General features: G+C 41.6%; 2 protein-coding genes across 3 annotated transcripts in view; one reads left to right on the forward strand and one right to left on the reverse strand.

The window, feature by feature from the left end:
* Nucleotides 1-18,839: 18,839 nt before the first annotated feature.
* On the reverse strand, nucleotides 18,840-59,790 carry LOC138983666 (uncharacterized). 2 transcript variants are annotated; one of them, XM_070356948.1, is made up of 7 exons: nucleotides 59,627-59,790; nucleotides 40,095-40,332; nucleotides 32,782-32,932; nucleotides 31,849-31,961; nucleotides 26,673-26,814; nucleotides 23,641-23,775; nucleotides 18,840-19,963 (listed from the first exon to the last, which is right to left on the reverse strand). In XM_070356948.1, the coding sequence occupies exons 2-7, from the start codon at nucleotides 40,214-40,216 to the stop codon at nucleotides 19,616-19,618; spliced, it is 1,011 nt and encodes a 336-aa protein (XP_070213049.1). In that variant the 5' UTR covers nucleotides 40,217-40,332; nucleotides 59,627-59,790; the 3' UTR covers nucleotides 18,840-19,615. The 2 variants fall into 2 exon arrangements, with proteins under 2 accessions (XP_070213049.1, XP_070213050.1); XM_070356949.1 differs by lacking the exon at nucleotides 59,627-59,790 and adding an exon at nucleotides 51,251-51,266.
* An 11,940-nt stretch (nucleotides 59,791-71,730) lies between these two features.
* Nucleotides 71,731-72,089, forward strand: part of LOC138946043 (regulator of gene activity-like) — a 4,413-nt gene continuing 4,054 nt past the window's right edge. Inside the window, exon 1 of the mRNA XM_070317567.1 lies at nucleotides 71,731-71,885. Within this exon, the coding sequence (XP_070173668.1) occupies nucleotides 71,834-71,885 (52 nt within the window). The 5' untranslated portion in view covers nucleotides 71,731-71,833. The remainder of the gene's footprint in view (nucleotides 71,886-72,089) is intronic.

Here is a 72,089-nt window from a genome sequence, read left to right on the forward strand (position 1 = left end):
ACCTTGACCTTGAAGCAAGGTAAACCAAACTGGTATCAAAAGATGGGGCTTACTTTGCCCTATATATTATATATAGGTGAAGTATTGAATCTCAAAAACTTCAGAGAAAATGGGAAAAATGTGAAAAATAGCTGTTTTTTAGACAACATTTATGGCCCCTGCGACCTTGACCTTGAAGCAAGGTCAAGATGCTATGTATGTTTTTTGGGGCCTTGTCATCATACACCATCTTGCCAAATTTGGTACTGATAGACTGAATAGTGTCCAAGAAATATCCAACGTTAAAGTTTTCCGGACGGCCGGCCGGCCGGCCGGACGGACGGACGGACGGACGGACGGACGGACGACTCGGGTGAGTACATAGACTCACTTTTGCTTCGCATGTGAGTCAAAAATGGGAATTGCAGACAGTGCAATGAGCATGATGTTTTCCTTTCTGCGAAGACAAGGCATGGGTAATCCTGATGATATTTTGGCAGAAAGACTTGGTTCGGCGCATTGCTCGTCTTTTTCTTTTTGGTCGGTGGCCTTTCGGAGTCATTTTCTTCACAGTTCTCATCTTCACTTTCGTGTGCTCTGCGTTCAGCCATTGTGTCGAAACGCCCGCATGGTTTGGCAGTAACGCTTTCAGTTGTGCCCGGCATTTGCTTGGAGAAGCCTATTCGGCATTAACAAGCTACAACGCAACGCCCGTGGGCGCTTTACGCGCTGCACGCAGCCAACGACTGCTGGCCGAAAACATGGATTGGAAAATGGATCGGTCAAGGGAGATGAAGAAAATTACGGATTGTGATATGCGTAGCCGAAACAATACCGTTTGCGTGCAGGGACGGGGCGGTGTGAGAGCACAACGGGACAAGGAACAGGTGTAAAGACGAAAAAGAAAAAAAATTTTTTTTTTTTTTTTAAATACCGTTTGCGTAGAAAACGACAGACTTGCGTAGTTGCGTAGTATATTATTCAAATTCGTAGTTTACTACGCTCAATGTGTAGTGTAAACAGGTCTGCTTTTCTAAATCTCTAGAGGGTTTGGAAAACAGTACCCATCCAACACCGACCATGTGTGATCTCTCACGGTGTCTTAAATCACTTCCACACACGCCATAACAGCAATGTTTGTGCACCATCGTACAGCTCCACCATTCAAACAACGCGCAACAGTGGCTGACTTTGCCCGAGGCACAGCGGGCCAAGGTCAAGGTCGCCTAGAATAGCCCAGGTGTAAAAGGCCCTATTAAAATAAAATAACCGGGTATCTTAACAAAGTTAGGATGTTTACTTTTTAGTCGCATCTACTCGTCGAAGGTTATATCTAAGCCCTGACTGTTTTATAATGTCAACTTTACGTCTGATTGAAGAGCTAAATTTGATGACCAACCATAACAGCACTGAAGAGTTGTTCGTGAAGTAAATCAGTCACTGTTTTGACTTGCATTTGATACGCTCCCCCGAGATTCTGTCTCTGTGCTTAGTACGCTCCCCCTATAAGCCTTAGTACACTCCCCAAAGATCAATAAATTAGAATTTGGGAAATTTAGCCGTTATTGAGCAAGCCGTGCAACCCTGTCAATCTATGCCGCACGGCGTTCAAGTTATAGTCGAACCCTTGAACAGACATCCGTGGTTGAATAGTTAACTTTGCTTTTCTGTGCCTGAATATCAACATCATGATCTGCACTGCATCATCATTCAAACATCAAACTTTATTTGCACTGTACACTTAACTCTGTGTGTGTCTCTCGCCGTCTCTCTCCGTCTCGCACGGTCTCTCTCGCTAGTCTCTCTCTCAGTCTCTCTCTCTCAGTCTCTCTCTCTCAGTCTCTCTCTCTCAGTCTCTCTCTCCGTCTCTCTCAGTCTCTCTCTCTCTCAGTCTCTCTCTCTCTCTCCGTCTCTCTCTCTCAGTCTCTCTCTCTCTCTCTCTTATGCTTATCTTTTGTAATTGTTTTACGTTTGTATATATAGTCCCTCTCTGGGCGAGGGCTGGTTGAAAAGAAGCTCGTTTATATTGCTTATGTCACAACCCTCGTAAAATAAAATTTGATTTGATTTGATTTGATTTGATCTCTCTCCGTCTCTCTCTCTCTAGGCTCTCTCTCTCTCTCTCTCTCTCAGTCTCTTTCTCTCTCTCAGTCTCTTTTTCTTTCTCTCTCTTTCTCTCTTACTCTTACACACACACACACACACACACACACACACACACACACACATACATAGCACACACACACTCACACTCACAAACTCACACACACACACACACACCGTCCGTCACACGCACACACACACACACAAACACACACACACACACACAAAGGAGTTCTTACCTCCAAAAAGATACGAACCGTGCATTTGCTTCTGTTCGTATCATATGTCAGTGTGCAGAAACACCCTATGAGCGCTTTGATTTTCGGAGCCAGCTTTGACTTTGATACCGAGGACAACTACAGGTTAGCTTCTTCAGCCTTTCTCTCTCCAAAGATTGCATTTAATTGTATTCCATAAGTACTGTTTCGTCCATTTACAGGGAAGTTAAGCTGCTTCCTCCAAGTATAGAAAGCTAGCAGCAACGACAGTCAAGGTGTGTGCGTGTTTTATACATGTGCAATCAGCCACCATGCGCTTTTGGTTGGTGACACGGGGGTGGGACATGAGTACTGTCTCTTAGTCATCACATAAATTTGGCCCGATTTAAAAAAGACCGTAAGACCATCCTCAACAGACCATCCACAACACCCTGGCTGCTTGTTGTGGTAAGTTGGAATTTTTTAATGAAGTAATTTCTTCGAAAGGCACTACGAAATCAATTCATATAAAAGTTCACTATGTGCACAGCTAGCACACAGGCTGTTTACTGTTGATATGTGACCAAGTGGGATGGTCCTATCCCATTTAAAAGCCTGGCCAAATCTGAGACGATGATTCGACCTGTTTTCATAGGAAGGAGTTTGTCTTTGGGGACTTGAGGAAATTGGCTATTCTTTTTCGTTATTGTTCTACCCTGGTAAACGTTTGAGTGTTACGACCAAAACAGGGTTAATTTCAATCCCGCAGAAGCCTCAATGACGCACCACACAGACCTCTTAAACCAGTCTGGGTTCAAAGCGCAAAGGCAGAAAACAAGTCATTTGAACAGGAAATAGTACTCATCATCCTGATCAACTATTTGTCTAAAGCACTGCATAAAAGTTGCTTTGATTTATTGTGTTCTGATTACTCAAAAACGTCCATCTCTTGATTTGTGAAATAGTACGTGCACATGACTCAAAACACAAAGGGTGAAAAGGAATCATTTAACAGTAATTAGTATTCATCACCCTTAACAATGTTTCTTCTAAAGCGCTGTATTACAATTGCTTTAATTTTTTCTCCAAATAATAATTTAAAAAACAAATCGATCACCACTGGCCCCTCAGCCTGACTCTACGCAATGATGTTCTCCCCACAGATCTGCCAAGCCTTTTACACAGATAAGAATGACTATTTTGAATATATTTGTGTGCCTGTGTTTGTGCATGCGTTTGTGGGTAAGCGTGCGTGCGAGCGTTTAGTATCTGACTCCATCCGGAAAATGCGCAGAAAATTGTTAAATAATAATCGAAGGCAAATTATTAATTTTTAAAGAAATAACAAACCTACAAAGTGGATACTCACATGATCAAAAAACCTCTCAAATTCGAGAAGTTTATCCCATTCAATAAAACACTCACCACACCATTCAATATCATGTTGTGCGTTAGTACGTGTTACGGCTGGTACTTGCGTGTAAATGTATGTGTGTTGTTAATACCCTATCAGAAAAAATGCGTGTGCTACTCTGTTTACAAACTCCCGTCTCACACACACACACAACACTCAAACAAGGCACAAAGACTGAACACAATTTCTGCCCTTTGCCCTCGTACCTATATTTAAGCACTCACAAATATTAACCAGCAATCACAACAAAATATAAATATAATATCTCACATCCACTCAAAAGACTCTTTCATTCAATACAACATATTATCTCGAGTAGGATGAAAGGAAAGTCTCTCCCTCGACGATGTCGTCCTTGTTGACTCTCAGTTCAAGGATCACACATACTTAACTAATTCACGTGTCGACTCACAATTCAGTGGCCGCACACACTATTCTGGATTCGTCCAATCCTTTGCTACACCACTTAGCTGGTTACCTCACTTGCTAACTCACAGTTCAGTGGTTACAAGTTATTCTGGATTCGCACAATCCTATTCCACATACACAGTTCTGTGGGTGCGCACACTCTCCTAGGTCGCACAATATTCGGTTTACTCACGACTCAGCGGGTCCGACACTTGCACCATATCACACCCATGACATGGCGACATTCATGGTGATATGGGGTACACACCAGATGCAAGTTCTCCAGCGCTGCGTTACAACCCTGCGCCGACTCTACTGGTCCTGGCCGCAAGGAGGGGACGCTCCTCTTCTCACCTCGTCTACCCTTCGGTCGAGCGCGCCCTGCTCCCACCGGGATGCTGTATAGAAAGTTTATGCTACCATAAGTTTCAATTCTAAGATAAACTTCTCCACATAATAATACTTCCATTCTTTCTCAGTATTATTCAATTATCCGTCAACTAACTTATGCTGTTATATTATTTACACCAGCTCATTTACAAGTAACTTCATCACAACAGAACATACCACACTCTATTCAAAATGGCTGACAACAGCTCACGCTTTCCACCCATTTCACAACATGACTCTCAGTCATTTCACAAGTTAAGGTTACTGAACAAAAATACAATTCAATAAATACCTGTGTAGATGCTTGGGATGCTGAAGCATTTATTAGGGTGTGGGAAATGCAGTGTTGCAGTGGATTCACACCCATTCAGCCCGATGTCACACAAATGAAGGCTTGTCCAACAGGTTTGGTTACGCAAACGAGGTTTATTTGGTTGTTGAACCTGTCGAAAACTGTTTCGACCAAATTTATTATCATGGCAAAAAACATCATTCATACAAAATCATTTACACAAAAAACAATCAACACTGTCAGCAGCAGCAATCAAAGGGTAAATTTCAGAAAACAAAATTGCGTTTCAAAGTTCAGATAAATCAACCAATTTGGGTGAAAAAATATTCAATGTCCAGTTTCAAGTGAAAATCATGTAATTGTTCTACAATAAAGGGTGAAGTAATCCACCAAACCGTCGACATGTTCAGTTGATCACTCCACAAAGCAAACACAACAAAATGCTACCAAACTGTATAATTTTCACTGTGTGTTCAATTTAATTCAAAAATAAATCATGGTCTGAAATTACACTGACATAGCAGTCATCCGTTCCAATATCAATATCAAGAACAATAAATAAATCAAATTATATTTTACCACAATGATCGCATTTGCCGACAGGATGATATTTCAAAAATTCATTTCAAAAAGCGCAATAAAAGCGCAATAAATTCAGGCTGTTCAGTCACATTTCATATCAAATCACAAAAGGATACCAAAAAAAAGGGTTCTCATTGCGGTCAGCAAGATTGTTTTTATCCTTTTTATAAAACTTTAAAACTGGCAATTAAAATTAGTTCATAAAAAGGCAGAAAAACAAGCACAAAAAAGGAATAACAATTTATCACAAAGAAAACAAAAAAAATGTTTCTATAAAGAAACTTGACTCAAAAGGGTTTTAATTTCAAAAGGTCAATTGAGAATTCAGAACTTTTCTTATGCCAATTCCAAGGTTTTATACTTTGAGAGAAGCCAAGCATTCTTGTGCCAAACTTAGTTGAAAAACAAGTCAAATCATAACTTATGCGCTACAAGGCACAAAAACAATAGAAAATTCAACACCTTTGTTTTCATCATTCCTAAAGATGCTGACCACAATTTGACACTGTTCTACCACTAAATTCTAGCCTATTTTCTGTCAATTCGAGACTAGCCTAATAAAACTGGATTTTATTTCTAGGCTGCAAGGCTAAACTAAACATAAAAAGTAAAAGTTTACCTATTCCTGGCCTGTGAGACTTCGGGTTTACAGAGATAACTTCTGAGTCTTCATAACTTCTGGAAATTCTTCTTCTTCATCTTCGGTGTGTTCTTCTAAGTTCTTGCTACTCTCGGCGAATTCCTCAGTGAGTTCTTCTTCAGACAATTCAACTTCAAGGGACGACCCTTCGCCTACCAGCTCGACACACCAACTGAATTCTAAGTTCGTTAGATGCAGAGACTCAGAATTCTTCACGTGACAGAGTTCACTCACAAAACAAGAGGCGAAGCCTTCAAGGCTCCCGTGAGAAATCAACAAACAGTAACATAACACAAACTCACTCACTCCGTAACACACACACACAAACACACATACACACACACACACACACACACACACACACACACACACACACACACACACACACACACAGTTAAAACTAACGCATCATATCAACTCCATGTATAATTTTCAAAAGAAGGCAAACAGATAAAATGACTAGGGTAATAGGTTAGGTACCTGCCATGTGGGCACTTTTTCCACTGCTGTCCTCAGTCCTATACTTTTCATCAAGACTTGTCACCATGCCGAGTAGATCTAAATTCGGAAGTCTTCATGTGGCTGAGGCATATATCTGACATAGCGTCGATCTTGTTGTAGGTTAACCTCCTTTCTGAAACAAATGGCAAAATGCGATTAGTTATGATGACTACAACCTACACAAATATAAACAGTGTTTTGAAACAGAATAGTCAGGTTATACAAGCCACTTTACCTATGCAGCATGGTAACCCTACAATATGCGAAACATGTCGACTGCAGCAGCCTGGTTCTTAAAATAATTCTGACGGTCAACACAGCCAGAAATGCCAACAAAGACAAGAAAGCTGTGGCAAGGTAAGCTTACCAAACGTTACATAGCGAATCATATGATAGTGCGTAAACAGCAAACAGTAGATCTACAATCAAAGAGAGGATCGAGTCTGGAATGAAACGCGATACAGATCTAGCATTCAAAAACTGTCTTTCACGTTCAAGGAAGTTGTTGCAAAGTACTTAAGACTTACTAAATTGTACAGACAAAACCATGACAGTGCATGTTTTGAATCTGAGGAAAAAATCGTGATCATTTTGACTTTGAGAACAGATTCATTCCGTTTCCTTATATCTGCATGTTCAAGTAAATGGTGGACAGTTTTTTTCGGGCAGAGTAAACTTAACTTGAGACTCTACTGCAAGTCTTGAAATTCACATAAATCGAACCACGAGCAAAGACATCCAAACATTACAGGCACTTTAGATCAACTCATTTCACTAGAGGTGACTGCCTAGCACTGTGTTTGACATCCGTGTCTGCTGAAATAAAAAGAAATTAAAACAAAACGGATTAACAGTAGGTGACACGTTATCAGAGTGGGAGACACTAGATCTGTCTCTGAACTTACCGGGATACGGCTGCAAGATCGACACTGACTGCCGCGCTTTCGACAGCTCTTCCTCGCGTGGACATTGGAAACACGCTGTGCAGATCAAATTGTAGGAAATCTCCCTTTGGTATCTTCTTTATTTACTTTTCTGGAGCTTAGAAACCGAACAACATGAAATCGTCTTCCCCGGCGAATCGGCGAGGTGAGAACTGGACCACAATCCTTCGCGCGACCCCTGACCTGATCTTGACACCTGACCTGCCGTCTACATGCCAAACACGACACAAATCAGTCAACTGCTTGTACCCCTTCAAAACCCCCCACCACCCGTTTTCTTTGGATACACGCTTTAACTACACACATGCCGACACAATGTTGATCATTGCTTCAATAATTTGAAGATGGTGCTTGAAAATTAACCACGTGAAATGAGTATTTCGGTGTTTAGCCAAAAATGTTAAAGTTTCTACCACAGACATACACACATACATACATACGCACGCACGCACGCACAGACAGACAAAGTTTACCATCGCATAGGCTACACTTGCGTGAGCCAAAAATAGACCGATTTGGAAAGAGCGTGACACCGAGGGTGGCCTTGAAGGGGAGCGGCTATATTTAGTAAAACGTAAGTTTGCGTAATGTCAAAAAACAAAGTCTAGAGGTCACAACTTCTCTACCAGAGGTTATAAAAAGGGTGCCGTTTCTACTAAAAATAAACAATTAATTAATGGTCAAGATATGCGCTGATCTAGATTTTAGGTTTTTACTATTTCCATACCACTCTCACTAACACCTCCCTCCGAATCTTTCCATTATAAATCTCGGTGCAGCGAACCAACATAAGAATCTCAAGATCCACGCAAAGCACGTGTGGCCACAACATGCAGTTGCGTAGAGCAGCAAGTTCTAGATTTCGATTCTATAGGCCTACTTTTGCAAAGGCCTACGATCCAAGGAGAGAGAGGTTGGGGATGAGAGAGAGAGGGGGGTAAAGCGGGTTGCTATGCCGGCAGGCACAACCTGTATTCTCACAGCATTTGAATCATACCAGATTCATTCACAGTAGCCACTAAACAGTTGACTCACTGCTCCTTGAGAAACATCTTACAACAGCGTAGAGTAAACACACCCTCTCCCGAGAGCGATTTCAGATGTTCTACCGAATATCAAATATGGCCGCTTCAAGGTTATCATATTTTAGTCGTCTCTCATTGGCCAATAGTAGCCAATCTCAACATATGTGACACTCCTATCACGCAGTCGAGCCGTGATAACTAAAAGTATGGCTAGCCAATCTGTACACATGTATTAAATACGTTTACTACTGAATTATGTACAAATCCATTTGTCACAGTACGTACAGGTAGTTATCTCGCCACAGGGGAGCTTATAACGTAAGACAGGTAAACTTGAAACTGCCACTCAACCAAGTAAGTTGAAACTTGAAAAAATAATTAGATCTTTTGTTGCTCCTTATCTTACGCACTTTTTTGTTGCCGCAGAGATACAACTGTCTTCAAGCAAGAGAAATGTGACACAGCTGTTTACGAAATGGCCGATATTCTTGGCTGGAAGGTACGTTACAACTGCTCAGATAGGTTGAGCAAATGTTCAAATAATGTTTACATACAAATGTGATGGAACTACAAGGCAAGACTGATATTTGATGGTATTCAGCTAGTCTTTTTATTCAGTAGGCTTAACTGCTCATCTGACCCTGCATTTCTGTGTTTGTTGTTGTTGTTGTTGTTGTTGTTGTTGTTGTTGTTGTTGTTGTTGTTGTTTTCTGATCATATGGGAAATGTGACAGAATCAGTAGGCCTATTCAAACAACTCAAGTTCTCTTTACTGAGACTACAAGGATATACATTTCCTGATAGAACATCGCCGCATTAAATTGACGCTCTCTTTTCTGACTCCAGGAAGAACTTCGCACACTGGTGGAGAAGGAACACAAACGTTTTGACAAGGAGGCAGCAGCCAAGGGAAAGACAAACCCGCCGCCTATTTCTAAATCAACAGAGGTACCCGTCCCCAAAGCCTTCGAGTCAGACGACAAAACTGGAAAACGTGGCGACACGGACACTTCACCAGTTTGTCCAAAACACAAGCTAAAACAATTACCTGGGTGACAAGCCCTGTCGAACACCCTGGAAAAACTACACCTTGAAGCTTTACGTATTATAATTGGCGGTGTGCGGAGAACTAGTCATGGTAAGATTTTGTAGTCTAAATGAACGCCGAAGACAACATAAATTGATTTTATATCATAAAATGGTTCATGGTAAATGTCCCCTATATTTAGTTGACCTTTTGCCACCACTAGTTTCATCCTTAAATCCTTATCACAGAAGACGACCACTTGAAAGATTTGTACCAGCTCACAGGACAGAAATCTTCCGAACATCCTTCGTTCCTTCGACTACAATTTTATGGAATGATCTGCCTGATGTGGTTAAAACCACAAACTCAATTAGTGAGTTTAAGCATTATTTACAAAGTCCTCATCATTATGTGCCAGTTTATCATTATTTTGGAAAAAGACAGGTAGAAATACAACACAGCAGAATGCGTTTAAACATGAGTAACCTTAATACCGCGACTTCCTCCCTGTGACCTTGAACGCCACCTTCCCCTTTGCCCACACTACCCTAGAACTCCTCCAGTTCACCCTCGCTGCGCCCCACCACATCCACATGTTCTGCCTCTACCGCCCTCCCCCCAGCAAAAAGAACAAATTCCTCGACTCTACCTTCCTCACAGAGCTCCCTGACCTCTTCGACTTCTGCAACCTCCTGCGTGGCAAGTCCATCATCGTGGGGGACTTGAACGTCCACTATGACGTCCCCACTCACCCCCTTACCAGCAAAGTGCTGGACATCCTGAACAGGTTCAGTTTCGTTCAGGGTGTGCAGGAGCCCACCTACTACAGAAGTGGCCACATCATCGACTGGGCTGTGTATCGAGAGGACGACCTGCTGGTGAACTCTTGTGCCGTCAACCACATGATCTCGTCTGATCATGCGGCAGTCGGCTCTGCACCCTCAACGTGGCCAGGCCCCAACGACAACCTGTCTACAGGACTGTGCGTGACGTCAGGGCCATAGACAGAGACGCCTTCAAAGCTGACATCACGGTGATGCTGCAGGAGCTGGGTTCTGACGTCACTGCCCAGCAGCTGGAGGACGGCCTTCGTCGACTGCTAGACAAGCACGCCCCAGCTACGGAGCGGCGTGTGCCATCAGGTCGCACATCTCCGTGGTACTCTGCCATCAGCGGCCAGCTCCGTCAGGCCAAACGCGATCGTCGGCGCGCAGAGAGACGCTGGCAGAAATCCAAACTGACAGTTGACGAGCAGATATTCTGGAAGGAAGCGGTTGCTCAGCTTGTTCAGCGGGCCAAGGAAGACTACTGGAGCTCTAAGATTGAGTCCAGTGCGTCGACCAAGGCTCTGTTCAGCACCAGCAACCGTCTCCTTGGGAAGAGTAAGGACTCCACCCTCCCCACAGACATTCCCACCGAAGATCTTTCTGACGCCTTCTCTGACTTTTTCTCGAGCAAGGTTCAGAAGATCAGAGAGGAGCTGGACAACGCGACTCCTACACCATCCTCGCCGTTCACGGATGACGTGGAACAGACGGCGTCATCCTTTGTTGGATTCAGACCCGTGACCGAGCATGAGGTGAAGGGTGTCATCGCCAAGTCCGCTCCCAAAACATGTGCCCTTGACCCCATCCCCGTCCCACTGCTTGTAGAATGCCTAGATGAACTTCTGCCTGTTATCACTTTTATCATCAACTCTTCTCTTCTCTCTGGCACCTTTCCACCCACATTCAAACAGTCCATTGTCCTCCCCCTTCTCAAGAAACCGTCCCTTGATCCGAACACCCTGAAAAACTACCGTCCTGTCAGCAACCTCTCCTTCCTCTCCAAGATCACTGAAAAACTTGTTCTTTCTCAACCCTCCGACTATCTTCACTCTCACAACCTCTTTCCTACCACACAGTCCGCCTACCGAGCAGGTCACAGCACCGAGACAGCGCTTGTTCGTGTCATGAATGACCTCCTGCGCGCGATGGATGGTGGTAATCTCTCCATTTTCACCCTACTCGACCTCTCAGCAGCTTTCGACACAATAGACCATCAGATCCTTCTTGACCGCCTCCATCTCTCTTTCGGACTTTCCGGCACAGCACTCACCTGGTTTCAATCCTATCTCTCGGACAGAACACAGACAGTCTCAGCAGGCAGCCACACTTCCAAAACTTCCACCCTTTCACTAGGAGTTCCTCAAGGATCTGTCCTCGGGCCAGTCCTTTTCATCCTCTACACCAAACCTCTATCAACTCTCATCAGCCACCACTCGGTTTCCAGTCAAACCTTTGCAGATGACACACAACTCCGGGGCTCTTGCCCCCCGGATCGACTCGATTCCACCATCCGCCGCGTGCAGGACTGTGTCGACGACGTCAAGCGCTGGATGACCTGCAACAAACTAAAATGATGACAAAACTGAAGTCCTCCTCATCCACCCTAAAAACAAGCCTCTCCCTCCTTCTGTTCCTTCTTCTATCTCTGTAGGCAACTCTGACATCAAACTCTCATCCTCTGCTAGAAACCTTGGAGTGACCTTCACAGACACCCTCTCCATGGACAAGCACATCACGAACATCTGTAGATCTGCATACACTGAGATCAGAAAAATCAGCAGCATTAGACATCTTCTTTCCTTTGACGCCACCAAAACTCTTGTCTGCTCTCTCATTCTCTCCAAATTTGACTACTGCAACGCTCTACTCACAGGCATTCCCCAGCACCTCTCAGACAAACTTCAGAAAGTCCAAAACACAATAACAATAACAATAACAGCACTTTATTGTCCATTAAAATATTACATAAAAATGGAAATTTTTCTTCGGCACACCCTGTCTGCTTGTAAACGATTATAACAACAATTGTATAGGACGACACACATAAAACATAAAACATAAAAGGGATACAATCAAATATGATATTGCACTATGTAAATTTACCCTCTCATATCACAGGAGTTGGGTTTCACAGCCGAGTAATCACATTAACAAATATTTCCCACACACCTTCACATGTACACATTGTTTGTTTTTTTCCCAGCCGACCAGCCTCTACGTGATGCGAGAAGAATTTAAAATGGTGACTGCAGAAGGCAGGAATGACTTTTTAAACTGGTTTTTGCGTGCCAAAGGGACCTTATAACGTTTACCTGAAGGGAGAATTTCGAAACAGGGGTTGAGAGGATGGATCGGATCACGGACAATTTTGAGAGCTTTCCGCTTAATGGCAGCTTCGTAGAGACTGGTCAGCTGTCGTTGGGGTTGCCCAACAAGCTTGCTAGCCGTCGCAACAATGCGGTGGAGTTTAGCTTTGTTTTTAACATTTGTGGTACCATACCATGTCACAATGTTAAAAGTCAGTATGCTTTCAATCAAACTGCGATACACAAGTTCCATAACACTTTGATTGACATTAAAATATTTAAGCTTCCTGAGAAGAAAAAGTCGCTGCTGAGCTTTCTTATAAACAGCATGAACATGATCACTAAAAGTCAGCTTATTGTCAATTGAAACCCCAAGATATTTGAAGGTTTCCACAAGTTCAACTTCCTTGTCGCTTATTCTCACTTTTTGGGGACCACAATTATCACTCTTTCCTCCAAAAATCATTTCTTTTGTTTTGCCTACATTCAACTGCAAGAAACTGGACTTGAACCATTCATTCAGAAGATCAACTTGGGTAAAATACTTTGACAAAGTTTCGTCGTCCTTCAGACGCCCAACGAGGGCCATGTCGTCTGCATATTTAATGAGGGCTAGAACTGGATCATTTAAAAGCATGTTGTTTGTGTAAATGGAAAAAAGGACAGGAGAGAGAACACAACCTTGTGGGGCCCCGGTGTTTAAAACAACTTCGTCTGAAAGCACAGAATGACCAAACAAACGGTTGCTGAGGCTGACACGTTGTGGCCGATCGCATAGGAACTCCCTGATCCAGAAAATCAAATTATTGTTCACATCTAACTGGACTAACCTCTGGATAAGTATATGGGGCTGAATCGTATTAAAGGCTGATGAAAAATCCATAAAAAGAACTCTAACCGTGTTCCCTGCTGTATCTAAATGGCTGACAATCATGTTGATAAGCGTGAGTGTAGCATCTTCGACGCCTCTCTTTGCTCTATATGCGAACTGAAGGGGGTCCATGCGATCTGCCACAGACTCAGTGAGCTTGTTACAAACAAGCCTCTCCATACATTTCGCTACAACAGAAGTCAGTGCCACAGGGCGAAAATCATTTAGTTCTTTTGCGTTTGGTTTCTTGGGTACAGGTGTAATAGTGGAAGTTTTCCAGGAACGAGGCATAAAATGTACATCGAGAAAGAGCTGAAACAGCTGAGTAAAAACTGAACCAAGCTGATCAGCACACACTTTCAAAACACGTCCGCCTAAACCATCTGGGCCTGGTGCCTTACTTGCATTAATACGTAAAAAACATTTTATGACATCCTTTTCCTCAAACTGAACTGGACATGGTGCTAGAGAATCACAAAACTTATCAGATTCTTCCTTATAACTGTTGACATCGAATCGGGAATAAAAGCTGTTCAATTAACTCACAGCAGCCAGACTCATCTTCAGGGCAAAGAAACACGACCACATATAACCACTTATGCAACAACTCCACTGGCTTCCTATATCTTCCCGCATCATACACAAAACCGCCAACATCTGCTTCAACTCTTTCACTGATCCTCACTTTCCTGTCTATCTTTCTGAACTCTTGCATCCTTACACTCCATCCAGACAACTTCGCTCATCCACTGACAGCAGAATACTTTCCACCCCACGCACCAAAACCAAAACCACTGGCGACCGTTCTTTCTCCTTTTCCGCTCCCACTCTCTGGAATCAACTTCCCCACCCCATCAAAAAGTCCCTTAAAACCCACCTTTTCAAGTCTGCTTACAATACCTGAAGCACACGCCTGCCTCGTGATATGTTTTTATCTGCCAGCATTCCAATAAACTCACTAGTTAAATATTTTTATTGGGTAGTCTCACATTATTAACACTATAATATGTACTACTGTTGTTTGTAAAATATGTTTTAAACGCTTACTTAATTATTTTTATGTATTTAAATATTTGTTGAATTTATTGTGTGTGTGTGTGTGTGTGTGTGTGTGTGTGTGTGTGTGTGTGTGTGTGTGTGTGTGTGTGAGTAAATGTGTGTGTATGTGTGTGTGTGTGTGCGTGTGTGTGTGTAAGTGTGTATGTGTGCTTGTGTGAGGTTGGGTGTGTGTCAAAATGTGTTGTGCAATATGGCATGAAAATCTTTTTAGATTTGTTGTTAAAAATTACAGCTTTGTATACCATGTTTATTATCTTTTACGAAGTAATTATAGTTAAATAGTCTTTTATGTTTTTTATTTGATCGACCTTCTTAGGATTATGGAGTTTTATGCACTGCCTTTTATAGTTAACTAAATTTTTGTATTTGAAATAGTCCACTGTAGTCGGTGTAGGCCTTAAGCTTTTTTTTTAATCGTTTGTCCAGTATTTAATTTAATTCTCTATTTTTGTATGAACTCAAATGTTTAGTGTTCTTAGTATTGTCTTGTTAGCCTAAGTTCTATTTAATCAGAGTATGTTTGCGTGTGCTTATACCTAGTGATATTGTAAAGCGCATAGTGCTTTTAGTTATGCGCTATAGAAATCTCCTTAATAAATAAATAAATTCCGATTTATGCAAACGCCATTTAAAAGATAACCCACAGTGTGCGTGCGGTAACCAGAACGAAACAGCTGAACATTACTTGTTATACTGCACGTTGTTTGAAAATGCTCGTATGTCCACAATTAACTCACTGCCTGCCAATTTTAGACACGTGGAAACATTATTAAGAGGCAGCTAGCAACATTCATTTCGCATAAATACATTGATTTTCGAGTCGGTCCAATCCTTTATTGCTGAATCTGGTCGACTAACTTGAAGGATTAGCCCACGTATTGTGTATGTTTGTGTGCAGGAGAAAGTAAACCCGCCTCTCAGTGTTGTTGCATCAATTACATATTTAACATTTATAAGTAATAATTATCATTGAGTTTTTGTTTTTGTTTTGCTGTTCTCTTTTGTGTGTGTGTGTGTGTGTGTGTGTGTGTGTGTGTGTGTGTGTGTGTGTGTGTGTGTGTGTGTGTGTGTGTGTGTGTGTGTGTGTGTGTGTGTGTGTGTGTGTGTGGTTGTTTTCTTCCATACATTCGTAACGAACTATGCTGCCCTCTCCATGAAAATGTACATTTATCTGAACTTACTTATTGCATGTCTCAGCATCGATGTTCTCGTCCCACGCGCTTTATACACAGTCTCACCTTATTTTTTTATTTATTTTTTTATTCTATTTTATTTTAATTTTTTTTTCTCTGTAAATCCTCCTGTTTTGATTAAGTTCCCCATACCCCCCTCCTACATTTTGTTCTTCTGGTTAATAATTGTGTTGTCCACCATCATGAGAACTTGTGTAACTTAGCATTGTTATGGTCACGTCAAATAAGCATCTGCTTGAGTTCGTGTCCTAGCTGCATTTTTGTCAATTGTTTCATGTCATGTATTTTGAATAAAATTGTGTTTGAACCAAAAAACAAAAAAACAAAAACAAAACAAAAACCAGTAAAACTGATAACAAAGGCAACAAGAAGGACACTAAAGTGGCAGGAAGCGAGAAATCTGGGACTGTAAACGTTGGTGGCAAATCTGATTCGGGTGGCAAAGATGGCGCCAGAAAATCTGTCACAAGAAACTCTGCTGCAGTTAATGGGAAAGGCAGACTGTCAAGCTCTTCAACAAAAAAATGAACCGAAAAGAAAGACTGATTAATTCCAGATACATACCACTGCACACACCCACAGCCCTAGCCCATGCAAGCATGCCTCGATGTAGACACTGAAGAATGCATGTAAGTAAATAAATAAGTTGATTGATTGACAAAAGGAAACATCCACAGAAACCTCGATCAAGATGTTTCTTGAAGCGAACGGAACACACACACACTCTTTTCCAAATCGTTCCGGCGTGACATTGGTACCGTAAAGTACCTTGTAAGCGCCCACCCCCCCTGTGCACCAATTCCGACCCAAAGTAGGGGGTGGGCGCTTACTAGGTACTACACCCTATGCACGAGCAGTTTTCAGTAAGAAATGTGATCTTTGATCACTTCGTAATTATATCTTCTTTCTTTTTTCATCTTCCATTGTTTTTCTTGTTCGTATTGTCATTAGAAGAGCCGGGCTTGGGGAGACAAATGTCGTCGCATCCTTTTCTTGTCTGCAGAGGTGCCGCTGTCGGCCGCACTGTGTCTCTGTTTCCCTTGAACAAGGGGTACGTCTTCTGGATATGGGCAGCAGTCTATTTTTACTTGGCCAAAGACTGTTTTCGGCACAGAGAGAAGAGAGAGAGAGAGAGAGAGAGAGAGAGATTAACGATTAACGAGTTTATTGCATTTAGGCAACATGCCCCTTGCAATGGGGGGAAAAACGTGGCAAAAACAACGTCAAGGACAAACATAAATGTAATACTGGTGGACTATCTAGTCCATCAGAAAAAGTAATTGTGATATTATATAATATGTACATTACAATGACGGCCATAGCCGGTTAAATAGTGTAGTTAAGTTGTCGCCTTTTCTGCTATTGTTCAGGATTTGCAATCAGCTCTTGTCTAAGTTTTAAACAATCAAAAATAAATGATGCCAGCATTTCCTGATTTTCAATATTCATTAAGTTGACAAAATTTCTAGCTCTCAAACAATTGAGAGAGAGAGAGAGAGAGAGAGAGAGAGAGAGAGAGAGAGAGAGAGAGAGAGAGAGAGAGAGAGAGAGAGAGGAGGGGGAGTATTTTGTGTGTGTGTGTGTGTGTGTGTGTGAGTGTGTGTGGCATTGGCGTTATTATCCAAATAGTCAAGAGCTGACAGCTTACTTGCAACGGTGTACGATTTGATCCGCGGCATCGACTTGTAATCATTGAATTGCAGGCGTTTAGATCCAAGGCGTGCAGACACACGTGATAGGGTTTGCAAGAAAGGGCAATCATTCACAAAACTAGCAGATCAAGTGCGGAATTTTTATTTCCCCTGATTTCAAAGGTGTAAAGTGGGGGGTGGGCGCTTACAAGGTACTATACCCTATGCACGGTTTTGGACTAAAAGTGGGGGGTGGGCGCTTACTCGATACTGGGCGCTTACAAGGTACTTTACGGTATTTGTGCTTGCACTATACATGACTGACGACTACAGTCTGGAAAGAGTACCTACAGTACGCACGATAGCGGAAATTAAGTGCGTCCCGGGATCCGCGGCTCTTTGAAGGTTTAGTGCCTCCTGGGACCCCCTCAATGAACTTCTAGTACGTGATTTCGGCTTCTGGTGCGTATAGGACGCAGGGACGCGCACTTTGGGGAGCCCTGCACACGTCAGACATGTTCATCTAAAAGAAAATCAGCTTATATCGTTTAGTTGTCTTGTTTCCCTTTATTTGATATTTATTTAATATGTTGTAGAGAAACATGTTGCGTATTGCGACGAAAAAACCCAATTTTGTCTGTGATCATGCTCGACGCGTAAGAGAAGACTGATTTCATTTAGGCCCGCACACTGTCAATGTGTCAAACCGGAAAGTGATGCTGTGACCATGGTGCTCCGTTCAATGATTTATTGTCCAATGAGAATCCGCTTAACTTTTACTTACTGTTGTTGTCTATAGTGTGAGTGCTTATACTTCCCTTTGTTTGTGAACCCGTACCAGAGACGACGCTTTTGTCTTTGCAAACAACACAGAGAGTTGTCTTTCTTCTCTTGCCACGATGTCCCCTGTTAAAACCACATCATAGAGACTATGACATGTCTCCCTTTTGTTCTTTCTTTTTTAAATAAACAGCGATGAGTTTTGAACATAATATGTTTCACTTGCTAACTTTGTAAAGGATTAATGCGTTTGAAAGAACAACTGCATTAGACATGTAACATGGCACATAATACGATGTGAAGCAAAGAGTTGCAGATTCCAAATAATTCGACCTGATACAGAAGCGACAAATGTAAGGAAATGTGCTATCTCTGCTGCTGTGTGTGTGTATGTGTGTGTGTGTGTGTGTGTGTGTGTGTGTGTGTGTGTGTGTGTGTGTGTGTGTCTGTCTGTCTGTCTGTCTGTGACTGTCTCTGTCTGTGTTTGCGTGTTCGTCAGACAAAAAAGCAACTTCTCTTGGCATGAAAGAACAGACATCACACAAAAGGGGGACAGAAAGCAAGACAAAGAAAGAAACACAAACACACACACACACACACACACAAACACACACACACAAACACACACACACAGTTCACATACAAAAGTATACTCAAAAGCTTTTTGTCTTATAAGAGTATATCACAGGTTTATTATCATCGTACTGTCTTCACGTTCCAGTCATTGCTTTGCCATTATATAGGTACACGCATATGTTGATACAGTCCCAATTGCATGATACAATGTTATTCCTTCAACATTTTACAGATGAATAAACACAACAACAAAACAACCCAAACACACACACACACACACACACACACACACACACACACACACACACACACACACACACACACATTACCCGCGAATTGTTACATATACAACACGAACAAAATTCTCCATCACCATTACAGAATATAGAAACAGTTAATTTGCCCACACAACTTAGACTGAATTCTGAACATCTAGGTATCAAACAAAAATAAAATAGCATTCAAAATTGCACTTGACGACTGTGTTACGAAGCTGTGTGTGTGTTACGTCCCTTGCATTGAACGCGTCTTTTTTTGTTTTTACATGTATTTTTTTTTCATTTACCATTTTTATGTATCTTTATATCGCATATACGTAATTGTAGGAACCCATGTTCTTGTTTAGTTCAACAGCGCGAGCCCCACCTTACTATACATGACATGGAAATTATGATTTATCTCTTTTTGTCTTTCTTGTTTAATTGTGTACATATCTTTCGTCATGTTCATCATTTATTAGAATTTTGTATTAGATGCAGGGGCAGGTTCTAAGAACAATCGTAGCCTTAAACCTCTATCCTTGTAAAATACAATTTCCTCTTCATCATCGCTGTAGTCTTCTTCGCTTGATTTATTTTCATCAACTTGCCATTACTTCGTCCCGCTGTCCATACCCTCAGTCGGAGAACTGCCTCCCCCATCTCTCGCCCCCGTGTCCTCCTTCTTCTCACCGGTGTTGGTGGCCGGCTGGAGAGAGTGACCGGACAGGTTGATGCGGTGGCTGGACAGCTGCATGCCGTCCACTATGCCCTCGATGTGGAACTCCACGGCGTCGGCCTTCACCTTGCCCCCCTCGTCCTTCACCCGCGTCACATCCGGGAACTCCTCGAAGAGGTCAGGCAGGTTGTTGACGGTGTAGACGAAGACGAGGTCCCCGGACTTTCTGTGCTTGATGTACACCGGTGCTCGTTTGGCCGGAATGGACATGACCATGTTGATCTGAAAGTGTCGAGTTGAGTGGCTTTAAGGCAAGGGAAAGAATGGGGAGTGTGTGGGTGACGTTGGAAGAACCGTATGGTGTAGGCAGACTCTGGGGAGGTGCGGGGTTGTGGACGGTGGCCAAGAAAGGGAGCACACAAAAGGGGGACAGAAACAGAGAAAAAGCTTAGCGTTTTATTGCTTATTATCATTAGTTAAGGTAAACTCATTAAAAACAAAACAAATAATAATCTGCGCTGTGTGTGTGTGTGTGTGTGTGTGTGAGAGAGTGCGTATGTGTGCGTGTGTATGTGTGTATGTGTGTGTATGTGTGTGTGTGTGTGTGTGTGTGTGTGTATGTGTGTGTGTGTGTGTGTGTGTGTGTGTGCGCGCGTGCGAATACGAATACGAATACGAATACGAATACACTTTATTGTCATGAAACGTAGTGTTTATAGGACACGGGAAGATAAATAACCAAACGATTTCATTGTTTCTTTTTTTGGAAGCATTTATATACAAATTCTCCCAATTTAGTTTGTACATTGTCCACTTGCAAAAGTTGACTTGGTACATCATATGAATATATAGGTCGATTAATTTCACTCATGAAAGATTTTCGTAATTGGTTGTTTTCTATGCAGTTATCTAGAGAATGTATTTCATTCTCCACATGTTTTACATAATTTATTTTCCCTAAGTGTATTGCTGTATCTACCAGTTTCAATTTTCAGGTCGTGGGCACTTATTCTTAGTTTACACAACGACTGTTTATATTTTCTTTGTTTTATGAATAACAGATATATGGTTGCGTTTTATAATTTGTTACTATTCTTTGATAAAAATTTAACTTTGGTGAACTTCTTATTTGACCTTTCCAGAATTGGAGTTCCAATTTTTGACATATAACATATTTTAACCTTTTCACATTAAAAGTAGACTGATTTTTCCACACATGATTTAATCCAATGACTTCTAACAATTGTTTTACAAATGATATCCATGGATATGTTTCACTGCCTTTGGTGTACATAAGATTATATACTTCTGTCTTTGCTCAGATGAGATGTTTTTGAAAGATCCAATATGTGTAACCAGTACGCAATGATATTACATATTATGTTAATGCTAACTGGGAATCTTCCTAATTCTCCTAGGACTGGTACTACCATAGTTTTCTTATGTACCCCAAGAATTTGTTTACAGAATTTTGAATGAACTTTTTCATGTTGATATTTATGTTTACATTTGGCATGAAACGTAGTGTTTATAGGACACGGGAAGATAAATAACCGTCACAACAAGCTAGGCAATTAAGTGCATATAATGTATCTGTACGAAGAGACCATTCATTGTAAATCCAGTTATACGACTGGAAAGACCATCTCTTCGCCTACTCCCATCTTCAACTAACAGATTGATTTGACTGTACAATGGAACCTACAACACAGACCCCCTTAATTAAAAGCATACACCTTCAAACATACATTACAAAAGATTCTTCCACTAACTAAGTAATAAAAACATGAATAAAATAGGTGGGGAAAAATCACTGAAACAACAAATAACACTACATGTAGCCTACTGATGGACTGAGAAAACAAAATCAGGGGTTGTATTTCCTGAAGAGGTGCGTTTTAAGTGCTCGTTTGAATGCTTGGGGTGACTGAGAGTGGCGGATGTGAAAGGGGAGAGAATTCCATTGTGTGGGTGCGCAGAAAGTAAAAGTGCGTTGTCCGTATGTTTTGGTTTTGGTGTGTGGAATGGTAAGGATGCGACAGTCAGAAGAGGCACGGAGTTGTCTTGCTGGAGAATAGACGGTGAGGAGTTCAGAGAAGTAAGCAGGAGACGAACCAGAAAAGAAGTTAAAGCAGAGGGTAGACAGTTTGTAGTCAATGCGGGCTTGAATAGGTAACCAGTGCAGTGTGTGAAGAAGTGGTGTTGCGTGATCTCGTTTTCGTGCTTTGAGAATGAGGCGTGCTGCCGAGTTTTGGACTTTTTGTAGTTTATGCAGGAGGTACAGAGGACAGCCAGAGAGAAGAGAGTTGCAGTAGTCAAGTTTAGAAAGAACAAAGGCACAGACAAGAGTGTTAGTTGTTTGAGAGGAGAGTGTGTGGCGAATGGTGCTGACCTTACGAAGCTCAAAATAAGCTGCTCTACAGACTAAAGATATATGTTTGTTAAGGGTCATGTCAGAGGAAAGGGTGAATCCAAGGTTTCTAGCTGATGGTGAGAAAAGAATGTCGGTGTTGCCTATTTGAACAGAAACAGGTTGGGGAGAGGGAAATGTAGTGTTCTTCTTTTTGCACAGTAAGACTTCAGTCTTATCATCATTCAGCTTAAGTTTGTTATCAACCATCCAAGATTTAACATCAGTGATGCATGTCTGAATGGTCTGGATGGCGGAATGTGTCTCTGCTGGGGGACTGGGTTTATACAGCTGGGTGTCATCAGCAAAAGACTGATTTAAAACAGAATGGTTTTGAATCAGTGTGGAGAGGGGCTTAGTGTACATGATGAAAAGGATGGGACCAAGTACTGAACCTTGAGGAACGCCGAAAGAAAGTGGGGCTGGAGCAGACATCTGGCCATCGACAAGCACAGCCTGAGTCCTGCCAATGAGATAGGACTCAAGCCATGCTAGCAGTGGACCGGAGAGTTAGTTTTGTTCACCCATCTTGTCTAACAATGACGTTATGGCTTGCTGAACGGTGTATGCGTCCTTTCTCTCGGTAGCCATTAAAGGCGGTTTTTGAAGCCGTTTTTAGTGGGTAATGTGACTAAAACATGGCACATTTCAGTAACCGCTTAACGCATTGCCTTCAAACATTCGGTGATTTGTGCAAACACATGTCGTACAATACACATGGAATGTGAAGCCATTTGAGACATTAGTTTTGCTGTTAGTTATGCCGACTGACATGACATGTCTAATACCTCATGTGTGAAGATGGACTGAGAATAATCTTCCTGAGCAAACAATGACATATACGACTGGTCGTAACTTGTTTTATTTTCCAGTTTAGGCACGTTGCGAGGACGAGAGCTTGGACGTTGAGTATGACTGCAATACGTAAGTACAACCACCCGAAAATGAGAAAATACCGATGCACTGTCAATTCTTCACCGTTTTGTTTTTAATTTGTTTGGAGACTGTACTGTAAACAAAGTCCCATACAGATATAACTATTTCTGCATTGTTACACGTTCCTTCGTCCCACTAAATGTGGAAAACAAAATGACCGTTCACTGACAATGTGAGCACCTCACCTCTGACGGTTGAGCTATATAGCATCATTTCGACTGGCATAGACGGAGAAGGTTCTGACAGACATGTTTTTTTCTAAAAGGGAAACTTGAGTTTCTTCCTTGACACGTGGACAATGTTATTAAAACAAAGTCGGCATGTATAAAACTGCAAATCACAAAACAGAGTTTGATGGCAAACATTCATTGACAAGGTAATGGCTATTGCCATACAGAACATAACATCCGTTGTGTATATTGTGTAGAATTCCTCCCGTTGTTCCGCAGGTAAAATACAGTAGACCTCATTTGATATTCGAAACTTAGTTACACTAATTCACCGAAATTCTGTGATCATTTTCACGTGTTAACATTTTCGAAAGGAGAGACGCCTAGCCTGCCTTGATGATCATGCTGATTTAATGACATACGATAAAGCCCAAAGCACACACCTCAAAGTCAGCGAGCAGACTCCTCTCCTCCATGACGACACTGGCGGTGTAGTGACTGTAGGCCCCCACTGTGATCTGGCTGTTGGCCGACGTCGTCAGTGTCTCCTCGAACGTCTCCCCCGTCGTCTTCGTCACCTGTGTTAAGGATCAAATCACACAACATTATTGTCACCTGTGTTAAGGATCAAATCACACAACATTATTGTCACCGGTTCCTGTCTATGCGCGTGTGGTTTTTTTTTAAAAGTTGACTAACATGAAGATAGAGAAAAAGTGAATGCGGCGCTGAATGTCCCTTAAGAAGTAAGAGGGTGTAGTTTACACAGTCAAGAGTTAATCAAACAATTCCCGATGTTGGGGGAAGGAAAAGGTAAAGTGGGAGAAAAAGGTAAAGTGTTTGCTGGTCATGCCTGACACGATGACTTTTTTTTTCAGTGGGATTCATATTATCTCGCTCGCAGGTCTTGTGGACAAAATCTGCTATGGGAAACAAACGGGGTGTATTATACACAGTTCGGACGGCTGGTGCTGTAGGCCTGCACCTATGGTCTAAGATAGAAATTACACAATGGTTGTTTCATTTGTGTTTATTTTGGCATGTATTTACTTGAGTTTTGGCACGATAATAATACGTTGTGCGTGTTCAAATATGTGACTAAAATCAAACCTGTGTGTGTGTGTGTGTGTGTGTGTGTGTGTGTGTGTGTGTGTGTGTGTGTGTGTGTGTGTGTGTGCCCACTGTCTGTGTCTGTGTCTGTCTGTGTGTGTGTGCGCATGTGTGTGTGTGTGTGTGTGTGTCTGTGTGTGTGTCTGTGTCTGTGTCTGTGTGTGTGTGTGACATAGGGGAGAGTCTGTGGGGAGGAGGTTTTTGTCCAACGAGTTTTGCTAATTTTGATTCGCAATGTTTTGTGTTTGATGTGGAATAAAGCAGGCTGTTTTAATCATTGTTGTATTAAATGAGGGTTTGTTGAAAATAAATCTTGCCTTGTCTTGCTAACATGTTTGTGTTCATAAGAGCACACGTTTATAAAACATTTTATTTGTTGTTCTCTTTTTTATGATAACACTGGCATTGGAAACATTTTCAATACACTGTTCTTTAAACAAACAAAACCACACTACTGGTTTTTTACGACTCTTTCTCGAATCAAACGTGAAAGCTGAATCTTCAACGTGTTTTCCCAATACCTATTCAACGTTCCTGCGAGATGAACACCGCCCATTCACCCTCGACAACACCCTACCCAGGGCCGGACTAGGCGAAGAGGAGGGGGGGGGGGTTGCCAGTGGTGGCCCAGGGGGATGTCCCCCCTGGCGGCAGGGGCGGATCAGTTCATTTTATGACTGGTTTTTTTTCAAAAGTATATTGTGAAGATATGGGTATGAAGGCGCGAAGCGCCGAGCCGACGACGCGAAGCGCCTAGCTTTGAAAAAAAGAATGCAAAATGGTGCAATCTGGTGCATTCTGAGGATGATCATTACCAGTTTCAGGCAGCAGATTTTGTCACTGATTAATACCCCAAAAATTGAAACTCAATGTAAAATAAAGAAATGCATACCTCATTCAATATTTTTATTTTTTGGCTGGGGGGGGGGGTCCGGAAACCCTAGAACCCACCCCCCCCCCCCCCTCGTTGTGGGGGTCAGGGGGCGAAGCCCCCTGAAGCTGACGGGTAGGTCATATTCTGAGATAGGAAAATGGTCGCTCCTTGCATGAAACGGCATAAAATAAGCAATAATAAAAAAAAAATTAAATAAGTAAGGTACATGTTTAGGCTAGGGGGGGGGGGGGGTTGCGCAACCCCCATAACCCCCCCGGTAGTCCGGCCCTGCTACCCCCCTCCCTCCCAACCACCCCATCTACGCGCCTCCTATTTCACAGCGGCCTTCAGGGATGAGCTCAATCTTTCATCCCACCTCATCAGCCACTGACCACAGCAGCGCCAATGAATAATGAATGTCCAGCTGGGATCTGTCCTGTGTCCACTGAAGCTCGGACACTAGCACAACACTAGATTGTCCTAATTTAATTTGCACACGTCTGAGAGCGGGACGAGCAACCCGGCACAGGAGACCGACACTGGACAATACGTGACATTCAGTGTAATGCTGGTGTGGTGAGCCTGATACACCTGTGACTGTCGATGTCCAGACCGCTTTGATCTCGTCATGTCTGTCAGCCACACGGCTAGCTCTCGTTGCTAAGCTGCAGCCAGTCACTCATTCCACATGATAATTATTTAACGCTGCGGTGTTGTCACCTAATAAACTCACATCCCCGAAATAAACGTAACAATGAAAGTTCTGCGTCTTTTTTGGGTCACTTTCTCATATCGAGAAATCGCCTGGATTCATATACCCTTTGACCAGATGGATTTTAAGCAAGCTGGTCTGCACTGTGTATCAAAAGAGCGCCTAAACTCAGCCATCAGTATAGGCCTTTGTCCCAAATTTGAAATATTGAACATTACACATATGTCACTTGGCTGAGATAAGGTGCCCAGAACATCTTTGCATCAGTTCACAAACGTCATATAGCTTCCTTTTTCTGGGTGTGGGATGCAGGGTGTGGGTTTGGGGATGGGTGGGGGTGGGAGGGGGTAATGCCTTGTAGATCAATACGTCCACAACCTTCGAACTGCCTATTTGGTTCCGTCGTGATGGTGTAAGGTCTTTAATATAAGCAATCCTCTTAATCGCGGGAAAAGTCGATTGCCAGTGTTTGAACTGACCCGCAATATCATTGAAAGAGCAAACAGACGGTCAAACATGAAGTTTGACTGGGTGAGGAAAAAGAAAATGCATTGCTAACAGGGAGATGAAAGGAAAAGAAAGGAAGGAAAAGGTCGCCCATGACTGATGTGAGCTTGCGTGACGAATGTGAAGGGAATCTCTTTCTATGGTCCCTCTCTCTTTATTCCCATAGCCGGGCGAACACACACACTCACGCACGCATGCAACCACGCCTGCACACACACACACACACACACACACACACACACACACACACACACACACACACACACACTGACCTGTACATTCATGTTCATCTCCACGCCTATAGAGCTGTCACTGAGCACCTTGGGCAGGCCAAGACTGAAGTTAGCCTTGGTGCCAATAGAGTAGCCCTTCTGGTAGCTCACGTTGATGCTCGCTTTCCTCATCTTCTCGAACCTGTCAAGACAAATCAATGATAATTTGAGCAGGCTCCACTAGAACCTAAAACAAAACAAAAAATACAAACACATTTATTTACAACAGCATTAAGGCTAGGCCGAGAGAGAGAGATATATATATATGTATCGATTGGAGATTGGATTTCCTTTCTTTGAGTCATGTGACGTCAGAGGCCGACAAAACTTTATAATTTGGCTTTTCAGGTTGACCGAAACTTCAAAGGAACTAAAAAAAAAAACGTCATGTGTTTGATTGCATGTGTGTGTGCTGTTCAAAGTCAAAACAACAACAAAGTGAGTATATGACGTGTGTTTTGTAGTTCCTTTGAAGTTTCGGTCAACCTGAAACGCCCAAATATGAAGCTTCTATACTGTGTTTGATTGCATACATGTGGATTGCATGCATGTGTGTGTGTGCTCGTTCAATCGTCAAAACAACAACAAAGTCATAAGTACCTGAAAGGAATTCGATCGATACATAAATGTTATTTGCGTGTTTGACCAAAATATGACATTTTACACAGATCTCGACAGTCATTGTTCACCTCGACCGCTAGCGCGGTCTCGGAGAACAATGACTGTCTCGATCTGTGTAAAATGTCATATTTTGGTCAAACACGCAAATAACGTATAATATATATATATATATATCCCATGACCTCCCTTCTTTGTCTCTGTTACTTCAGTATGGGTATATATGTTGTATTTTTATAGCTCAATAAATACATCATGGACTCCAAAAAATATATGATAGTGCAGATTCCGATTTGGGCAAAGGACTACTTTCCTCCCGACCTTTGACCTCGCGCCGAACAATGTGACACATTTGTATGAAGTTCTAAAATCGTATTGCACGGCTCAGAAAACCATATATCAGTTGCACGCAAAAATGAATCTCAGAACTGATCTGATGTATGAGATGCAATAAGCAAAAGTTTCTTTCATTATGAAAGCAATGCAGGTCGAAAAAAACGAACATTCAACTTACAAGATAACCAGATGCTAGCGAACCAAAACAAAAACACGAGTACCCTCCCCTTGCATCGTTAGCAGACGACTTTTGAGAATCTGTCGGAAGTGTGTTTTGGTGTGCGCCTTCAGCTATCAAACATCGGCTGTTTCACGTGTTTTGCGAGCAAGTCTACTCTTTTGTCTGGCTCTGCAGTAAGTCCACATATTTTTCCGTAATCCAGTCATATTCCTTCAAAATGCAATCAATCGGCGGTGACAGACGTGTCGGTCGCGTTTTCCTCACTCCCATACCAGTTTAAGTTCATCCATGCAAACACACTCGCAAAAGTTTATCACGTAGATACATTTCAAATAGGGAGCAAATGGTTAAATCTAAACCTACATATTTGTTCCCTAAAATTTGCTTCTCTGTCAATAAGCCTAATTACACACGTTCGAGAAAAACAACGTGGAATCGATTCTGAATCGAGTAAGCCAAATGGGTCCCAAACCCGTTTCGCCCGTTCTGCCGACCTGAAACGCAAAACAAAAGAATTGTGCGCTTCAACTAAATTAATTTCTATTCGACTTCATTACTTTCTTGCAACTTATGAACCTTTACTTAAAGCTTTTAAATGGTCTGAAAGTAGTGTTACCGCGTACTTATCGATGCACTCATTCGTTTTATTTTTTCAGCGACGGTCACTTAGTTTAAGGTTGCAAAAGGGCTAAGTCTCGCTGGCAACAGTTTTACCCTGCACAGATCGCAACAGTGCCGCTAGTAGTCTACACTTTGTGTTTGATGGTAGAATGGGATATACAGATTACAACACTCGTGGTTTTTTATATGGCTTGTATTTCAGTCAAGACCCAGCGGGAATATCAATCGAGAGCCACTCGCCAGAGGCTCGTGTCTCCCGATGATATTCATCCGCTGGGTCTTGACTGAAATACAAGCCATATAAAAAACCACTCGTGTTGTAACCTATACATATATATAAAACATCAGAAATATATATATAAAGAGAGAGAGAGAGAGAGAGAGAGAGAGAGAGAGAGAGAGAGAGAGAGAGATGTTTGAGCAGGAAGACATGATAATCCTTGTTGGCCCTCCCAAGGCCCGCTGACATTCTGCTGTTGGGGTAAGAATCACAGGAATCAGTACAATATCATCTGAAACCGGCTGCAAACTCCTTAAAATCAACAAAGAAAGGGTGTTTTGTGGAGTGTGTTGCTCAAGCAGAACCCGGGATTGGGGGCGATATGCCATCAAATCCTCCACTGATGACTGAGAGATATACATGTATGTCTTTTTCAAAGGTCTTGTTCAGAATCATTTAGATTGTTGCAGAGTTTAGCATAGGACGAACATGGGGTCACATCTGGCTAAATACAAGAACACCACAATATATAGTTTGCTATTTAATACCAATAAACTTAACCATGAAGCTTGGCGCATGACTGAACGTCTATGTCTTACAAAGTAAACAGAAAGAAACCGAATATCGGAAAGAAAACCATCGCTTGGTCACCCATCCCCTCCAAACTCCCTTCCACACACACACACACACACACACACACACACACACACACACACACACACACACACACATACACACACACACACACAAAACAAACAAACACCCCAAAAAACAAGAACAATAAAACAAATAGATAAGTAAATGTAGCGCTATTATATTGTCCTTTTAACTCCAGCTTCATACCACTGTTGATATGCGTGGCTTTTGTTAATAATTGAATAACACGCCGCCAGTGAGTGCCTTGGGAAATACAGAGAGTGCACGGCGCCAGTCATGGCCGTTGCGGGGTTCTAGCATTAGACAGCATCTTATGCTGTTAACAATATTACGAAAAAATGGCTGTGTCCACCTCGAGTGTATACTTATAATATTTAAACTATAAATCGCTGCTAAAAAGTACAATTCCGTACGTGCAATTTAAAAGGGTTGCATTGGGAGAAAAAAAAGAACACCAAGGCCAATTTGCATTTATTATACATACGTGAGAGAGACACTCGTGAGATAATAATCGTTCAAATCACACGTGTGTATATTATCATGTAAATGAGGTCATGTCAAGCAAGTCTGGCAGGGACCTGTTTTTCCACTGCTTATGATGCCAAAGTCACCGAGACAAACGTCATTATAGAAAAAAACATTGCGCTCGCTAATTACCCTCGACTAATGAAGTTTTAGAACTAACACGTCACGCCACACTTTCAGAGTGACGTTTCTTTACTTTGAGGTAATAGATTGCACGAGGCTTTGGAAGAGATCGAGGTTCCAAAACAAGCGTCTTCAATTTAGCTGCCTCGACTGCAGGACATTTTCAGTAAAATACACGTAAGTACAGTATGTAGGATAAACAGAATACTACATGGCTTGCTGTGTCGTACCAGATTTACACTCGTTGCTTTTCCAAATAGTGAACAGCTCGCTTTCGCTCGCAGTTCAATATTAAAAAAATTAAAAAAACTCGTGTAAAACGGGTACGACACAGCAAGCCATGTAGTATTCTCTATGTATCGTGAAGCTTTTCCTACAGACGAACCAGTGAAACTTAAAGGCACACTCATTCCCGTGTAAACAGTCTGGCACACCATCTCCAATCTGCCCAGGCTTTTAGGGGAAGGGCTCCTAATATGGACCGGCTCCTAATATGGACCACCTTCTGTTCTGACAAACTAACGGCGCTAGAGCACTCAAAAAAGTTTTATTCGCTGTATTCACCCTCTCTGGATAACTTGCACATGTCAAAACAGTTGCAGAAACAGAAATCTCAAAACCGTTAGGCTTTTTCTCTTTTTTTCACTTTTGGCAGCGTTCACCCTAAATTTGCCGCCTAAAACGGACTCGTTTCTGTCCACAGCCAAAGCTTTTATCACACAAAAATTGCTATAATATATATGACAGCTAAAACCGTATTTGTTACATTTTAGCAGTGTTGACCCCGAGTTTATACTGCAAACAAAAAGTAATAGCAAAATCACAAAGTGTGTGCGAGTCCCCTAATATGGACCACCTTCAACAAATCGAAGAAAATAAAAGCTAAAGGCTATTTTCATTCATTCATTAGGAAGCTTGCTGCAAATAACCTATAACTAGCCCTCGAGATTAAAAAAAAAAATGCAACAAAAAGTCTTCTTTCCGTGGAAGTTGATAATTTCACTTATTTTCACTCTGTTTTTGATAAGCTTCTTTAGTTTCCTGGTGGGCTTCAAATAATGCTCTCATCAACCCGAAACAGATAAATCTAGAGCATATTTTAATTAGGCTGACTTGTACACTAAGTCAGTTGCATCATGTTATTTTAAAATATAGGGGGCTTTTTACAGTGATTCGTGAAGGCCGCTTCACTGGTCCATATTAGGCGCCCAGGCTCCTAATATGGACCCTTTGTGATTTTTTCTGTATTTAATTTTTGCTGAATGTCTATCTAAGCTATTTCACTCTAATTAGGCATAACGGTTAAGGATAAGGATAAGGATAAGATTTTATATAGTCCATGAGGGTAACCTCACAGAAAGAGAGAAGGACTACCAAACACAAAATGAAACTTCTTCGCAAGAAAACAAGCTAGTTATCAGCATGAAACAAAAAGTGGTCCATATTAGGAGCCCTTCCCCTACATGGGGTAAGACCATCTCTCCGCTTGGTCACATACCAGACATCAACACTTTGACTGCTTGCTGGGGTGAGTTGGATTTTTTTGGTATGAAACAACAGCCCCCAGTTATTTCATTAAGAAAATGCCAGAGAGAGCAAGCACCAAGGCATTTAATTTTTGTTTTTGGTATGTTACAAAGTGGAGAGAAAGTCTTATCCCATGTAAAAACCTGGCTAGATATGAGATGGTGAGCCAAAGTGTAAACACGGGAAGGAGTGTGGCTTTAACGTGGTAATACACATTGCTGTTTGGTATAAGGCAGGCCTTATTAATGCTGTTGCATCTTCGCAGAATGGTAATATGCTTGTAGGAGCGAAACCAGAGTAGTAAATGGCAAGTAAAGGTGAAAGGTGCCTTTTGCGTGGCTGAGCAAGATTGGCGTTGCGACTGTCACCTGAAGTTGTAGGTCTGGTCCTTGTCTGTGTCGTTGTTGAAGACCGTCTCCAGTCCCATGTGTTCCGGGCTCGTCTTGTCACGGTGCGCCAGCTGCTTGCCTTTCAGCAGGCTCTGAGGAAGGACGGAAGGAAGGAAGGACATATTGATTAGTTGATTGAACGATCATACGAACGTACGTACGAACGAACGAATGATAAAATCAATGAATGGCTAACAAATCAACGAACGAATGAATAAACGACTTAATGAAAATGGAGTTGGTTTAACGAATTTTAACGTTCAATGAATGAATCTGTTCATCAGTCAGTCAAGAAAACAATTGACTAAAACAAAGACAATATCAATGGCTAAATTAAAAACAACACGAATCGGGCAGTCATAAAAGTTGCCAGCTACTTAATCTAGAAGTAGGCAAATAGGAATTCTCTGAGCCTTTCACTAATGAACCTTCATTGGATTCATTAACGACTAGTCACGGCCGCCATGCCAACCGACTGGGCTTTGATACTAACCAAGTAGACAGTAAACTTGAGCATTCTGCGAACAACCGGACAACCAAGGATACATACATGTGTAAACTATCCACTGCCAAATGTAAACAAAAATACCACACAAAGCATGATTTGAACGGAATCTTTTACTTTGGATAATACATTTTTCTGTTTATTTCCTTAATGCTATATTAATTTTTGGTTTTTGGTTTTGTGCTTGTTTTTGTTTTATTATACGTACACTTTTTTACTCTACGTGCACCGTTTTATCAAACGTGCACTGTCTTACTATATGTGCACAATTGCAGTAAGTCCACCACAGTGATATACAGTACTAGTAATAACCACATTTTAAGATCTTCCAAAATCTTAGAAAATCACTTCTTAAACAAGGGTGAGTCTTAAAAACGCGATGCCAATACATGACAGTGATGTCTGACCTGGCTAGGCTGCGCGCCACACCCGGCATCCACGGCCCCCTGAGGGCTCTTCTTGGGCCTGAACACCTGGGGGCCGTCCTGCTCGAAGTGATAGTAGTTCATCGGCACCTCTACGCGGTAGTCCTTCCGCCGTAAGCACCACCGCTGAAACCTGCAACCATTACACACTCACGATCAGTGTCACAAGCACCACCGCTGACACCTGCAACCATTACACACTCACGATCAGTGTCACAGACACCACCGCTGACACCTGCAACCATTACACACTCACGAACAGTGTCACAGGCACCACCGCTGACACCTGCAACCATTACACACTCACGAACAGTGTCACAGGCACCACCGCTGACACATGCAATCATTACACACTCACAATCAGTGTCACAAGCACCACCGCTGACACCTGCAACCATTACACACTCACGATCAGTGTCACAGGCACCACCGCTGACACATGCAATCATTACACACTCACAATCAGTGTCACAAGCACCGCTGACACCTGCAACCATTACACACTCACGATCAGTGTCACAGGCACCACCGCTGACGCCTGCAATCATTACACACTCACAATCAGTGTCACAAGCACCACCGCTGACACCTGTAACCATAGTGTAGTTTCCACAGTGCTCAACATCTCCAAAATATGTGTAGGTATCATGTGAATTTTGCATCTGACTAGAGGAAACAGTACGTTCAATAGAACGTTGCTATATTAAAGGCAAACTTACATTTTCTCATTAATGATTTGAGAAACAAAAGGACGTAGGCGCTCTAAATGCATACGGCATGTACAACAAGAGCAAGTAAGAGTTTTGACGAACCTGTGAGAATAACAAGCATTGAAATGAACAAGCTACTTTCATCCTCATTTTTACACTTAGTCAAGTTTTGACTAAATGATTTAACATAGACGGTGAATCGAGACGAGGGTGGTGGTGTGTGTGTATGTATGTATGTTTGTAAGTGTGTGTGTGTGTGCGTGTGTGTGTGTGTGTGTGTGTGTGTGTGTGTGTGTGTGTGTGTGTGTGTGTGTGTGTGTGTGTGTGTGTGTGTGTGTGTGTGTTTCCGGCTTTTTTTGAAAGTTGAGGCCTCAATTTTGGATCAAATTGATTTAAATTTTCTTCAAACAATCTGCGACAAAGTCGGGAGTATGGGATTCGAATTCATCTTGGCGGCTTAAAAATTACTTAATTAGTTCGCTCATTAAAGTTGTCATCAAAATCAAATTTTCATTGACAGAGTAAAAGGTTTGTATTGTATTCCTTATCTTCTTCTGAATTCAAAAATATAGATATGTTATGTTTACTTTGAAAATTGTGCTCAGAATCAAAGAATAATATATAGGTGTACTATGTTCGCATACTTCGCGTAGACGAGCGTGACCCGGTCTTCGGGTATGGTTTGCCGACACTACCTCAATGTAGTCTCGGGGAAGACTGGTTTTTGGTGTTGATCTTTTAGTTTGATGCCGACAGATGGACTTAATGTTTCTATATCGCTTCATGTGACTTGTTTTTTTATTTCAAAACTCTTTTTTTTAAAAAATGCACAGTTAAAAACGCTCCCGATTACAACCTGCACATACTTTTTTTGTAAGAGCAGCACTTGACTAAACATACTTTTAACCCGCTTTGTATTATTGTGAGCTTTCCCGTCACTAACCACACCCTTCTACACTGTGCACCAAGTCCAAGCTACGTCACTTTTTCTCTTTTCAAGTGAAGGGTTGAGAATGCAATTTTTCCTACGTTCTCACGCACTGGGTTTTTATGCAAAGCCATTAGTGGGGCTCGTATGTTGCAGACGCACTCATAAATCATTCACATCTTGCAACAAACATCATACTTTGTGGTATTGTTCCTTATAATTATTTAAGGGATTTCAGATACAGAGCCACTTCAGAAATCGTTTTTTTGGTCTTTGATAGGGAATAAAAGGCTGCATTTACAGCAGACGAAATTCGTACCAAAAGCGCTCAGCAGTAAATATTCCCAACTCAGCAAATGTAAAATTCAATGGTTTACCATGCACCAGAAGTTGTCTGCTGATAACACATGCATGACATAAATACTGTTATGGGTATTTTTGTGTTCTGGTATTTAATTTGATCGTTTTTAGAATTTTATATATCCGCAGCATGAAAATTCAAGATGGCGGCCTCCGCAACATTGCGTGTTTTGATTTGAGCGAAAACAACGTTTCTGAAGGTAAGTTTTCAAGAATACGCATCCATTCACCAATGTCACATCATTTTACTGTTTAATTCTCCCCTGGGGTCTGTTATTCATCGGGTGAAGCGCTGAAATGCAGAGTAATCTTGCAATAGCTCATCAAGCTGGATTGTGATGCTGATAGATCTAGATCTATCTGTTGATTACAAGTAAGGAAATCATGATCGCCACGCTGGTGATTTTAAACAGATTAAACGAACTTTGAATAAAAGGCGAGGAGAAAGAGATTGTTCATGGTATGATAAATGATTAGTCCTGCCTACGTTAAGGACTTCCATAAGGTGGGGAGGGGTAGAGTCAAAAACTGAGTGAGGGTAGGCCAGATAGTAGGATGACCAGCTGGAGATAAAAACACTCCACTCCCCATGTCTTTACAGTGTTGTGATCAAACTTTCAAAGACGGTAGGTAACAGACAAAAGCATACAGTGTATGCTAATCAAATGAGATAAGTGGTTTTGAAAAATGAAGAGGTACCGCTCTTTGAGTTTTACAATTTTGGTTTGTTGCTTGTTTCTCATCCTTTTGCTTATTTTAAGTTGACCGTGCATTGGTGTGAATTTTATTTTTACAGGATATATACAAGAGTTACACCACATGCCGGTTCCTGGGAACAAGCGTTCTGCATTTATTCCGGTGCCACAGAAGGGAGCCGATTTCACTAGTACTACTGTATCAAGGTTTGTTACCTAATACATCTTAACAGTAAGATTTTTTTATTTGTATTAATTGGAACATGTTTGCACATCATTTGCAAGCGACCTCTGTGAATTTGATGGGTTTAACGTACGAACCCTCACAATGGTCAACATTCTGTTAGCGACTGTTTGAAGCGAATAAATGTAGCGGTCAGAAAGATTCCAGAATCAGTTGGGTCACTGGAAACTGTGTTTGTTTGTTTTTTTAACCTGAAACAGTAAGAATTATACGAATTCATGAAATACAATTTTCTTTCATTTTGGTCTGTTGTGTGAAGACTTGCTAACCCGGCTTTGACCGACTCTCTGAGATAGTAAACATTATTCAAATACATTCAAATAAAAATGTCACTTTTCATCTTTTGTGTGAAGGGTACCCCAGGCTGATTTCCTGCACCATGGATGTAGAGGAGGCCAGACAGTCTGCTTCTCATTCCAGCTGTGTTGCGTTTTTTTCTGCTCGTGAAGTGTATCGCCACATTGCCAAAGCCATTGGCCAAGAGAAGTCACCCTGTCTGCCCATTTTGCATAGCCTTACAGGCTGTGACACTATGTCGTTCTTCAATGGTATTGGGGAATCAGAAGGCTTGGGAAGTATGGCAAGCATTTGAAGACGTCACTCAAACTTTCTTCAGGTTGTCTGCTCCTCTTTGTAAGCTGAGTACCACTGACAGGGCAGCACAAGAGCTTTTTGGTGTACATTTGTAGGACAAAACCAGCAACGTACTGGGTGTAAACGGTGCTAGACGGTACCTCTTCAGTAAAAAGAGCTGCCAAATTGACCATAATCCCCTTACAAGTGAGGTGCTGCTGCAGGACATGAGATTGAGAAGAGCCATCTACCTATTAGACTTCCAAACTCTGTGGGCTGGCAGTTCAAGGCTGGAAAGTGGGAGTCATTCTGGACGAGCTTTCAAGAGGTATCCAGCGTGTGCCGAGAACTCATGAGGTGTGCCTGCAAGAAGAGCTGTACAACAAAACGCTGCAAATGCTGCTAAGAAGGACTGCAGAGCACAGCTCTCTGCAAATGTGCTTGCATTCCTGTGAAAACTGTCAGCATCTAAACTGTGCAAAAATATTATTGCACCCATTTTCATACCCCAACTCAAACTTTTATTCCTGTGTCATTTTATTCAAACTGTCCATGCCATTAAAGGCTCGCATCTTCGCTATCTGGCACATTTTTTTTTAACATCATCATTTACGCCGTCAAAATAAGGATACCCTTGACGTGACAAAGAGATGTGACAAAAACTTCGGGTACCTTTTAAAAAGCCGACGACAATTCCTGAGGCACAACTGGGTCACTGTTGTATACGAAGAGAAAGTCAACTTGATTATCCATCCAGAACAGGTTGTTTTATTTCGCCATCTTGCATATTTCTAGTGTTGTGCCATTGTACCTACTGATGTATGTGTCGATCTCACGGATGAGATGTTTATGTGTCAAATTTGAGGGATACCCAAGTCAACTAAAATCCATGTATTTTAGCAATGACCAAGTGGGTTGCGTTGAAACTTTCAGGAATGTGTGTCTACGCACGAGGCGTAGTTCAACCGTTTGAGTACACTTTCAAATCTTCACGAAATAATATTTTAAAAACGGCCACAGGTTTGTTGACTTACATCCCACATATTTTTGACTTCGCATGTATATATGTGACCCTCCACCACGGAATGAGTCGCATGTCACCTTTGCATGATTTTCATATTTTTACATTTTCTTCAAGAGTTTTGTAAGCTCTATCCAGTGGTGCAAACCGTTTTAGAAAAGAGCGAACACTGTTTGAGTTATAAGCCTGTGACTAAGGTCACCCTCACACTGTTACCAGACACTCCCCGGACTTATATTAAGCCTAGCGCAGAACCGCGCGAGGTGACATGCGACTCATTTCGTGGTGGAGGGTCACATATGACAGATGGTTGTTTCAAGTACTGCCAAAGTTTCTTTTGAGTATAGACACTTGCCGGAATGTGCTAGTTGTGTAAACACATGAGAACAAACAACGTTTTCGAAATACAGCGATTATGAATTTTAGTCGACTTTTGAGTTGATACATTACATTTTTATCAGTTTTATTTTGGGGGTACCCTTATTTGGGCGGCGGTCAAATAACCCATGTAAAGGCCACCTTTTATCTTAAAAGTGTTCCAGTTAGCCAAGTTGAGTGCCCTCAATAGCATACATTGAATATAACAGCACAGGAATGAATGTTTTCGTTTTGGTATGAAAATTGGTGTAATATATTTATTTTTGCACAGTTTAGGTAATCCACAAATTCTTCAACCCTGCCACCCACACCGTCCAATCATTCTCTGCACCAACAATACATGTATTGTTTTGTTTAAAAATGTGTTTGTGTTAGTTTCTATTGCAAGAGAATGTCTTGTAGCATCAAAAATGCCTAAATACCCTTTTATTGGCGGCCATTTTGAAAATTGTAAAAAAACTACTGATTTCTTAATTTTTTCACGGTGGCTCTGTATCAGGTTTTGTTAAGCAAAAGCAAATGTCCATTTACGCCAAATTTGCTGTTAATCACATGAAGTGAAATATGCCTAACATACCCAACTGTTTACACTGGCGGCCATTTTGAAAAATTGTTTAAAAACTATCCATTTTTTATTTTTCGCGATGGCTCTGTATCAGGTTTTGTTAAGCACATAAAACTCTTCATATTTGCTTAATTTGGTGTTTGTTGCATGATTTGAATGATTTTGCAACATAGGAGCCCCACTACATCCAGCAGAAAAGTGAACTACAAATACTGCAACAATATAAACATCGCTTGTCAGTAGTAGTAGTAGCAGTAGTAGTAGTATAAGTAGTAGTAGTAGTAGTAGTATAAGTAGTATTAGTGGTAGTAGTAGTAGCAGAAGTAGTAACAGTAGTAGTGGCAGTAGAAGTAGTAGCAGCAGTAGTAGTCAGTGTAGCAGCAGTAGTAGTAGTAGTAGCAGCACTGAGTAGTAGAACGAGTATAAGTAGTATAAGTAGTAGTAGTAGTAATGGTAGTAGCTTTAGTAGTGGCAGCAGCAGTAGGTGGATAAAGAGGAGAAGAAACATTGAGTATTTGTTCTTTTTGTTGTAGGCGAAAAGTACCTGACAGTTTTAGTCTTATCATAACAAAGAGCAAACTACCCGATCCTCACGTGCTATTCCCAATGTCTTTCTGTCTGTCTCAGTGTCTGTTTGTTTGTTTGCCCCTCCTTCTCTCTCTCTCTCTCTCTCTCTCTCTCTCTCTCTCTCTCTCTCTCTCTCTCTCTCTCTCTCTCTCTCTCTCTCTCTCTCTCTCTCTCTTTCTCTCTCTTTCTCTCTCTCTCTCTCTTTCTACCCCCTCCCTCGTGGGCATTGAACGAACACTTATAGCCTCGTTCAGAGCGCGACACGTCTGACATGTTGTAATGTCAGTTTGAACGGACACTCTTATTCATGCAACTTTGTGTAAATGCACTATCGGCTTCGGTTTCGATATTTGAGTGTTCGAATACCCTTCCCCAAATCCAGCCCAACTTGCAATGGGCATATTGCCTGAGCAATTAAACCATTCTGATTCTGATTCTGATACCCCCTCCCTCTCCTCTATACTAAATGTAATGTCTCAAACCTTTGTCCTTGAATAAATTGAAGATCAATCAATCAATATCACACACACACATACACACACATACACACACACACACACGCGCGCGCACGCACACACACACACACACACACACACACACACACACACACACACACACACACACAGAGGAAATATATACCGCACCTATCTCTAAGGGAATCTTCAATAACATCTCTCGACGCTGCATGAATAACGTAAAGCAAATCGAACAATACTTCGTATGAATTTCAAACAGAATGAGGCAGAGCGATGTTAAGATATCAAATAACCAAAGGGAAGTAATCGCTCTTAATGCATACGACATGTGTAATAGAGTAAGCGAGAGTTGTACGGAACCTTTTCTCCTGGCACCTGAGAGAATAACAAGCATTGAAATGAACAACTTCGTATGTTATATATACAACAGGGTGTCTGACATTTGTATCATTCTGATGCGAAAAGGGCAGCTTCTTCTGTGTCAAAGCCCTTGCCTTGAATTCTCCTGAAATAAGAAAATACGTTACCTATCAACCTTATGACAGCCGGATGTACCAATGTTCTGCATTTCATGTGAAAGAATAGAACACCCGGCAGTTTCGTAAAATCTGTACTACATACTTAGTATAAATTGTTCTCCGAAAGAAAGCGCTTACCTAGGTCAAACTCCATCCAACCCACAGAATCCTCACCCTTCACTCCACTCCACTCCACTCCACTCAAACAGACCCCCTAACGCTGACCTATGACTGATTATCTACGGCCCAGTCACACTGACCTTCTATGAGTGTGGACAAACATGTCCCAAGCCGCGTCCGCTATGGTCTGTTCCACATCGATGATGAGAGGCGTGTCCTCTCCACGCCTGGCTGAGCGCCGCAAACAGTTGAAGCAACTCATGGTGCTGGCTCTACCTGGTGGGCCCCGCTACACCGGACACTGTCCTCTTTGATCTGTCCGCTGGTTGTCCACCTGTGCTGACCGCTTGTGTTGATGTGCGATAATGAGCCAGATACCTGCAGTGGAATAAAGGTAGTCAGTGAAGAGAAGCAACAGCAAGAAAAAAACAAGTTGCGTGAAGCGATATAAAAACATTTAGTCAAGCTGTCGGCATCAAAGTAACAGATTAACACTAAAACAAACAGTCATCGCCGTGCGACTAACCACAGCCAAAGACCGAGACGGGTCACGCTCGTCTCCGCGTAGCGCGCGAACGCAGTACTTATTTAACCTAGTTTCTGTAATTCTGAGCAAATTGTTAGAGTAAACATGACATATGTATATATATTTGAATTCAGGAGAAATTGAGGAATACGATTCAATCATTTTTAAATCTGTTAGTGAAAATTCGATTTTAATGACAACTTTAATGAGCAAACTAATTAACTAATTTTTACGCTGCCAAGCTGAAATTTAATCCCATAGTCCGAACTTTGTCGAAAATTGCTTGAACAAAATTTCAATCAATTTGATTAAAACATGAGGGCGTGACAGTGCTGCCTCAACTTTCCACAAAAAGCCGGATATGACGTCATCAGAGACATTTATCGAAAAAATTCAAAAAGATTCTGGGGATATCATACCCAGGAACTCTCATGTGAAATTTCATCAAGATCGGTCCAGTAGTTTTCTCTGACTCGCTCTACACACACGCACACACGTACACACATACATACACCACCACCCTCGTCTCGATTCCCTGTCTATGTTAAAACATTTACTCAAAACTTCACTAAATGTAAACCGATAAGGACGACAATTCAAGAAAAAAGGTACATGTACCGACACCGTCATCAAAAACAACAACAACCGACAACACCATTACCATCAACCATAAAAATAACAACAACAGCGACGACAAAAACAGCAAACAAGAACGTATGGGTAGAACAGCAATAGTAAACAACAAGTCGCGTAAGGCGAAAATACAATATTTAGTCAAGTAGCTGTCGAACTCACAGAACACGTGGAATTGACAAGAAGAGCGGGGTATTCGTTGCGCTGAGAAGGATAGCACGCTTTTCTGTACCTCTCTTTGTTTTAACTTTCCGAGCGTGTTTTTAATCCAAACATATCATATCTATATATTTTTGGAATCAGGAACCGACAAGGAATAAGATGAAAGTGTTTTTAAATTGATTTCGAAAAAAAAAATTTGATAATAATTTTTATATATTTAATTTTCAGAGCTTGTTTTTAATCCGAATATAACATATTTATATGTTTTTGGAATCAGCAAATGATGGAGAATAAGATAAACGTAAATTTGGATCGTTTTATAAATTTTTATTTTTTTTTACAATTTTCAGATTTTTAATGACCAAAGTCATTAATTAATTTTTAAGCCACCAAGCTGAAATGCAATACCGAACCCCGGGCTTCGTTGAAGAGTACTTGACCAAAATTTCAACCAATTTGGTTGAAAAATGAGGGCGTGACAGTGCCGCCTCAACTTTCACGAAAAGCCGGATATGACGTCATCAAAGACATTTATCAAAAAAATGAAAAAAACGTTCCGGGATTTCATACCCAGGAACTCTCATGTCAAATTTCATAAAGATCGGTCCAGTAGTTTAGTCTGAATCGCTCTACACACACACACACACACACGCACGCACGCACGCACACACATACGCACATACACCACGACCCTCGTTTCGATTCCCCCTCGATGTTAAAATATTTAGTCAAAACTTGACTAAATATAAAAACAAGTCGCGTAAGGCGAAAATACAATATTTAGTCAAGTAGCTGTCGAACTCACAGAATGAAACTGAACGCAATGCCATTTTACTCGTAGCATCGTCAGGCCACCGCTCATGGCAAAGGCAGTGAAATTGACAAGAAGAGCGGGGTAGTAGTTGCGCTAAGAAGGATAGCACGCTTTTCTGTACCTCTCTTTGTTTTAACTTTCTGAGCGTGTTTTTAATCCAAACATATCATATCTATATGTTTTTGGAATCAGGAACCGACAAGGAATAAGATGAAAGTGTTTTTAAATTGATTTGGACAATTTAATTTTGATAATAATTTTTATATATTTAATTTTCAGAGCTTGTTTTTAATCCGAATATAACATATTTATATGTTTTTGGAATCAGCAAATGATGGAGAATAAGATATACGTAAATTTGGATCGTTTTATAAATTTTTATTTTTTTTTTACAATTTTCCGATTTTTAATGACCAAAGTCATTAATTAATTTTTAAGCCACCAAGCTGAAATGCAATACCGAACCCCGGGCTTCGTCGAAGATTACTTGACCAAAATTTGAACCAATTTGGTTGAAAAATGAGGGCGTGACAGTGCCGCCTCAACTTTCACGAAAAGCCGGATATGACGTCATCAAAGACATTTATCAAAAAAATGAAAAAAAACGTTCGGGGATTTCATACCCAGGAACTCTCATGTCAAATTTCATAAAGATCGGTCCAGTAGTTTAGTCTGAATCGCTCTACACACACACACACACACACACACGCACGCACACACGCACACACGCACGCACATACACCACGACCCTCGTTTCGATTCCCCCTCGATGTTAAAATATTTAGTCAAAACTTGACTAAATATAATGACGACTACAACGACGACGACAAAATGTTGGTGTTAAACCTGAAGATCAAATGTTGAAGAAAAAAAGAAGAATCGAAGCTCCAGTAACAAATGCAAAGGAAACATAAAAGTAAAGCACAAAAGAAGGAAAAAACAAAACAGAAGAAAACAAGTCGCGTAAGGCGAAAATACAATATTTAGTCAAGTAGCTGTCGAACTCACAGAATGAAACTGAACGCAATGCCATTTTTCAGCAAGACCGTATACTCGTAGCATCGTCAGTCCACCGCTCATGGCAAAGGCAGTGAAATTGACAAGAAGAGCGGGGTAGTAGTTGCGCTAAGAAGGATAGCACGCTTTTCTGTACCTCTCTTTGTTTTAACTTTCTGAGCGTGTTTTTAATCCAAACATATCATATCTATATGTTTTTGGAATCAGGAACCGACAAGGAATAAGATGAAAGTGTTTTTAAATTGATTTCGACAATTTAATTTTGATAATAATATTTATATATTTAATTTTCAGAGCTTGTTTTTAATCCGAATATAACATATTTATATGTTTTTGGAATCAGCAAATGATGGAGAATAAGATAAACGTAAATTTGGATCGTTTTATTAATATTTATTTTTTTTTACAATTTTCAGATTTGTAATGACCAAAGTCATTAATTAATTTTTAAGCCACCAAGCTGAAATGCAATACCGAAGTCCGGGCTTCGTCGAAGATTACTTGACCAAAATTTCAACCAATTTGGTTGAAAAATGAGGGCGTGACAGTGCCGCCTCAACTTTCACGAAAAGCCGGATATGACGTCATCAAAGACATTTATCAAAAAACTGAAAAAAAACGTTCGGGGATTTCATACCCAGGAACTCTCATGTCAAATTTCATAAAGATCGGTCCAGTAGTTTAGTCTGAATCGCTCTACACACACACACACACAGACACACAGACACACACACACACGCACATACACCACGACCCTCGTTTCGATTCCCCCTCGATGTTAAAATATTTAGTCAAAACTTGACTAAATATAAAAAGAAAAAGAAAACAAGTCGCGTAAGGCGAAAATACAATATTTAGTCAAGTAGCTGCCATTTTTCAGCAAGACCGTATACTCGTAGCATCGTCAGTCCACCGCTCATGGCAAAGGCAGTGAAATTGACAAGAAGAGCGGGGTAGTAGTTGCGCTAAGAAGGATAGCACGCTTTTCTGTACCTCTCTTCGTTTTAACTTTCTGAGCGTGTTTTTAATCCAAACATATCATATCTATATATTTTTGGAATCAGGAACCGACAAGGAATAAGATGAAAGTGTTTTTAAATTGATTTCGAAAAAAACATTTTGATAATAATTTTTATATATTTAATTTTCAGAGCTTGTTTTTAATTCGAATATAACATATTTATATGTTTTTGGAATCAGCAAATGATGGAGAATAAGATAAACGTAAATTTGGATCGTTTTATAAATTTTTATTTTTTTTTACAATTTTCAGATTTTTAATGACCAAAGTCATTAATTAATTTTTAAGCCACCAAGCTGAAATGCAATACCGAACCCCGGGCTTCGTCGAAGATTACTTGACCAAAATTTCAACCAATTTGGTTGAAAAATGAGGGCGTGACAGTGCCGCCTCAACTTTCACGAAAAGCCGGATATGACGTCATCAAAGACATTTATCAAAAAACTGAAAAAAACGTTCGGGGATTTCATACCCAGGAACTCTCATGTCAAATTTCATAAAGATCGGTCCAGTAGTTTAGTCTGAATCGCTCTACACACACACACACACAGACACACACACACACACACGCACATACACCACGACCCTCGTTTCGATTCCCCCTCGATGTTAAAATATTTAGTCAAAACTTGACTAAATATAAAAAGAAACGGATGGATACATGAGGCATGTTAATCAACATTCAACAGCACAACCCTCGCACACAATAAGAGGATTGCCAAGATGATTTATGCCTGCAAAGGATCCGGAGCCGCCAGTTTCCAATAGATAAACCACCATTCCTGCCTCAAGTCACGAACGATTGAGAGATAAAGAGAGAGGGCGCGCGGGAGAGAGAGACAGTGAAAGAGAGACAGACAGACACAACAAAGACAGTGACAGAAAAGGGCAGAGACAACTACAGATACAGAGACAACTACAGATACAGAGACAGAAAAGGGCAGAGACAACAACTGCAGATACAGAGACAGAAACTGAGAGAGACAGAGGAAGACAGTCTGAGACTGAGAGAAACTGAATGAGAAAGTCAGAATAGAGACTGTAGAGCAAAAACTGTAATCTACTCTACACTCTCTGTTCGGAGAGAGATAGGGAGGGAGAGAGACAGAGACAGAGACTATAATTTCAGCTTGGAAAAATACTCATGATTCCCTTCCCAGGCGAGACAAACACACACTTTACCACAACATAAAATGAACACAAGCGTCATGATAGTTAAAACACAAATCCCAAATGATTCGCACAGCATATTGCCAAGGTTGTAAGCTCTCTCTCTCTCTCTCTCTCTCTCTCTCTCTCTCTCTCTCTCTCTCTCTCTCTCTCTCTCTCTCTCTCTCTCTCTCTCTCTCTCTCTCTCTCTCTCTCTCTCTCTCTCTCTCTCTCTCTCTCTCTCTCTCTCTCTCTCTCTCTCTCTCTCTCTCTCTCTCTCTCTCTCTCTCTCGAATATCCGTGTAAATATGTGATTAGATTAGTCCCCTCTCTGGGCGAGGGCTGGTTGAAAAAAAGCTCGTTGTATTGTTTATGCCACAACCCTCGAAAAATAAAAATTGATTTGATTTGATTTGATTTGATTTGATTTGATTTGATCTCTCTCTCTCTCTCTCTCTCTCTCTCTCTCTCTCTCTCTCTCTCTCTCTCTCTCTCTCTCTCTCACTTGAATATCCGTGTAAATATGTGATTAGAGTAGTCCCCTCTCTGGGCGAGGGCTGGTTGAAAAAAAAGCTCGTTGTATTGTTTATGCCACAACCCTCGAAAAATAAAAATTGATTTGATTTGATTTGATTTGATTTGATTTGATTTGATCTCTCTCTCTCTCTCTCTCTCTCTCTCTCTCTCTCTCTCTCTCTCTCTCTCTCTCTCTCTCTCTCTCTCTCTCTCTCTCTCTCTCTCTCTCTCTCTTTCGATTTGTATGTTGCTTACTTTGTCATTTTGTTGTTTATGTTTATTTGCTTGTTTGCTTACTTGTCGATTGTTTGCTGGTTCGTTCGTTTACTTTGTTTATTTGTCATGCTGCTTTACTTGTTTATCATTTATTAGACATTTGTATTAGAAGTAAGGACCGGTTGTAAGAAAAGGCGTCGCCTTAAACCTTTATCCTTGAAAAATAAAGTTCCCGATGATGATGATGATGATCATATCTCTCTCTCTCTCTCTCTCTCTCTCTCTCTCTCTCTCTCTCTCTCTCTCTCTCTCTCTCTCTCTCTCTCTCTCTCTCTCTCTCTCTCTCAAACTAAATCTTACTATTGGTACGCAATCAATTGAACAAGTTCAACAGCATCGCGTTTTAGGGGTAATTCTTGATTGTGAATTCAAGTGGCAGGCACAAATACAGCATATTTGCAAGAAAGAAGCCAAGAACGTTTTCCTCCTATCCAAGTTAAAGCAATATACCGACAGAAGGACTCTGGAAATGTTCCACCATGCTCATGTAATGCCTCACATTAATTATGTTTCGACGCTCTGGGATGGCAGCAGTGATGTCCACTTGAAAAAGTTAGACTCTCTCTATCGTCGCTCGGCCAAACTCATCGTAAAGGATAATGCCTCAACAGATATGAAATTAAAAATGCTTAACTTTCTTCCACTGGAAAAGCATCTCAAGTTAAACAAAGCCATTTTCATGCATAAATTGTATCACAGTAAAGTGCCGATTTACATTACATCATTATTTAATAAAGCTACCCACAGATATGGGTCGGTCAACTTGATCCCACCAATTCCACGAATTGACCTGTATAAGACCAGTCTTGCTTTTTCGGGTACTTCAGTTTGGAATTCACTTCCATCATCCTTTAAGCACCTAAAGTCATTAAAAAGTTTTAAAAAATGTGTAAAAAACCACTTAATGTCTGAGTAGTTTAACGCCTTTTGACTTACCAAACTTAGTATTACGTCAAAAATATGATGTGCGTTGTATATTCTGAACATATTTTTGTTACTCTATTGCTACATGTTCGATTGCCACCAGCTTGTATTTATAATTACCTGCATAGTATGCATTTGATTTTATGAATAACCACATATGTATGCTCTTCATGCCTCATCTTTATCATTATCATCATCATTATCGTCATCATCATCATCATCGTCATCTTTATTATCACGTTTTCCGACCTCCTTTTGTTGGTTAACTTTTTAACTTTTTAATTTTTAATTTTTTTTTATTATTTTTATTTTATTATATAATTGTGTGTCTATGCGTCCCAAGGACAGATTGTAAGAAAAGGCGTAGCCTTAAATCTAAATCCTTGTAAAATAAAGTTCAATTCAATTCAATTCAATTCTCTCTCTCTCTCTTACTCTCTCTCTCTTTCTCTGCCACAACCCTCGAAAAATAAAATTTGATTTGATTTGATTTGATTTCCTCTCTCTTTCCCTCTCTGTCTTACTGTCTCTCTCTCCCTCTCTCTCTCTCTCTCTCTCTCTCTCTCTCTCTCTCTCTCTCTCTCTCTCTCTCTCTCTCTCTCTATCTGAATCAGTTCGAGTCCCAACAAGTATCAATACTTTCAAAAAACACCTCTCATTACATTTAATGTCAAATTACGAAAAGTCACAGTGATGGAAGACTTCGTTCTGATTATTTTCATATTGATCATATCTGTCCATAAAGCATCAGTGTTTCATAACGCAAGAATGTATGTATAGCCTACAACGTGTATATAGTCCTGTGAATAGTTTTTCTGCCTTTTTATTATTTATTTTTTTTACTGTCATGCTTATCTTTTGTAACTGTTTTACGTTTGTATAATATATATATGTATTTAAGATTAGAATAGTCCCTCTCTGGGCGAGGGCTGGTTGAAAAGAAGCTCGTTTATATTGCTTATGCCACAACCCTCGTAAAATAAAATTTGATTTGATTTAATTTGATATCTCTCTCTCAGTCTCTCTCTCTCTCTCATACACACACACACACACACACACACACACACACACACACACACACACACACACACACACACACACACACACACACACATACACTCACAAACACGCATGGAACGATTTCCTACAAAATGCGCCTAAACTACGATAATGAATTATAAGTCAAAGTCCCAATTCCTTCTCGTTATTATTTTGTTCAGTACTGTCGGTTACGTACACGTCTATTAGATGAAAACGATGGGCGTTTGACGAATGTTGAATCCAGTTAATGGCAAGCAAGTTTCACTGCTGTCGGCGGCGAACAAGTAGGACGAGGGCAAAGTAAAAACTGGAACTGTGTTCCCTTTTATTGATGGCCGCAGGAGCTGTCATCTATTGCAATGGGTTCGGAGATCTGACATGTCTCGTTTTGTTACCGTTCTCACGAGATCAGTTACAGGTTTGTTTCTCTCTCTCTCTCTCTCTCTCTCTCTCTCTCTCTCTCTCTCTCTCTCTCTCTCTCTCTCTCTCTCTCTCTCTCTCTCTCTCTCTCTCTCTCTCTCCCAGTCCGACTCCTGGCACACAGGTCAAAGCAGAGGTTAACTTGAGTGCACGTGTACCTAGCAGGAGGGGGGTGATTCGGGTCAGAAGTGGGGTAAAGCACTTTGGTCTTCAGTCTTTGGGTTATAGCTTTCAGTGGAGAAGATGCCAACATGAAATTGCACTATGCTCTACTATTTATTGATGGCCGCCCTCTTTCTTCAATTAGCTGAGGGCCGCGTGAACATGTGTCGGTGTTTGCTGTTCTCATGAAACATAAGTAATCAATTTATCCACTTGATTATAATTCACAACAGGGACCTATCACTCTTCTTTGCATGTTTTTATGCCTACGGATTTTCAAATACTCTGCAACACATGTAACCCAAATTCAACATGTGCCCGTACAATATCGCTTCTTTTATGAAAACATTGCTTCGGCCATGTTGATTTTAATCAACCAATTTTCTTGTGTCAATTTTGGTGGGAATAGGGTAGGTAACGTCCAAAAAAACGTAGTTATCATCTGCTTTGTTCCCAAAACCTGAGGCCAAGACCTACCAACAAACAAAAACAGGGGGAAAAAGGAGCACAAATACCAGACAGTGATTGGAATGGCATGTATGCGATATAGACGTTGAGATATTCGGCCTGTGTTTATATTATGTAGTTACTATCCGCTGTGTCCAGTCTGTGAACATCCAGCCGTTACGGAGACCACAGAGCTTCTACCCTCTTTACGGAGACTAAAAGCTGTACACATTGTGCTCCTATCCCGTCATTATCTCTGCGACCCGCAATCCCTATACTTTTCCGATCTCGCCTATTATGGACTGGACGCCTGTACGTGAATTGTTTTGTATATGGCTGTTGTAACGTCATGTGTGTCGGACTGAGAGAGAATTGATGGGGGGGGGGGGGGGGGTGTATGTGTAGAGAAAGGTTGGTGTTAGTGGTGGTGGTGGCGTGTGTTCATGTTTTAAATGTGTGTGTGCGTCTGTCCGTGTGCAAGTTCATTTAATGGTAGAAACGATTTATTGATTTCTTCTCCTAACTCCCCCCGATTCCCCGCAACCCCCCCCCCCCCCTCCCCTCTTTCCTGGTCACTATGGGGAATTTTTACTCCTCGAGGGTTCCAGAGCACGTGGTGTACTTGTTAAGAGAGAGCAGATGCACAGTGCAGCACTCAGAGGGCACGTGCCGCCGGTGCCATCCCATTACCCCGGCTACAACACACTTCAATCTTACAAGATGCTCGCGCGTAAAGGGGCTCCCTGGCACTGAAATCCGTTATGCTCGGCAGAGCTGCGAGCAATGTGATTCATGATCGTGGCAAACAGGGGGAGGGGGGAGTGACAGAAAGAAAATATCTTACCACTGAGTTTCAACTGTATGTTTCTGTGTTGTCAAAATTATCGAGAATTTTGCATTTGTGCATGTATACATTTTTTTCAAAATGATTCTGCATAGTCGCGGCCCATTATCAGAGGAGATGCAATAAAGCATTCAAATTAATATTCATATTATAAATATTATATGTGTCCTGGATGTAAGCAATGACATGGGATATAAAATTACTTTGTTTTCAGCTGATCAAAATGCAAGTTTCCTATGTTTGTAATGATCATTGTGCAAATTTCATATGATGGCAAAAAATGTGCATATGTCACACGAAGCATAGGCTATGTTACTGTTATATTTTGTTACCAAACAGTTCACAAGCTTCATGTCATTGATTCGAAAAATCCGCCAAAAGTGAGACAATATTCGAGTGATGATTTGAATGTACACTAACAGCCCCCCTCCCTCTCCCGGCTCGCCCTTTGTTTTGTATTTTTCATCATCAGGAAATTGTCTTTCTATATCGATAATCTGATCGGGTGTCATGAATAGAATTTTCTTCAAAGACATTGACCCCTTGATTGTTTGTTTGTTTGTTTATCTGAGCCAAGCTTACAGACTGACCACAACTTCATCAGATCTGTTTTGATCAACGATCGCCTTCCCACCTTTCTTCCTTGTCAACTTCCTCTCTGTAAACAGTCCACGGTCTCGACTAAGGTTCAAATAAATACTATTCACTGGCTGTCCCCTTCGTCGCCGGAAGATTCTTGGATGAAAACGTCTTCGGCAACAGCGGCTTATATTGTTTTGTTTTAGACAGAAAGACAGAAAAATAAACAGGCTGCCATCATAGCGTACTCTACTACAGGCGTGTAGTAGAGGTCGCCATGGCTGCCATACATTAAGACAGGCAGACAGGCACGAACACAGTCAGATACACTGACGTAGACAGAATCGGAGACACTGAAGCTGAGACGCAAACAGACAGACAGAGAGCCAGCAGCCATAGTGTGCAAGGTCAATGTTCTGTTCATCCCAGTGCTATACCATCCAGGCTGTGGCCTCTGCCCCCTTTTAACGAGCGACTGGCACGTGCATTCCGTGAGCGCCACGTGTCCTAAATGACAGCAGGCGCCAAATGTGCAGGGGATCAAATTAGCCCGCAATGAATGGCAGTTGACTCATGGGAGGGCCATGGCTTGTCAGTTGGGGTCTCCAGGTCTCTCTTTGTCTTTGACTTCTTTCCTACTTCTCAAACCAACAGGAAAACTTGCCATGAAAATCTGTCCTGAATGCTCTTTTCTGATGAAGCCATGCGGGAAAACTGAAGTGAAAAAGACGTACTGAAGAAAACTGAAGTGAAAAATGTGCCTACTTTGCGATGCCTTCCTGTCTGTGCACATGCATCCGGAAGTCCCTCTATCGCATTTGAATCCTTCTGCAATAGGTATATGTTCTGTTAATAAAAACATTGACACCAATGTTGGCCAGTATTATACTTCATTCCTTGGGTAGAAAGTTGAAGGCACAGTAAGCCTCCCGTAGTAAACCATCACAGACACTGTCAGGCTTTTACACACAGTACAAACACCCTTTCATTTAAACACTCACCGCTTGAGAACATCTTGGGTGCCCTCCGTAAAGAGCGAGCAATTTTCAAATTCGGAATTTATTTTTGCGTGGTATATCTTACCCCTGAGCCATCGTGAACCTGTGTGATCCAGTTTCCTTTTTTTCACAATGTAGCCGTCAGTTTGTGATTATCAATGCGACTCGCTGCAAGCTTATCTGCAATAGCACGTTATTATGTACCTCTGAATCTAAACGCACCAAACGGCTGTGATTCACACGAACTCTAGCGATGGCTTTTGACTGTTCAGAGGAACTGGCGATAGGCATTACCGTCGTCTGCTACGAGAACCACGTCGACCTTGCGTGACGTGGCTTTTCTTTTTTCAAACTTTCAAAACTTCGAATTGTACTGATCTGGTCTTGATGAAAAAAGAATTCTTTTATGATTTAAGAATGTTTGTGTAACAAGCTGTCAATTTATTATTTAGATTTTAAAAGTTAGGTCTAGCGCCAAAACGCACCGTCCGATTTTGTTATCAGACAATCCGCAAAATTAACTATTTTCAAAAGCGGTGAGTGTGTAAATGAAAGGGTGTTTGTACTGTGTGTAAAAGCCTGACAGTATCTGTGATGGTTTACGGGAGGCGTTCTGTGCCTATAAACAAAACGAATAACCTTTATGGTGGATTTTTTTTCTACTCAGTTTAACATTTTGTGTTAAAAGTGTGCAGTTTTGTTGTTGTTGTTGTCAGTTGTTGTTTTTGTCCAAACTTTCTGTCAGCTTAAATATCAAGAACCTAGCATTTGCGTCCTTTACTCAGTTTGGGAGGTGCCTGAGGTTTCAAATTCACTGAACAGGTTCCCGGATTTCCCGAGAACGGCTCCAGTTGTTTGTTATCTGATATGTCAGTTGTTGTTAGGCGCCATTTGTTATAAAGAAGTCGATTCAGTCATCCAAATTACATGTACGAACGTTTCAGTTCAAACACTCCGCTATATAGGTAGCCGAACTCCGGCTTCGGACGAGTTACGGGATATATGCTGTGACTCTTTTCTTACGTTTCAGTTCAAACACTCCGCTATATAGGTAGCCGAACTCCGGCTTCGGACGAGTTACGGGATGCTGTGACTCTTTTCTTCCAACAACCATCGGTACTAGTCGTAAGGTTTACTTCTATCTCCTGCTTGTACTTTCAAGGCGCTTTCCCCGTAGTTTGGGGCTGGTTTTTCATTCTTTATTTTTTTGTCAGTGCTTTTGTTTGGTTGTTAATTTGTTTTCTTTTTCAAGTTATTTCTTTTTTAAGGGCCATTCAAAACAAGCCGGCACGAACTTGAAGAAGCTCAATGCAATTCAATTTAGTTCAGTCCAGATCTCTCTCTCTCTCTCTCTCTCTCTCTCTCTCTCTCTCTCTCTCTCTCTCTCTCTCTCTCTCTCTCTCTCTCTCTCTCTCTCTCTCTCTCTCTCTCTCTCTCTCTCTCTCTCTCTCTCTCTCTCTCTCTCTCTCTCTCTCTCTCTCTCATCGATGTGCATTGTAAATTTGTCTCATGATTTCGGAATTATCTCTTTTCTCCCTCACTCTCCCCTTCACAATGAAGTTCTACTACCCTCTGACTTACTTCATAAGAGTTTAAGCGAATAAAACTTCACTCTCTCTCTCTCTCTCTCTCTCTCTCTCTCTCTCTCTCTCTCTCTCTCTCTCTCTCAACCACACACACACACACACACACACACACACACACACACACACACACACACACATCGTTAGCTACTGCTTTGCAAAGTATACTCAGCTTCAGTGTAATAAACACACCAAGATCTCGGGCAACTTCAACTTGGAGCAGTACTGCACGTGCCAGTGTGTGCAAGACGCCATTGTTTGCGCGCGCTGAAGATGGATATTGATATTTTTACCACCGGCCCCCGGCCCTTGCTTGTCACGGGTAATTAGAACTCCTTTGATTTGTGCAGGTAATAATGTTCACGCTCCGCTTCAATCAATGAAGCGTGTTAAGGCCTGAGAGGGAATGCGGTCGCCTGATTTGTCAGAAGATAGTGATTATTGACGGCCGGGTTGATCCTGGGTGTGTGTGGTTGTGTATGTACGTGGTCACTCCAACCATGTTGTGTATGTATGTGGTCACTCCAACCATGTTGTGTACACTGATATCAATATTATTTATACAAACTGTTAATGACAGAAAACAGCTGTTCGATATATCGGAGGTGGATATTTCAGGTGTTTGACTTCACGTATAAATAGTCTTTTCAAAACCATTCCACATGCAACACAAAGGTCTTAGTGTTGAGAGAAACAATATCCGTGTTTCAGCTGGCCCAAGGAGTACTGTATCAGATAGAGAGCTCCTTCAGCTGGCCCAAGGAGTACTGTATCAGATAGAGAGCTCCTTCAGCTGGCCCAAGGAGTACTGTATCAGATAGAGAGCTCCTTCAGCTGGCCCAAGGAGTACTGTATCAGATAGAGAGCTCCTTCAGCTGGCCCAAGGAGTACTGTATCAGATAGAGAGCTCCTTCAGCTGGCCCAAGGAGTACTGTATCAGATAGAGAGCTCCTTCAGCTGGCCCAAGGAGTACTGTATCAGATAGAGAGCTCCTTCAGCTGGCCGAAGGAGTACTGTATCAGATAGAGAGCTCCTTCAGCTGGCCCAAGGAGTACTGTATCAGATAGAGAGCTCCTTCAGCTGGCCCAAGGAGTACTGTATCAGATAGAGAGCTCCTTCAGCTGGCCCAAGGAGTACTGTATCAGATAGAGAGCTCCTTCAGCTGGCCACACTTTAGCTTAGGACAGCTCATACATTTGATCTCAACAAACCTTCAGTACTATCAGTTATCATAATAACCTGGGAGAGGGGGTGGGAGGAATGACCTTAGTCGCCAGGAATGTGTGGGTGAGTCAATTTATCTGGCCCCAATAATAGCTGGCTACTCAACACACGACACCAAGCCTGGAATCTGCCCCAAGCCAGCATATATATGTATATGTATCAAACCGTTGTTGTTTTTTGTTTTTGTTTTTTACTTTACACTCGGCCAAACATTATTTCAGTTTCTGAAAAATTTGCCTTCTTTGCCTTGTATTTTTGTGTGTTTCAGAAGGGGATTTATAGTACAGAGAAGTGTGACATTTTTATCAATACAATAAGATTACAAGAAGATTGTAATTTGAAATGTTGTTCGATACGTTTTCAGTCGCAATATTTGTGAACAGCATTAAACTCTTGATCTTATGCAACACTTACTTTCACGTCGCCAAACCATCGACGAGGAAGTGTGTGTGTGTGTGTGTGTGTGTGTGTGTGTGTGTGTGTGTGTGTGTGTGTGTGTGTGTGTGTGCGTGTGTGTGTGTGTGTGTGTGTGTGTGTGTGTGTGTGTGTGTGTGTGCGTGCGTGCGTGCGTGCGTGCGCCACGCTGCCCATTGGGATATCCACTGATATGAATCACGTTTCAACAAAGCACTGTCACCCGGACAGATAGACTGATTCTGACATTTCTGACACACTCTTTGCTGACCGTTTCCTTTGAATTAGTCTGGCCCCTCATCACTTCATAACATTCCAACTGAGAGGGACATTATATGTACCACGTACACCATTTACGGGTCACTGTAGTTCTACTACCTCCTGACTTACTTCATAACAGTCAAATTGGCAGGGACTTGTCGGACATTTTATGTACGACATACACCATTCACGATGGTGGTACAGTTCTACAGCCACTTACTTAATGGTCAAATTGATAAGAAATTGTCGGACGTTTTATGTCCTACATAATTTTATTAACAAGGTTGTACATGGTTCTCTGACTTACATCCACTGACGTTCTTCATTACATTCAAATTGACAGGGACTTGCATGACATTTAATGTACAATACAGACCATTCCCAACACAGTAAACGGCTTTGTCTACCTCAATCACACCTCCCCTTTCTCAGTCAATTGCCCTTTCAATTGTGTATTTCACCCTGTATTGTGTATTACACTGTGTATTGTGTATTGCACTCTGTATTGTGTGTTGCTGTCTGTATTGTGTATTGCATTGTGTATTGCACTCTGTATTGTGTATAGCACTCTGTATTGTGTATTGCTGTCTGTATTGTGTATTGCACTCTGTATTGTGTATTGCTGTCTGTATTGTGTATTGCTGTCTGTATTGTGTATTGCTGTCTGTATTGTGTGTTGCACTCTGTATTGTGTATTGTTGTCTGTATTGTGTATAGCACTCTGTATTGTGTATTGCTGTCTGTATTGTGTATTGCTGTCTGTATTGTGTATTGCACTATATATATTGTGTATTGCTGTCTGTATTGTGTATTGCTGTCTGTATTGTGTATAGCACTCTGTATTGTGTATTGCTGTCTGTATTGTGTATTGCTGTCTGTATTGTGAAAAGCACTCTGTATTGTGTATTGCTGTCTGCATTGTGTATTGCTGTCTGTATTGTGTGTTGCACTCTGTATTGTGTATTGCTGTCTGTATTGTGTATTGCTGTCTGTATTGTGTGTTGCACTCTGTATTGTGTATTGATGTCTGTATTGTGTATAGCACTCTGTATTGTGTATTGCTGTCTGTATTGTGTATTGCTGTCTGTATTGTGTATTGCTGTCTGTATTGTGTGTTGCACTCTGTATTGTGTATTGCTGTCTGTATTGTGTATTGCTGTCTGTATTGTGTATTGCTGTCTGTATTGTGTATTGCTGTCTGTATTGTGTATAGCTGTCTGCATTGCTGTCTGTATTGTGTATTGCACTCTGTATTGTGTATTGCTGTCTGTATTGTGTATCGCTGTCTGTATTGTGTATTGCTGTCTGTATTGTGTATTGCACTCTGTATTGTGTATTGCTGTCTGTATTGTGTATTGCTGTCTGTATTGTGTATTGCTGTCTGTATTGTGTGTTGCACTCTGTATTGTGTATAGCTGTCTGCATTGTGTATTGCACTCCATATTGTGTATTGCACTCTGTATTGTGTATTGCACTCTGTATTGTGTATTGCACTATATATATATTGTGTATTGCACTATATATATTGTGTATTGCTGTCTGTATTGTGTATTGCACTCTGTATTGTGTATTGCACTCTGTATTGTGTATTGCACTCTGTATTGTGTATTGCACTATATATATTGTGTATTGCTGTCTGTATTGTGTATTGCTGTCTGTATTGTGTATTGCACTCTGTGTTGTGCATTGCTGTCTGTATTGTGTATTGCTGTCTGTATTGTGTGTTGCACTCTGTATTGTGTATTGCTGTCTGTATTGTGTATTGCTGTCTGTATTGTGTATTGCACTCTGTATTGTGTATTGCACTATGTATTGTGTATTGCTCTCTGTATTGTGTATTGCTGTCTGTATTGTGTATTGCACTCTGTATTGTGTATTGCACTCTGTATTGCACTCTGTATTGTGTATTGCACTCTGTATTGTGTATTGCACTCTGTATTGTGTATTGCACTATGTATTGTGTATTGCACTCTGTATTGTGTATTGCACTATGTATTGTGTATTGCACTCTGTGATATGCATTGCACTCTGTATTTTGTATTACACTCTGCATTTTGTATTGCACTCCGTATAATCATAGCTTTGGTGTGCTGTACTGTGGTGATTTTTGTTGTTGAGTCGTTGCAGTTTTGATTGTTTTCCAATTTATTACACCCCCGGTATAGGGGTGTGTATAGGTTTCGGTCGATGTGTTTGTTTGTTTGTTAGTGTGTTTGTTTGTTTGTTTGTTTGTTTGTTTGTGTGTTTGTTTGTGTTCGCAAGTAGATCTCAAGAATGAACGGACCGATCGTCACCAAACTTGGTGAACAGGTTCTATACATTCCTGAGACGGTCCTTACAAAAATTGGGACCAGTCAAACACACGGTTAGGGAGTTATTGGTGGATTTTGGTTTTTTTGGGGGATCAACTACGGCATAACTCTTCCTTATCTTCTCCATGTTTTCAGCGTTTACCTCCCTTCCTTCGTATGGTGCACTATAGTATGAGGGGGGCATCTTCGGATATTCCCGGCGTTCTGTTACTATTTTTAGAAGGTCACCGCAGTGTCCAGAACGTAAATTGGACCCGTAAATTATCCTCACTGTAAAAGTGCAAAGGTCGAATCAATTTATAGCCACGCGAAAAATACACTCTCATCTATCTCTATATATTTATACAATAGATATAGATATATATATATACGGCTTCTCTGTGTGTGTGTGTGTTTGAGTGTGTCTGTAGAAAACACCTGTGTATTGCACAGTTCTGTTTGTGATGTGGTACCGAGGGCGTCGTCGACAAGTATGGGACTCGACATGATATGATCAGGAATGGCATTATGGCCCCTGAATCATGTTCGTGCTGTTACCATTCCACGAGTCTGGAAGGGACCTAAGCTTGACGGGTCCATGGTTCGAAGCCGGCGTACAGTGCGCCACTCAAGCCGGGTATTCGGCTCTACTTGCTACCCGGCGAAGCGGCAGATACACCCCGGACAAAATCTGGTCGATGAGATATTTCAATACCTGCTCTCAGCGCACAGCGCAAACCGATTTTGGTTTTTTTTTCTCCGGATCTTTTGTTTTCTGTATGCGGTCAGTAGGTGTTACAGAAAGAGTTATATTGATTTGTCTTTTTCTCCGCCTGTCTCTTTGTCCATTCAATCAACTTATTTTAACCACACTTGTTAGCAGTGCCTTCTCAGTTGGTGGCAGTGAGAATGGTAAGGACGGGGGTGTTTTTCCTACCTCGGAGGAATTTCTTGTTTCATTTTGTATGGGCAAAAACGGAAAAATATGGTAACAAAGAAATGAAAGCTTTTGGTACGACACATTCCGGGTGGTGTAGGTCTGTTGTTCAATCTGACGCCCAGGTTTGTGGGCGGATACTTAGTGAGTAGATGATAAAGAGTGTAGATAAGAATTATGCACATTTCTCATTACTCATTGGCCCGCGGCTAGCTCTAGTCATGAACGTGAGAAGGGCATAAAATAAGTAATCATCTCAAGTAGGTAGATGATAACTAAAAGGACATTTTCGCGACAACATCTTTGTGAGTCAAATCTACTGTAGTTATTTATAAGTTGCATGCACAACGTGAACTGTGCTGGTAGGAGCGATGCCTTAAAAGGTCAAACTGACTATGTTATATAGATCGTTATATCAGATGAGGATGTGAACATTCAGCAAAATATGGGATTTTCCAATCCTGGTCAAAGTAGGTACTTCCGCCATTACTGTATCGTGTAAGTAAATGTATATGTGGAAGTAAATCAGAGATAGACAGACAGACAGAGAGGGTAGGAAAAGGAAAAATTGCGTTATTGTTATCGTTCTAAAACGACCTTTCTCTCATTGTCATTTTTCATGGTCTTAAAATGTTCAACACTGAATTTATCACGGTTTAACGAAACGACCGGCAAGAATTAGTGACATCGTTGAAATCTATTGGGGCCGAATAATTCAGTTCTGCAGCCCGAATAATTTTTTATCAGCAACTGGGTGGTGTTATTACTTTTACACACATTTGAAATGTTCGATGCAGTCGCCTTGTAAATGACATATTTCAACAATATAATACACGATACGACACGCTAGCTGGTTTGCTAAAGACTAATGATAACTTGTTTTAACACATCATTATGGCCGTACAGCGTATGGTCGCTTGGTCACGTTGGTGCAGTGCAAGAAATCCATACAGTCTACACAACATCACAACTCAGACGTTTGTGTTGTCGTCAGGGGCGTGATCTATTGTTTTCTGGAAACTTAAACTAACACCTACATGAAGCCTAGCTTCCGAGCAGATTCTATGTTTTCGTGAAAATAGTTATCCTCTGGGTAGTATATCTTAGAAATGTATTTTTTTTCGCTTGACATCGGTCGTCTTCGCGCCGTTGTCCGTTGCTTATTGCGGAGGCGAAAATACACAGATCACGAAAGCTATCCTTTTCATCGTACATGCAACAATTAATTTCTAAAATTGAAGCACCTTGTGACTTGTCCTGTCTGAAATAGATGTCAGTTGTTTTTCATGGGGGAAAATCAGACGAGAAAATGGCGCAGACTCTGCCTGGGTTGCAGCAGCTAGTCTGCATAATAAATGTGAAAACAACAACTCACTTCACGTTTACCAAAGATCTTTAACGACATTTTAAAAGTATTAAAGCACAAACCTTACCTCAAACTGAAAACCAGGATCCGTTTTACGATGCAAACACAAAAGTCCCCGGATTTTTTGTTCTCACAGAATGAACCCGAAACTTGCTTGAGAAGAGCTTGGCTCTATCACCAACACTACCAATGAACTGCCGTGCTGCGAGCAGTCGATTCTCTGCCTAGCTTCACACACCACCTCTTTACTTCGCCCAGCGGATATGTGACGTCACTAGAGCGGGGCGTCGTGATTGGTTGATTGCTCTGACATTTAGTCTATGTTTTGATGAATGACTAGTTGATAGGTTAAAGTTGAGTGTCAATAATTAAGGCTGAAATGACTGATGTGTTATGACGTGACGAGTGATTCAGTGTATGTTTTGACTTCCTCGTTAAAGGATGTGACACGAAATCTGGCTTTTGCGTTCAAATAACGTTAGCTGTTCTTGTCTCTGGTCCTTGCTCATTGTGGACTGGGTGGCCGAGTGGTAACGCACTTGCGCTCGGAATCGAGAGGTTGCGTGTTCGACCCTGGGTCGGGCCGCTATTTTCTCCCCCCTTTCCTAACCTAGATGGTGGGTTCAAGTGCTAGTCTTTCGGATGAGACGAAAAACCGAGGTCCCTTCGTGTACACTATATTGGGGTGTGCACGTTAAAGATCCCACGATTGACAAAAGGGTCTTTCCTGGCAAAATTGTATAGGCATAGATAAAAATGTCCATCAAATACCCGTGTGACTTGGAATAAAGGCCGCGAAAGGTGAACATTCGCCTAACAGGCTTGAGGTTTGCTGGTCGATGTGAATGCGTGATATATTGTGTAAAAAATTCCATCTCACACGGCATAACTGAAGCGCTTTGAACTTCGGATAAGGCGCTATATAAATAAAGAGAATAATAATAATAAAAAAAAAAATAATAAAAAAAATGAGAACACTAGTCTTGTCGTGCATTGTTTCACCCGATGTATGTCACCTCTCTCTCATTCTGATAATCATCGGTCCACGCTATCGCTCAGTCTCTCTGACAGGATGAATAATTACTACGCGCATTAAAGGGAAAGCTATCAAGACAAAACAAGAATACAGAGTTATCTCCCATATGTTTTTCGCTAATGTTTCTGATAACAGACGAAAGACGAACGTGATTGTAGAATGGCCGACTTCGACAGTGATCTCCGTTCTGTTCTTCACAGTTTTGATAAAGACATCGTTCTAAGGTCAAAACAAGTCGAAATGTTGAGACTGCGGTGGGAAGGAGACCGTGATATTGTTGCATCACTCCCAACTGGTTACGGAAAAAGTCGTCCGCTCCGTCGCCATTTTGTTATGATCGCGTGACAAAGTTGATTATCACGTGACACTTTTACCATATTTAGAGTTGTTAGTACAGTAAATACATCCGCGAAAGATAGCTCACTTGAAACTGTCTTACATAACAATTCCTTTGTAATTTAAAAATTACACAACACCATGAAAAATCATTAGCGACGATCGCGAATCTGCTTATATCAATAACACATTACGAAAAGCTCTAAATATGTAAAAAAATAAAAATAAAAATAAAAAAAAAATCGATTTCTTACCCACAGAAAGAAAACCAAGGCATCCTGTCAGGGATCAATGAGACCCAAAGGGAAGTAACTCATTTTAACCTGAGTTCAGGATGACCCCTCTCTCTCTCTCTCTCTCTCTCTCTCTCTCTCTCTCTCTCTCTCTCTCTCTCTCTCTCTCTCTCTCTCTCTCTCTCTCTCTCTCTAAGGGGTAATTATTGATTGTGAATTCAAGTGGCAGGCACAATTACAGCATATTTGCAAGAAAGTAGCCAAGAACGTTTTCCTCCTATCCAAGTTAAAGCAATTTACGGACAGAAGGACTCTGGAAATGTTCCACCATGCTCATGTAATGCCTCACATCAATTATGTTTCGACGCTCTGGAATGGCAGCAGTGATGTCCACTTGAAAAATCTATCGTCGCTCGGCTAAACTCATCGTAAAGGATAATGCCTCAACAGATATGAAATTAAAAATGCTTAACTTTCTTCCACTGGAAAAGCATCTCAAGTTAAACAAAGCCATTTTCATGCATAAATTGTATTACGGTAAAGTGCTGATTTACATTACATCATTATTTAATAAAGCTACCGACAGATATGGGTCGGTCAACTTGATCCCACCGATTCCACGAATTGACCTTTATAAGACCAGTCTTGCTTTTTCGGATACATCAGTTTGGAATTCACTTCCATCATCCTTTTAAGCACTTAAAGTCATTAAAAAGTTTTTAAAAATGTGTCAAAAAACACTTAATGTCTGAGTAGTTTAATGCGTTTTGATTTACCACACTTAGTATTACGCAAAAGATATGCTGTGCATTGTATATTCTGAACATATTTTTGTTGTACTATTGCTACATGTTCGATTGCTACCAGCTTCTACTTATAATTACTTGCATAGTATGCATCTTCATCATCATCATCATCATCATCATCATCATCATCATCATCATCATCATCATCATCATCATCATCATCATCATCATCGTCATCATCATCATCGTCATCTTTATCATCACGTGCTGAAGTTTTCTGACCTCCTTTTGTTGGTAAACTTTTTAACTTTTTAATTTTTAATTTTTCTATTTTATCATTGTGTGTCTGTGCGTCCCAAGGACAGATTGTAAGAAAATGCGTAGCCTTAAATCTTAATCCTTGTTAAATAAAATTCAATTCAATTCAATTCAATTCATTTCAATTCAATAAAGTTCAATTCAATTCAATTCAATTCAACTCTCTCTCTCTCTCTCTCTCTCTCTCTCTCTCTCTCTCTCTCTCTCTCTCTCTCTCTCTCTCTCTCTCTCCACTTTGACATAAACGAAAAGCATACTTCCACTCGAGCACACACACACAATCGACAGTCTGGATGCTTCTTTGCGGAGCGGAACAGTTTCGCTAAGTTAGTTTTGTAACTGACGTCTATGTAAATCTGCGAAATTACTTCAGCCAGGTTGTTGATGCATTGGAACCTGCCCTGGCGACCACCTCTTGATAACAACCACCTACACACAAGGACTATCCCAAATGATCTCCGACAATTTTGTTCTGTATAATGCACCTCTCCATAGCGACCATCTGTCTTCAACGTCCACTTTTGGTAAGGTCCCTTGGGTGGTCGCTATGGACTGGTGCGGCTGTATATATGGTAGTCTGTCCAAGTGGAGGGATGGTGTTTTGCAAACAAACTGGAGAAATATGTGGTGGTGGTGTAAATGATCATCATATTACACGGGAAGGAAGGTATGAGCTGAATTACAAACCTTTAAGATCGATTTGAGTGGGTTCATTAGAAAGGAAAGTACCGTTTAGATACAGCCTTGATTTATCCTTCATCTTTCTTGTGACAGATGACACTTGGAGATGTCAAATTTACCAGCGAATTGTAAATAAACCTTCCGCAGTTGTTTTGACATGTTGCGAATGAAATTGTTTCGTTCGCTCCAGCACCCTTAGTTTGTCACATCGGGAGGTGGTCCATATAGGCAACAAGACATTTATCGCTAAAGCTCTCAGAACACAAAACAAACTTTCACTTTTTAGGGGCTAAGTTTACCTTTTGATTTTGAAATAGAATACTCATGCAAAAACTATTTAGGAAAAAGATATAGACCGGATCGTGTCTTATTTTAAAGATGTTCTTGATTGAATATGTACAGTTTCATTCTTTTTATCACATTAATAATTGCCTCCTTGAATTTTATTTGTGAACAATTCTGGAGAAAAAAAGATTTCCACTTTCAAACAATGCAATCAAGATGTGTGTGGAGTGTGTGATTAGGTAGATAACTTGTGAAGAGACCTTTATGCTTTATTTATTTTTATTTTTGGAGGACATTACTATGTCATTTACTGTTTTTAAAAAAATGGCTTCAAATTGTCTCCCTTGAACAGACAATTTTGTACACGATTTGTTCTCACTTAGAGGTATTTTTCAGGCTATATCAAATGAACCCCCCAAAATATTGAAAACAGTCTTAGATATATGTACAATTCATTACAAAGAAAAATAGTGTTTTGAATTATCTAATAAGTGATATGTACATAAACATACACTACCCCATTCTGATAATCCTCGCTCCACGGCTATCGCCAGTTGTCTCTCTGACCGGACGCGACAGTCCTACGCGAATATATCAAAACCAGAATACAGAGTGATCTCCCATATGTTGTTCACGAGCAGTGTTCGCGAGACGAAAATGATTGCAGATTGGCCGACTTCGACAGTGATCTCCGTTCTGTTCTTCACAGTTATGATAAAGACATCGTTCTAAGGTCAAAACAAGTCGAAATTTTGGGACTGCTGCCGGAAGGAGACCGTAATTTTTGGTTGCATCACTGTCAAAAAAATCGTCTGCTCCAGCGAGAGCCGAAACCAAACGGTTGATTATCACGTGACACTTATGCCATATTTAGAGTTGTTTGCACAGTAAATACATCAACGAAAAATAGCTCGCTTGAAACTGTCTAAAATAAAAATTCCTCTGTAATTTAAAAAATTACAAAACACCATGAAAAATCATTATCGACGATCGCGAATCTGCTTACATCCATAACACATTACAAAAAGCTCTAAATGTGTAAAACAAAAAAAAAAACAAAAAAAAAACAAAATCGGTTTCCTTGCCAGACAAGGAAACTCAAGGCATCCTGTCAGGGAGAGAATGAGCCGACCTCATTTTGACCTGAGGTCAGGATGACACTACCCGTCATAAAAAAAAAGTAGGCAGATGCGTTTGAGGGCAGATCTTGCTGATGAGGCTGTTGATTGTAAAACCAAATATATGACAGAACCGGCCATTCAATTAATTTCTCGTTTTGACATGGATGCCGACATATTTTTTTCAGAAAAAAACTGAATTATACAATCTGCAGGGAACGCAGAAGGGATATATACAAAGAAAACGTTTAGCTTGAAAATAGACCGTCAATCTTTACCTCACATACTGAGACTTAAAATGTGTAGCTAAAATTTAGTAGATGACTTTTTCAAAATGACAGACACACAGGTCGAAATTAGTTCGTAATTATACAGCCAAAGACTGGGATAGCGGCAAGTCCTTTTATTTTTAAACTTTTTTTTTAATCCATTTTGACTGCGGATTTAGTTTCCAAAAGAAGCATGGGAAGGGAAACAACTCGCTTACCTGCCTATGAGAGAGGAGAGGAGCTGGACAGCGAGTGCTGTGCCCATGACGATGAGCAGATCACGGCACCGTCCGTTTGAAAAGACATGCGACACCAAACATGACATTACAGACAGTGAGACACTCAAGAAAGATACGTTGCTATTCTCTCACCCGTGTGGTATTGCCAAACACACACACACACACACGCACGCACGCACGCACGCACACGCGCACACCCACACACACACACACACACACACACACACACACACACACGCACACACACATACACACACACATACACACCCGCACAAAAACACACCAATGCGCTTGCATGCATACACACACACACACACATACATACACACACACAAACACACACACACACACACACACACACACACACATACCTCACTGACGAACACACACCCACACACACACACACACACACACACACACACACACACACACACACACACACACACACACACACACACACATACTCAACGACGAACACACACACACATACTCACTGACGAACACACACACACATACACGTACACACTGACGAACCCACACAGATACACACACACACACACACACACACACACACACACACACACACACATGCAGGTAGAGATGCCAGCACCAGCCATTGGTGCATGATGTTGCGACACTTAAAGGCACACTCAGCTTCCCGTAAACCATCAGTTTCTGGTCACAGACACTGTCAGGCTTTTACACACAATACAAACACCCTTTCGTTTAAACACTCACTGCTTGAGAACATCCTAGGTGCCCTCCGTAAAGAGCGAGCATTTTTCAAAGAATTTGTTTTTTGCGTGGCCAGCCGTATTTACAATGAGACAAATCGGACGCCTCGTTTTGGCGCTAGACCTAACTTTTAAAATCTCAATAATAAATTGACAGCTTGTTACACAAACATTTTTAAATCATAAAAGAATTTTTTTTTTTTCATCAAGACAAGATCAGTACAATTCGAAGTTTTGAAATTTTGAAAAAAGGGAGCCCGGAAGCGTGTCACGCAAGGTCTTGATTCCCTTAGCAGACGAATGTTCTGCATAGTGCTTGCTTGTTTGAAGCCAACTGCCGCCGATAAGTTGGTTTAAACAGTGTTTATTCAACAATTCATATGTTATTGAACATGATACATGTTACGGATCATCAACAAGCTCAAGCTTATGGTGGTGACCCTAACGGGAGAATTTAACATATTGATTACGATAACTTGCGACGAGACTTCGACCAGTACTTTTTAAACCAAAACAAACGAGAAACAAGCTAAATGTGCAAACATACATATATATATATATAAAACATCAGAAATTGTGAAAGAAACAATTGAAAGTCAGCAGAGACTTTCTTCCGAGATTTGTTAAAATCTCTTAGCAGAGATAGAGAGAGAAATAAGTATCCCTTCACAGACAGCCTATTGGGAGCATCAGACCCTCCTCAAGGGGGACCGAGATTTACAGAGCAAAGTCCCTTTGTGGGGGACGTATCGCAAGGTAATCTAGTCCTGAGGAGGACCATTGTATTTGTACCTAGACCAGACACGTGTTTCGACACTATTGTGTCTCATCAGTGGTCAGGTGGTACTGATGGCGAGAGTTGTCAACCCATGGTATCCAACTAAGAAGCAAACCATTCTCTGAATGGTAGCTTCTGTTGGCATGGGAGACTACCCTCATCTGACAACCCCAAGAGGATATCTGTGAAGGGAAACACTTTGATTTAAGGCCAAAGTGTAGAATTGATATTTATTAAAAAAAGAATTTAGAAATTTAGACAAGTTTTAACCAAGAAATTAGGTTAAAACAAGGGAAATTTGAAAAAGTCTAAAGAGAGGTAACTCTGTACCAGCCTGCAGATCCAGAAATGGATACGCGAACAAGTTAGATCTAATTTTGAAAAGGTTAAACAGGAAAAGTGGTCAACTTTTCACTGCTGTTCAACACAGGACTTGGTAAAGAATAAGTTTTCTGCTTTATTCAATTGGATCGCTTTAAAGGCGATGCAACTTTCACGGTGACCACATTATAAAACATCAGAAATTGTGAAAGAAACAATTGAAAGTCAGCAGAGACTTTCTTCCGAGATTTGTTAAAATCTCTTAGCAGAGATAGAGAGAGAAATAAGTATCCCTTCACAGACAGCCTATTGGGAGCATCAGACCCTCCTCAAGGGGGACCGAGATTTACAGAGCAAAGTCCCTTTGTGGGGGACGTATCGCAAGGTAATCTAGTCCTGAGGAGGACCATTGTATTTGTACCTAGACCAGACACGTGTTTCGACACTATTGTGTCTCATCAGTGGTCAGGTGGTACTGATGGCGAGAGTTGTCAACCCATGGTATCCAACTAAGAAGCAAACCATTCTCTGAATGGTAGCTTCTGTTGGCATGGGAGACTACCCTCATCTGACAACCCCAAGAGGATATCTGTGAAGGGAAACACTTTGATTATACATATTTGACAAAAGGCAAAGGCATAATGGAGACAGGACACGACAATAGAATGAACAAAGAATATAAAAGGGAAAGAGAGAGAGGAAGGGAGAGGGAGAGAGAGAGAGTAAGCGAGGGAGAAGGAGAGAGAGAGAGTACATAAGTATATATCACAATTGCATATACCAATGACAATCGCTATAACTTCTTAATTAAATCCCGCCGATAAGTTCGTGTGACTCGCAGCCGTTTGTTGCGTTTTAGATTCAGAGGTACACAATAACGTGCTATTGCAGATACAGCAAGTCGCATTGAAATCACAAACTGACGACTAAATTGTGAGAGAAAAAAAAGGAAACTGGATCACACGGGTTCACGATGGCTCACAGACTGGGTCTTTAAACTTGCCGTCAGCTATAAACTTAGACACGCCCTCAAAACTCCATTTATTCAATCGCTGAGGGGCCTCTCTATGCTTCATCGTATCCTTCAGGCACTGCCTTAGCCAATCAGCTGTGAGAACAGACAGTCGTTCGAATCTTGGCCCATTTTGGATGCCAGTTGGGGCAATACCGTTGCGGGCTTGTGAGTAGCACTTTTAAGACCAAACTAGGCAACCAAAAAATGTGGAAAGTATACTGTTCAAAAAAAGAAACGCATAGTTGCTACTTGCCAAATTTGTTTTATTTTTCGAAAAAATTAACAGAAAATCCAATATTTAGATTATTTGTTTGAAATTTGGTATGGACACAGTTGAATGCACACACAGTTCATTTGCATCTTCAAATCAATCAGTCAATCAATACGATTGGGTGCCGAGGCTGTCAAGTCAGTAGGGGGTGTGACTGCCTTGAGCAGCAACAACTGCCCGGCACCTTCTGGGCATGGACTGGATCAGATGCCGGATATCTTGCTGTGGGATGGTGTCCCACTCCTCCTGAAGTGCCTGCAATAGATCGCGGTGATTTGCCGGCGCTTCTTCTCGCCTGCGCACACGTCTGTCCAATTCATCCCAGAGGTGTTCTATCGGGTTCATGTCTGGCGACATGGATGGCCAGGGAAGCACCTGGACATGGTGGTCGGTGAGGAACTGGGTGGTGAGTCGTGCTGTGTGCGGGCGAGCGTTGTCCTGCTGGAATATGGCATCCTGGTCAGCCAGAAGAGGAAGGGCGTGTGGGCGCAGAATTTCCTCCACGTATCGCTGGGCAGTTATGCGCCCTTGGACGTGCACCAGGGTGCTCCTTCCAGCGGTATTGATCGCCCCCCACACCATGACGCCTCCACCACCATGAACGGGTGCCTCATCCACACAGTTGGGCGCGTAACGTTCGTTTACTCTCCGGTAGACCCTCCTCCGACCATCATGTCGCTGGAGCAGGAAGTAGGACTCGTCGCTGAACCACACGTGTCTCCAGTGATTCCGGACGGTCCAGCGAAGGTGCTGGTTGCCCCACTGCACTCGGTTCTGGCGATGGCGGCGGGTGAGGACAGCTCCTCTGTGAGGTCTGCGAGCTCTCAAACCAGCTTCATGCAGGCGGTTCCGCACGGTCTGGTCCGATAATCGGTGTGGCCCGGGGAGAGCCTGGACAGAAGATGAGGCCGACAGGAAACGATTCCGGAGGTGGCGGAGCCGTATGAAGCGGTCGTGAGCAGCAGTTGTCGCCCTTGGTCTTCCCGCTCGTGGCAAGTCAGCAACGGAGCCAGTGGCTTGAAACCTGACCCACAGTCTACTGATGGTGCTCTGGGACACGTGGAAGTGCCTGGCGATTGCACTTTGACTTTGGCCTGCTTGTAAACGACCCAATGCAATTTGGCGGTCTTCTCTGCTCAATCGGGCCATCTTTCGTCGCTGAATTGTCGTCTGATTTCTTTGTGGCGAACAATCCGCTTTTATGGGTTTTGGAAGACATGGTGAGAGCTCAATATTCCCCGAGTTTCACGAGATTACACTGAAGCATGACGAGTGGTCATGCCAAATGAGCAATTTTGACATTGTAGCCACTGATAACGCATGCGTCACGTGCAGAGCTCACTTGTGGCAATGGACGAAAGGTCGACGACCAGATAAACATTTTCTGCAGTTTGGTGGATATCCTTGTAGCCATATAACTAAATTATCCAAATATTACAAGCTATGCGTTTCTTTTTTTGAACAGTATAGTAATGCCACAAACGGTATAACCATGTCTCCATAATAAGGGTATTTCTATATCTTTACTGAATTAATACTTAGCGAGATGATTGAAATTACATAAATGTTTCGGTATTTGAATTCAAAACTTGTCTCACGGCGAGGGTTTAGTGTTACGAGACTTGTATTACATTGTTCCCGAATGCGATAACTGAAACAGGCTGGACGCGAAGTGTCATCGAAAGGTCACTTGGTCATCACATCAAGTTCTTGTGAGCACGGGCGTTCAATCTAAACCTCAAACAGTTCAACAACAGCCAATTGCTGATTAACGTCACGATGAAAAGCTAGACACTTTAAAACAAGCAAACAAACGAACAACAAACAAATATACAAATAGACAAACAAGCAAACGAAGAAAGACAATCAGGGGGGAACATGAAAGCTACAGTACCATGTATAGGGACACAAGGGCTGAGGTGTACGAACCGGAAGTGGGTGCCACCCAAACAGGAGAGAACAAACCGCGGGTTCCGTGATTCGTTGAAATCACAGCACATTGCAGTTTCGATCAATCCAACACTGCGGGTGGCTCCCGTTTGGGTGGTAACTTTCTCGTACCCCTCAAACCTGGAATCACACATGCAAGTACAAGTGCGTAACGAAATCGCGCGCGCGCACAGAAGCCACACAAACCCACACATGCTAGCACATACAATACACACGTAGACACAAACACAGACACACACAGACACATACATGCATACAGACAGACAGACATACACCCACCCACTCACACACCCACACACACACACAAGCAAACGCGCGCACACACACAGTGACACACACACAGTGACACACACACACACACACAAACACCCACACATACACGCACGCACAACCACACACACAGACAGACAGACATACACCCACCCACACACACACCCACACACACACACACACACAAGCATACGCGCGCACACACACAGTGACACACACACACAGTGACACACACACACACACACACACACACACACACACACACACACACACACACACACACACACACACTGACACATCCACGCTCACACACACATACACGCACATTCGCGCGCGCACGCACACACAGTGAAGCGTTTCTGTCATAATTGACCCCAATAATTATTTCGTACATATTTATTGTCGCCCCACTTTTTTGTGAGGAAAACATATTTTTCCTAGGGATCAATTTAGGACATATAGTACTTGTTTACGCACTTCGTGCTGGTAAATATATTTTGTCTAGGTACCAATTTACATAATGAGTAGCTGAGGACCGTGACTGAAAACACAGCCGATGAATAGTCCATTCGGGAGGGAACGAAGAGTCACAGCTTACCCAAACCACAACTCGCCTTACTCGTGCCTATTAATTAACATAGTTATCTTTGTGTGACCGTTTTGACAGAAAACAATTCATTGACTTGTTATTGTTTTCGTGTTAACTTGGCCTCACTTTATACGCTGTGAGGTCAAACTGGCCAAGTTTTACCACCGGTAATACACAACTTGGCACTTGTCGCAAATTCAAGTTTGTGACTCTACAGATGGATTGTGCGACACACTGCGAGTGCCGATTTTGCGACAAAATGACACACTGTGCTTGTAGTTGCAGCAAGTGACTGTGAATGCGACAATATAGTGTAAGATCTGCAACAGGACCACATTTAGTTTGTTTGTTTGTTTGTTTGTTTGTTTGCTTAACGCCCAGCCGACCACGAATTAAAGGGCCATATCAGGGCGGTACCACATTTAGTGTGTAACCCAGTCCGAAAAGTGCAAATGAAAAATATACTCGCCAAAGCTAGAGGCTAAGAAACGGAGGACTGGCTGAACAAGAGCAGTACAAAACATTGAAAGGAGGAAGGCCCAGCGACTGTGCTCCTCTGCTGGCTTCTGTGATTTAGGTCAGCACGTTTTTCGCGTGGAATTGCGTAAAGTTACTGCACACACATAAGCAGTCTCCAGTTATACGGCAAAGAACAGATCGTTATCATATGTGCTTCTGTATCAATGTGTGTGTGTGTGTGTGTGTGTGTGTGTGTGTGTGTGTGTGTGTGTGTTTGTGTGCGTGCGTGCGTGCGTGCACGGTGCGTGCGTCAGTGCGTGTGTGTGTGTGTGTGTACGAGTGTGCGTGTACGTGTGTGTGACTGTGCACCCGTGCACGCGCGTGTGTTTGTGTTTTGCCGGGAGTTTAATGACATGGGGACAGCAGGGGGTGAAAGGAGTGGGCTTGTTGGTTGATGACAGCGGGTGGTGATTGTTATTGAGATGAGCAGGGTGACTGTTTTTCCCGCCACACAGTATAAAAGCACACACCGCGCTGTAATCTTCACACTTCAGCCTATCCAGACTGTCAGCACGTGCATCCAAGGCGACTAAAGACTTTTCCTGTGACCAAAGCACATCATCACTATGCGGTTCATCATTGTCCTACCTCTGCTCGTCGTCCTCGCCAGTGCAGCTCGTAAGATCCTCTTTTCCTATTTTCTTTGGTTGTACAAGAGTTTACTCAGTAGTTTATAATACCACCAAGTAATGATTTCATCATCAAAAAGAGCGCCTTCAGCAGCAAGTGAAACACTTAAATGCGCGTGCTTTTCCTTTCTTTCCTGATGCTCACTTTATCCTCTGTTTTGTTCTTTTTATTAGCCTCGATAGGTATAACCAA

This window comes from Littorina saxatilis, linkage group LG13 (assembly GCF_037325665.1).
Source record: "Littorina saxatilis isolate snail1 linkage group LG13, US_GU_Lsax_2.0, whole genome shotgun sequence".
Lineage (NCBI taxonomy): Eukaryota > Metazoa > Mollusca > Gastropoda > Littorinimorpha > Littorinidae > Littorina > Littorina saxatilis.

What these genes read in the sequence shown, in the direction of transcription:
- LOC138983666 (XM_070356948.1), bottom strand. Translation starts at nt 40,216, where the DNA reads ATGAGTTGCTTCAACTGTTTGCGGCGCTCAGCCAGGCGTGGAGAGGAC. An exon ending in TTTGTCCACACTCATAGAAG is followed by an intron (nt 32,933 to 40,094) that starts GTCAGTGTGACT and finishes TAATGGTTGCAG; the next exon opens with GTTTCAGCGGTGGTGCTTAC. An exon ending in GTCTGCTCGCTGACTTTGAG is followed by an intron (nt 19,964 to 23,640) that starts GTGTGTGCTTTG and finishes CGACACTTTCAG; the next exon opens with ATCAACATGGTCATGTCCAT.